At 37.2% G+C, this 72,089-nt stretch overlaps 3 protein-coding genes and 1 long non-coding RNA gene across 4 annotated transcripts; 1 reads left to right on the top strand and 3 right to left on the bottom strand.

The window, feature by feature from the left end:
- Nucleotides 1-22,851: 22,851 nt before the first annotated feature.
- Nucleotides 22,852-25,396, bottom strand: LOC101022745 (olfactory receptor 5H8). Its single transcript, XM_009198802.4, has 2 exons — nt 25,236-25,396; nt 22,852-24,048 (listed from the first exon to the last, which is right to left on the bottom strand). The coding sequence occupies exon 2, from the start codon at nt 24,019-24,021 to the stop codon at nt 23,092-23,094; it is 930 nt and encodes a 309-aa protein (XP_009197066.2). The 5' UTR covers nt 24,022-24,048; nt 25,236-25,396; the 3' UTR covers nt 22,852-23,091.
- Nucleotides 24,055-71,854, top strand: LOC108584442. Its single transcript, XR_001899514.2, has 4 exons — nt 24,055-24,946; nt 37,727-37,816; nt 60,328-60,581; nt 71,751-71,854. It is a non-coding gene; the product is annotated as an uncharacterized LOC108584442 (long non-coding RNA).
- Nucleotides 47,477-51,961, bottom strand: LOC101017311 (olfactory receptor 5H2). Its single transcript, XM_021933961.2, has one exon. It carries the CDS (start codon nt 50,310-50,312, stop codon nt 49,350-49,352), a length of 963 nt encoding a protein of 320 aa, XP_021789653.1. The 5' UTR covers nt 50,313-51,961; the 3' UTR covers nt 47,477-49,349.
- LOC101016978 (olfactory receptor 5H14-like) lies at nt 69,063-70,679 on the bottom strand. Its single transcript, XM_021933962.2, has one exon. It carries the CDS (start codon nt 70,231-70,233, stop codon nt 69,304-69,306), a length of 930 nt encoding a protein of 309 aa, XP_021789654.1. The 5' UTR covers nt 70,234-70,679; the 3' UTR covers nt 69,063-69,303.
- Nucleotides 71,855-72,089: the final 235 nt, after the last annotated feature.

Raw genomic sequence — 72,089 nt, 5'->3', positions numbered from 1 at the left:
TGTTTGGCCATTTGTATGTCTTCTTTTGAAAAAAAAAGTCCATTCATGTCCTTTGCCCACTTTTAATGAGGTTATTTAGGTTGTTTATTGAGTTGAGTTCCTTGTAAATCCTGGATATTAATCTTCTGTCAAATGCATAGTTTGCAAATATTTTCTGCCATTCTGCAGGCTGTTTAGCAACTCTGTTGATTATTTTGCTATACAGAAACTCTTTAGTTTAAGTAAGTCTCATTTGTTTATTTTTATTTTTGTTGTCTGTACTTTTTTGGCCTTAGTCATAAATTCTTTGACTAGACAAATATCCAAAAGAGTTTTTCCTAGGTTTTCTTGTAGTATTTTTATGGTTTTAGGTCTTTAATCCATCTTAAATTGATTTTTATTTATTACGAAAAATAGGGGTCCAATTTCAGGCTTCTTCATGTGATAATTCAATTTTCCTAGGCCATTTATTGGAAAGGGTGTCCTTTTTCCATTATGCTGATGATATTATGCTGATTGATCATAGAAAACAAGAAGTAACAACTGTTCTAGACTTATTGGCAAAACATTTGTATGCCAGAGGGTAGGATATAAATCCACCAAAATTTCAAGGCCTTCTATCTTTGTGAAATTTCTAGGTCCTTATATTCACCTGCACTGTGAGAGAAAGATGGAATCTTCCATATTTTGCTTTCAAATGTTACAAGAGTACATTCAATTAAAAGAATCTGATTCATGTATAAAACTCTAGTTATCAAATAGTCTGTATAAATAAATTTGTTAGCTTTGTAGCAACTCCTTATAGGAAAAAAGGTGAGGGGGAAGAGGGAAAGAAAAAAAGGAAGGAGAAAGGAAGAAAGAACAAACAAATACATCAGTCTACAAACTTTATTTCTTTGTTTAAAAGCACTGACTAGTAAAATAGTTAAGAGGTAGATTCCTTTGGAAGAAATAACTAAGTTGACTTTTGTTATTTATTATTCTTTAGTGAGGATAATGAGTTTGAGATTCTTCCCTGAGAAAGAATTGGCATAACAAATTAAAAGTTCCTTGCATGCTTTAAAAAAAAAGTCTCCAATTTAATGTATGCCACAGAGAATGGAATGCAGTGAAATATTTCAAATGAAAGAAGCACACACAAGTAACACACCCAACTCAATTATTTTATTTTTAAAAATATTTCTTACATACTTTAAAATATGATGTATTTTGCTGTGATTAAGTGGAGTGTTCCATAAATGTCATTATATCAAGTTGACTAATAATATAGCCACTCTAGTTTTTTCTTTCTTTCTCTCTCTTTCTCCCTCTTCCTTCCTTCCTTCCTTCCTTCCTTCCTTCCTTCCTTCCTTCCTTTCTTTCTTTCTTTCTTTCTTTCTTTCTTTCTTTCTTTCTTTCTTGTGTTTAGATAACATAATTTTTCTCATCCTTTTACTTTCAACCTATTTAGGTCTTTGTATTTAAAGTGGGCTCCTTGTATGCAGCACCCAGTTGTGCCTTGTTTTCTTGTCCAATATTAATAACTCAGACACTTTGAAGTCTCTTTAACACTGTGGATGGTTAATTTTATGTGTGAACATGACTGGGCCATGCAATGTTGAGATATCTGATTAACATTATTTCTAGGTGTGTCTGTGAAAGTGTTTACAGAAGACGCATTTGCATTGGTGGACTAAGTAAAGCCCTTGGCTCTCCCCAGTGTGGGTGAGCATTGTATCATTCATTGAGGGGCTAAATGGAACAAAAAGGCAGAAGAAGGTTGAATTCATTCTGCCTGACTGTTTGAGTTGTGACTATTTTCTCTTGCCCTTGGTGCTCCTGGTTTCAGGCCATCAGACTTGGACTAGAATTGACACCATTGTTCTCTAACTCTCAGGCCTTTGAACTACACCACTGACTTTCCTGGGCCTCCAGCTTGCGGAGAGCAGATCACTGGAGGTTTTAGCTTCCATAATTGCATTAGCCAATACCTTACAAGAAAACTATCTATCTATCTATCTATCTATCTATCTATCTATCTATCTATCTATCTATCTATCTATCTATCATACCTCTATCAATCTATCCATCCTATTAGTTTTGTTTCTCTGGAGAGAAACCTAACACAGGTTTTGGTAGCAACAGTTGCTTTAGAAGAACACAATTTTAAGGGTGAGTTTTTGGAATTGCTTTAGGAATTCTAAACTTGTTCTCTAATTTGATTAGATTTACAGATGCTAATGACTTTATATCTAGTAGTGAGGAGAGTATTGATAGACCATGATGTGAACAGTAATAAAGATACACAAAATATATGCATTGGATATTGCTAATCAACCCTTCATAAGAAGCAAGGATCTGGCTGACTTTATATATAATACATTCAAACATTTTTAGAAAATGAAAAAGTACAATGACATTGGTTGTTTTCTCCTAATGCCACTGGAGAGTGGTAAAAGAAAAGGACGAGATCAGAGATTCCAATCCCTAGTTCAAGCACCATATAAAAGGGCTGAGGCCCTGTGTGTGCCCTGAAGGAGACCCTTATCTTCTAGAGCTGCAGGATTGAGGTTGCTAAAGTGTATATGAAGAAGAGTAATTTCTAGGTTGTCTTCCAGGATTTGTATAGTTTGATGTCTTACACTTAAATCCTTAATCCGTTTTGAGTTAATTTTTGCATATGGTGAAAGGTAAGGTTCCAGTTTCAATCTTCTGCATATGGTTGGCCCAGCACCAGTTATTGAACAGGGATCTTTTCTCCATTGCTTTTTTTCAACCTTGTCAGAGATCATATAGTTGTAGGTAGGTGTGTGGCTAATTTTCTGAGTTTTCTATTCTGTTCCATGGATCTATGTCTATGTTTTTGTAACAGAACCATACTGTTTTGGTTTTATAGTATAATTTGAAGTTGAGGAGTGTGATGCATCCAGCTTTATTCTCTTTGCTTAGGATTGCTTTGGCTACTTGGGCTATTTTTTGTTCCATATGAATTTTAGAGTAGTTTTTTCTAATTCTGTAAAGAATGACATTAATAGTTTCATAAGAATAACATTGAATCTGTAAATTGCTTTGGGCAGTAAGGCCATTTTTATAATATTGATTCCTCCAATACATGGACATGGAGTGTTTTTCCATTTATTTGTTTCATCTCTGATTTCTTTCAGCAGTGTTTTGTAGTTCTTGCCGTGATCTTTCACCTTCTTGGTTAGCTGTATTCCTGGGTATTTCATTTTCTGTATGGCTATTATAAGTGAAATTGTGTTCTTGATTTTATTGAACACAAGTGAAATCAATAACACAACATTATTGGTGTATAGAAATGCTATGATTTTTGTACATTGATTTTGTATCCTGAAAGTTTACTAAAGTCATTTATCAATTCTAGAAGCCTTTTGACAGAGTCTTTAGGATTTTCTAGGTATAAAATTGCATCATCAGCAAAAAGATTGACTTCTTTTCCTATTTGGATACCTTTTATTTCTTTCTCTTGCCTGATTGCTCTGGCTAGGACTTCCAGTACTAAGATGAATAGGAATGGTGAGAGTGAGCATTCTTGTCTTGTTCCAGTTTTTAAGGGGAATGGTTTCAGCTTTTGCACCTGCAGTATGATGTTGCCTATTAGTTTCTCATAGATGGCTCTTATTATTTTGTGGTATGTTCCTTTGATGCCAAGTATGCTGAGGGTTTTTATTATGAAGAGATGTTGGATTTTATTAAAAGCTTTTTCTGCATTTATTTAGATGATCATATAGTTTTTGCTTTTTATTCTGTTTATGTGGTGAATTGCATTTATTGATTGGCATATGTTGAGCCAACTTTGCATTCCAGGAATAAAGCCTACTTAATTGTGTTGTATTAACTTTCTGATATGCTGCTGGATTTGGCTTGCTAGTGTTTTGAGAATTTTCATGTCTATGTTCTTGAGAGATGCTGGTCTGAAGCTTTGATTTTTCATTGTGTCTCTGCCAGGTTTTGGTATCAGGCTGATGCTGGGTTCATAGAATGAGTTAGGGAGGAGCCTCTCCTCCTCAGTTTTTCAAAATAGTTTCAGTAGAATTGGTATTAGTTCTTTGTACATCTGGTAAATTTTGCTGTGAATCTATCTGGTCCAGGACTTTTTTTTTTTTTTGGTTGGTAGATTCTTTATTACTGGTTCAATTTTGGAAGTTGTTATTTGCCTATTCAGGGTTTCAGTCTTTTCTGATTCAATCTTCAGTGATCGTGTGCTTCCAGGAATTTACTCATTTCCTCTAGATTTTCTAATTTGCATGCATAGAGTTGTTTATAGCAGTTTCTGAGGGCCTTTTGTATTTTTGTGGGATTCGTTGTAACATCACCTTTGTTGTTTCTGATTGTACTTACTTGGATCTTCTCTCTCTTTTTCTTTGTTAATCTAGTTAGCGGTCTATCAATCTTATTTATTCATCTGAAGAATGGACTCTTGGTTTCATTGACCGTTTGTGTGGATTTTTGCATCCCAATTTCATTAAGTTCTATAATTTCACTTTTTTATTTTCTTGTGCTGGCTTTGGAATTGGTTTGTTCTTGTTTTTCTAGTTCCTTTAGGTGAAAAGTTAGATTGTTAATTTGAGACCTTTCTGACTTCTTGATGAAGGCGTTTAAGGCTGTAAACTTTTTGGATGGATCCCAGAGATTTTGGTAAGTTGTGTCCCTATTTTCATTTATTTTAAAGAACTTCTTATTTCTGCTTTAATTTTGATGTTCACCCAAGAGTTTTTCAGGAGTAAGTTAATTTCCATATATTTGTGTAGTTTTGAGAGATCTTTTTAGTACTGATTTATATTTTTATTGCACTGTTGTCCAAGAGTGCACTTTGTATGATTTCATTTTTTTGGTTTATTGAGGTCTGCTTTATGACAGAGTATATGCTTGATCCTAGAATATGTTCCATGTGAAGATGAGAAGAATGTATATTATGTGGTTTTTTTTTTTTTTTTTTTTTTTGGGTGAAGTATTCTATATATGTCTATTAGGTCTAATTGGTTAAGTTTTGAGTTTAAGTCCAGAGTCTTTTTGCTTGCTTTTTGCTTGATTATCTAACACTTTCAGTGGGGGTGTTGACATCTCCCACTATTATTGTGTGATTGTCTAAGCCTTTTTGTAGGCAAAGAAGAAGTTTCTTATGAATCTGCGTGCTCCAATGTTGGGTGCATACACATTTAGACTACGTAAGGCTTCTTGTTGGTTTGTACCTTTTATCATTTTACAATGCCCTTCATTCTCTTTCTTAATTTTTATTCGTTTAAAGTCTGTTTTATGTGATATAAGAATAGCAACTCCTGCTCTTTTTTGTTTGTTTTTCGTTTGCTTGGTAGATCTTACTCTGTCCTTTTAATCTAAGCCTGTGGGTGTCATTACCTGTGAGATGGGTCTCTTGAAGACAAGAGATGGTTGGATTTGACTTTTAATTCAACCTGCCACTCTGTGTCTTTTCCGTGGGGTGTATAGCACATTTACATTCAAGGTTCGTATTGGTATGTGTGATTTTGAACCCATAATTGTGTTGTTAGCTGATTGCTATTTAAACTTTATTGTGCAGTTGCTTTACAGTGCCTGTGGACTATGTGTTTAAATATGCTTTTGTGGTAACAGGTGTCATCCTTTCAAATCCATGTTTAGCACACCCTTAAGGATCTCTTGTAAGGCTGGTCTAGTTTAAATATATTACCTCGGCATTTGCTTGTCAGAGAAGATTTTATTTCTCTTCACTTATGAAGCTTAGTTTGTCGGGATATGAAATTCTTGGTTAGAATTCCTTTTCTTTACAGACACTGAAAATAGGTCCTCAGAGTCTTCTGGCTTGTAAGGTTTCTACCGAGAGGTCTGCTGCTAGCCTGATGCTGTCCCTTCTGTAGGTGAGCTTCTGCTTATCTCTAGCTGCCTTTAAGACGATTTCTTTTGCATTGATTTTAGTGAATCTGATAACTGTGTGTCTTGGGGATTGTCATCTTGTACAGTATGTGGCTGAGATTCTCTGTATTTCTTGGATTTGCGTGTTGACCTCTCTGGTGAGATACAAAAGTTTTCATGGACTATCTCCTCAAGTATATTTTTCAAGTTGCTTATTCTCCCTCCTTCTCTCAGGAATGCTGATGAGTTGTAGATTTGGTCTATTACATAATCACATGTCTTGGAGGTTTTGTTCATTTTTCTTAATTCTTTTTGCTTTATTTTTGTCTGACTGAGCTGATTCAAAGACCCAGTCTTTGAGCTCTGAGATTCTTTCCTCAACTGGATCTGTTTCGCTGGCAATACTTTCAATTATATTATGAAATTCTCATAGTGAATTTTTCAGCTCCAGAAGTTTACTCTGAGTCCTTCTTAAAACGGGGATTTCATCCTTCAGCTCTTGAATCATTTTACTGGATTCCTTGGCGTCTTTGGATTGAGTTTCAATGTTCTCTCAATCTAGATGAGCTTCCTTGCCATTCAGATTATGAATTCAATGTATGTCATTTCAGACAATTTAGGCTAGTTAAGAATCATTGCTGGGGAGATAGTAAGGTCATTTGGAGGTAAGGGGACATTCTGGCTTTTTGAATTGCCAGAGTTCATGTACTAATTCTTTATTATCTGGAAGTGGTGATATTCCTTTAATTTTGGTATAAACCGAGTATAGTCAGTTGGCTTAGTTTCTGGAAGTTTTCAGAGGGCTAAGCCTCTGAATAAGATCTCTGTTGTTGAATTCTTGCTCTTGGTTTCTCTGGGAGGGAGAATTAGTAATGATTTTTGGTGGTGTAGTTAGGGATGTAATCCAGCAGATGGCGCCTGAAGGCAATGGACAGTAAATAGGCTCTTATGCAGTTCCTTTGTGTTATCTTCACGGTTTTTTAAAATCTGTTCTGTGGTGCAAGGGGAGAGCTGTGATCCCCTCACCAGGTCTGCTCGTGGGCCTTGGGGAGTCACCTCCAATTGCTGACACTGTGCCTATGATTTTTTGTTGTTGTTGTCATTGCTAAGTCTTTCAGGCCATGGGGTTCCCTTAGGGAGAGGCCAGGTAGGGAGATAGGCCCCACCCTTACCGGACCAGCTCTGTGGAGGCAGACACAGCTAGGTCCCACACCAGCCTTCGAATCTATGCAACTCAGTCCTCTCAGTCTGAGAGTGTGGGATCCTCCCCCATTCCAGTGCAAAGCCCAGATTCCACCTTGGCACTCCTGAGCCACAGGCCACATCCTTGGGGTGCTAGGAACGGTTCTCAGCTCCCTCCTTCGGATGCTCCGGGTTGGGTTCCAGGTGTGGTGCAGGATGGCAATGGCTCCCAGCTGGAACGCACTCAGGTGGAGCAAAGCATCCAGGCTGGGTAGCGGAGGTTGCCGTTTGTACCTGCTCCTTCAAGGCAGCCAGGCAGGGGCTCTGGGAGGGTCTGGTATTCAGTCAGGCCTGCAGAACAGATGTGCCCCAGGCCCATGGGGAAGCAGGCCTTGCTTTCTCCCAGTGCTTACCTGGGGCTAGACTTTCTCAGAGGCAGACAGGCAGCCCTGGCTGGTGGGCTTTTATGACTGGATTCTGCTGGAGCTAACCTGTGCTCTGCTCCATCTAATCTCTAAGAGATCCCGCTTGCCAGCTCATGCAACCTAGGGGTGTGGGTCCCCTGTAGTAGGATCCCAGAGGTTTGTGGTGAGAGTGGTCAGTCCTCCAGTCCCCTCACTTACCCCTTCCTCCAGTGCTGTTCAGGGCTGGGAACCAGTTATAACGTTCAGGCATCCTATGAGGAGTTCCCAGCTCCCTCCCTCTTCAGCCTCAGCAACTGCATCTTTTCTGTATCCGTATTTGGCATTTTCTCTGCAAATAATCTGTTCAAATTATGTTGGTGTAGTTGAAATTATTGTCTCTTCTGGTGGGAGCTGCACTTCGGCTGCATCTAGTTGGCCACCTTGGTAAAACCTAAATTTTAAAAAATTAAATACCTTTTACTGTGCCAAATAGGCTTCAGGAAAGGGAAACTGGAATCAGGGACACTAACAAGGAAACTTAGTTACTATTGTCCAATGTGTCTCAAACAAGATTATATATCGGAATAAACTGGGTACCTTTTTTGTGCAAAATATAGATTATAAGGTATTACTGTAGAAATAGTAGTTCAACAATGAGGCCTAAAAGTCTCCATTTTTAACATGCTCCCCAAGTGACTCAAATGCCTGCAAAGTGCTTAGTCCTTGTGTGATATGACTTTTGGAGTGATAAGGAGGACAAGGCAATAGATTCAAAAGAATTTAAAATGTAGTGTCATAAGGACTTAATGACATTTTGGATATGTAAGGGGTGACCAATGAAGGAGAATGGAATTATATGGGCTGGGCAGATGGCCATCAAAAATGCAGATTGAGAGCTCAGATGCATTGGCAAATTTGTGGAAGGAGAATATAAAAAGTAAAGTAGAGGTTCCTCTTCATAGACTTTCCTCCCCGTCTAATTAGGAATAAATAGTAACTTCTCTTAGAAGCAAAATGTATTCAAAGACTTGTGCTAATATTCTTAAATATCTGCTAGCCGTAATAAAGACATCAATGTACTTTACGTTCTTAACTCCCACAATTTAGCCTAAATATTTGCCCTGGCATGCTTATACTGGTCCAAGCAAGCATTAGGTCATAGCCTGTTCCTCTTCCTTATTTAAAAGTGTTTTTACCTTTCTCAACATTCCACAAATTACTTCCTCCTTTCTTTGTTCTCCTCTACCTTTGCCTCTTTTAAAAAGTTCTAAGTTGCTAGCCAATTGGGGCAAATACAGAATGTGAGGTCTTGTTCCAGCCAATGGAAACCGGACACAGCAGTAGGGTGGATGCATCAGGACACGTCTCCTTTGTTTGCTGTACTCTTGTGGCAAAACTGCTGGTGAGTGTACCTTTTCTGCAGGAGGTAAAAATGGCCTTACTAAATAAATTAAACTTTTGTTCAAGTGCTATTTCTTTACAGCACGGGAACAAGCATTTCAAACAGAGAATCATCTGAATATCCCGTTCAGATGAACTTAGTAGTATGAGTCTACTGGAACTTACTAGAAATGATGACTCGGTTTGGAGTAAGTGAAGGCGTCATTATGGAAGACCTAGCAATTGGAGAGTACACAAAGAGGAAGGAAAAACTCAAGGAAGTTGTATTACAGGGGTGATAATATGTGTATGCCTCATTTATTAGAATTGTTAGCCATCCCCTTCTCTTCTACATGTGTCTTGGTGGTGGGAAGAAGTCACCACCCATTCTAGAAACCAGAGAGCTATAAACACACTTTCACATTTATCTTGCACCTAGAGTGAAACACTTGATCTGAGTTTGGCCAGTCAAATTGTAATTGCCAGAAGGGTTCTTTTTGCTTGCTGCACAAACAAAATTAATTCACAGAGAAGATGGCATTGCAGTAAAGGAAGCTGGCATCAGGCCAGCTATACCACGTGGGAGACAAAGTTAGTACCCAGATGAATCTCCCCAAAGGCCTGTAGTTAGGGGTTTTTCAATGGCAGTTTGGGGAAAGGAGTGGGGATGGCCAGGTAATGGGTGCTTACTGCTGATTTGTTGGGTCAGAGATGCAATCGTGGGGGTTTGAAGCTGTCCTCCTGTGCACTGACTCACTCTGGGTGGGGCCACAGGAGAGGGATTGGTGGGTCCAGGTGGAGCCATGGGTGTCAGACATGCAAAAAAACCTGAAAAGATATCTCAAAAGGCCAGTCTACAATACTGCTATTATTTTCGAAAAGATATCTCAAAAGGCCAGTCTACAATACTGCTATTATTTGCAGGAATGGTTGGCAATCCTTTATGTCTAAACCTTAGCAGGATTCCGGTTCCTCTCCTCCCCCAACCTGAAGGCCTTTCATTAGCTTTACAAAGCTTGTTGAGTTTTGGGGAAGGCCTATTATCATTTAAACTATAAACTAAATGTCTGTCCAAGTGAGTTCAGCCCAAAAGCCCAGGAATAATTAAGGGAAAGGCATAATAGGAGGTGGGTTAGATCAGATCTCTTTTACTGCCATAATTTTCTTACTGTTATCATTTCTTCAAAGACGGTTTAAAAACCAACCCTCCAGAGTTTTGCAATTTGGAGAGGGAAGATAAAGGTACAGGAACAAAACAGAATTTGGTAGCAAAGGCAGCAATGACAAGACTCCAGCTAATGCATCCCTGAGTTTGGCAACAGTGGCATCAGCAGCGGAGGCTGTGGCACCCATGTTCAGCAGCAGTAAGAAAAGCCCTCATCCAGCTAGTGCTGGAACATGGGTTTAGCTGTTGACTGACTGTCCTGCTTCCTTCTGTTTCTGCCTATTTTTCCAGCTGATCCTCCATCCTCCTTAGCATTTCTATTTTAGACAGATTTCCATGTAATAAATTCACTTCCTGTTGTAACTGAGAGTCCTGGCTCAAACAAAAGAGAGACAAGAAAGAGACCAGAAAAGGATACTGAAGGAAGTGATCAGAGAAGCAGCAGGGAAACCGGAAAGCTGAGAGTTGTAGACAGAAAGAGGGAAGGATACTCAAGAAGGACAAAGTATAGTACAGGGCTAAATGCCAAAAAAATGCTATAGCAAGACAAAGAGTGAGCAGAGATCTTCGAGTGTGAAAATGAAAAGATTTTTGGTGATGTTAGTAGAGCACTTGTGTCAGAGTTAAGGTCAGAGAGTAATTCAAAATAAATGGGAAACAATGGAAAACACTCCAGAATGCTCCATGAAATGTGGAGAATGGTTGGCATGTTTTTACGGCCCATAGACAAATGTAAAAAAGAATTTCCCATAGAACAATTTAATAAAAGTTTTCAAAAGAAGAGAAGAGAGGAACACATTTAAAGGAGAAAGACAGAGAAGTGGAAAGAGAATTTGGGGAGGTGAAAAGAAAACAAGATGGAGAACAGAGAAATAAGCAGAGAATTATGGGGTCGCAAATGGAAAAGTGCAGGAAAGACAAGCCAGAGAGGGAGAGAGGAAGTACCAGAGAAAGACTGAAGTGGAACAAAATGGAAAGGCTCAAAGATTTGAAGATAAATATTTACCCTAATGAAACGCCATTGTTTGTCTGGGGTAATATCTGAGGTTCGTTGCCTCATGCCAAGGAAATCAAGGACACGGACACACCAGAGTGAAGTTAAGAGCGGAAGTTTAATAGGCAAAAGAAAGAGAAGAGCTCTCTGTGCAGAGAGGGGTCCTGGAGAAAAATGGGTTGCCAGTTTCACGGTTAAGTGCACAGGGTTTTATAGATGAGCTTGAGGAGGCAGCGTCTGATTTACACAGGGCATGAGAGATTGGTCAGGCCAGGCGTGCTGTTTGGTTAGCCCTCTAAGAAGCTGGCCACCCCACCCTAATCTTTTACTGTGTATATAGGTTTTCTACCTGGCTAGCACCATGTTGCCTACTCCCTGACTGCACATGTGGTGACAAAGAAAAGCAAAGGGAAGGTGGAGCCTCCATGCTGAACATGCCTGGCCCCCAGGTAGCCTATTCCTTTCGGCACAGCTGCCAGCATTTAGCTATGCAAGCTTCTAGGTTGCTTATCTATGTTCGCAGCTTGATATTTCAGGCTGCTCTTTGTTAGAAAAGAAATTATTTGGGGGCTGCTTTTTATTGAAAGGGAAGCCTTGCCCAGGACTCCTTTATCCTGTCTGCCTAAATAATTTCTTTTTAGCTCCTGTATCACTAACTTTGGTGTTCAAGTGTCAATCTGGGAATCTTTTCTTCTCTTCTAGTTAAAATTTCAAAGTTTATTTTCTGAACAGAATTTGTGTATGAAAAGGAGATCTGATTTTAAGTTTTTCTTTACAAACTTCAAGTTGTTTATTAATATATTAGCATTATCTGAAAGTTCTTTCCATATTTAAAAGGTTATCATTGCGATTATTAAAACAGACTTTTTCTAGTAATTCTGCTGTTTTACTGGAAAGCAACTTTTTCTCCCACATTTCTTTTAGCAAAATAAAGTTGAGCCAAAGCCTTGAATCTTACTCAGGATATAATAAGCAGTGCTGAGAATTCCAGTTGTTAAATGTATTTTTATTTGGAATAGGTTTTCTTCCATATAATCCCAAATCAGTAAATAATTGAGAATTCTTTAATTCATTTTGTTTGGGATTACTTATTATGTCATAAATACTGGAAGTACTATTGGAGTAGTGAAGGTGTATTTTCTGCATATTTTCCACTATATATTAAATAATCAACAAAATAATAGTAAGAAGCGGATGGAAGGATAAAAGAGTTACTATTTCAATGACTAGGCTAAAACTGTTAACCAGAGTTGTGATTTATAATACAGAATGAGTCTTTTTATAAAGTCATCAGAAAGATTTCCATATAAGAAGCATTAGGACCCAAGTCTTTAAACCCAGTTTTAAATTGTTTAAAGTTCTAGTTCACCACCACATCTCTTATAAAGTCATTATAGTGAAAGTAACAGGTGAGAAAATATAATTAGAGAAATTAATTTACCTTTGCAGCTATTTTGCATATTCAGATTTTAGTTCATGAAAGTAAAATAGATAAGTCACTAATCGCTTTGACATCTTACATCTGGCTATTTTGGCATCTTGTAAACTCAATCTAAATTTACTATAAATTAAACAGCATTTTCAATATTATATGTAAAGAATAACAAATATTATATAAATCATTTCTGACTTACCCATATCTTGAAAGAAATTGTGGAAATCCTTTAAAAGTATTAGGTTTTCTAAAGTAGAAAAAATACAACAGCACAGGAATGACAATAACACAGGTAGCACTTCTTTGTACATAAATTTGCTATGGAGGCTTCATTTCCCACATTCAGAAAAATGTCATTTATATAAATTTGCTTTAAGTGGAAGAGTCAACCAATTGCATGTACTACCATGTGCTTTTGATGGAAGAGAAAGGAGTAGAGGACTGAAATTCCTCTAATAGCACCCAAGGTTTCCCTTTAGGGCAAGTTAAGTTGTATTACTGTACACTATAGATTTGAATGTGTATAAGAAGTCCAGGCTGTCCCGCAGGGCATTATAGACTTCGAAACCATAAACATCAAGTCATTGTATACTGGTATAGTTTAACAATTGAAACTGAAATTGCACTTTGTGCCACTATTTTCTACCATATATATACACCTCAGATTATATATAATATTCCTTTCCCTGTGGTCTTTGATTAGGCAGTCTTGTCTGAGTTAATCAAATCATGATTTTAATAAGGCCAAAAGTCTAGATTACCCTCAGGAGCCAACTCCAAACGAAAGTGTCCTCATGAAAACTGCCAATTAAATTCCAGACAGATCACTAGTTCCCAACTTTGAGTTGAAATCTGATGAAAAATCTTATTAGCAAAGATCAAAGAGAAAGAGAAAACAGAGACCACAGTGGGAGGTGGCCTAGGTCTCTGTTCCCCGAATTTCAATGCCTGTACATATTTTGGAGATCTTGTTAAAATGCATATTTGGTTTCAGTAGTTCTGGCATGGGGCTCAGAATCTTCTTGTCTAACAAAGTGATGCCTGCTGTCCACAGGGCCTTCATCATTGAGGACTTAGATTGTCAGAGAGGTTAGATCATTGAGAAATAAAAAATTATAAACGTGGCTGACAATCAGAGAGAGAAGCAGGGAGGAGCCAGGTGAAGCCAGGAAGGCAGTGTGAGTGGCACTGCATAGCCCTTGGGAGCTAGGACAGGGACATTGTTCTTTACACCAAGAAAGGAAAACTATGGAGAAATTTTAAGTATAGTGGTAACATGTTTAGATTCGCATTTTTATCTTTGACAAAGTATTCAGCGAACATTCACTTAGAAAAATAAAAGTTTACTCATTTGTGACATTTAGATTTTATAAATGAATAATGATATGTAACTATCTCTACAATAAAAAATGTTCTTAAAAATGTTCAATCTAAACTGGGGCTATGGCTGGCAAGATACTGGGAGAAAGCATAGGGCATGTTTTATGGTAGACTAATCAATTATCCTCCTTTCTTAAGATTTTGCTAGTGAAAGACAAAGAAGCAGAGGAAAATAATAAAGAGGAGTCAATGTGAAACCTCTGCAGAAGTGTGGCACAAGCAGCGTGATGTGCAGAGGTAGCTTTAACATGAGCAAAACTTGACTTGAATGTATTGCCTTCTTAAATTTTGTATAATTACCTCCTAACTCATTTCGTTGCCTATCTGTGAGTACAAAAGCACTATAGTGCTGCACCGACAGTAGGTAGTCTTTTCAATTTTGGTCTTTTAAATTATTGGGTCATGGCATCTCATTGTGGTTTTAATTTGCATTTTCCTGGTAACTAATGATAGTGAGTATCCTTTTCTGTCCTTATATGACATCTGTTTGTTTTCATTATTGAAGTGTCTGCATAATCCTTTTGTTTATATTTCAATTATTTGTTTTATTATTTAGTTTTAAGAATTCTTCATATATTCTGAATGCAAGTATTTTAACAGATATAGAATGTGTAAATATTTCTTCATTGAAGAAATATACCTTCATTGAAGGTATAACACTGATTCATTACACTGATGACATTATGCTGATGGTACCTAATGAGCAAGAATAGTGACTACTCTGGACCTATTGGTAAGATGTTCGTGTTAACAAAGGATGGGAAATTAATCTGACAAAAATCAGGAGACTTCCTGTGGTTTGAAAGTGGTGTGAAACATGTGAAGATATCCCTTTTAAAGTGAAATCTGGCTCTTCCTACAATCAAATGAGAGAAACATATTCTCCTGGGCCCTTTTGGATTCTAAAATTAACATATGGCCCATTTGGTTGTCTTACTTTATTCCACTTACCTAGTGACCCGAAAAGCTGTTAGTTTTGAGAAAGGTACGTAAAAGGAAAGTCTCTATAATAGGTCTGGGCTGCTGTGGAAGATGCTCTGCCTCTTGACCACCTAATGGTGCTAGAAGGGTCAGAGGCAGAAAAGGATGCTGTCTGGAGACATTGACATGCCTCTACTGATGAATCACAGCACAAGCCCTTTGAGTTTTGAAGCAAAGTCTTGCCATCCTTCACAGATAACCATTCTTTTGAGAAACAGCTCTTGTTCTGCTACTGGCTGGGCATTAGTAGAGACTGGACACTTAACCATGGACCACCAATTTACTATGTGACATGAGCTGCAAATCATGAACGGAGTGTTTTCTCACCCAACAAGCTGTAAAGCTGAGCATACACAGCAACACTCTAACGTCAGATAGCAGTGGTATATACACGATTGGGTCTAAGCAGGCTCTGAGGATAATAGTATATTACTTAAAAAATGGCCCAAATGCACATGGTCCCCACTTCTGCTACACTGACTTCTCTCTCCATTGCTTGCACCAGTGAACTCCTGTGGTGTTCTCTGTGAGCGTTTGAAAGAGGAAGAGTAGACTGGAGCCTGGATACAGGCATTTCTACAGGATACGCAGACAGCCCAGCAAGTGCACAGCTGCATCACTGGATACCCTTTCTAGGACATCTCGGAAAGAGCGTGATGAAGGGAAATCCTCTCATTGTACAGAACTTAGAGTGGTGCGCTTGATCATTTACTTTTCTTGGAAGGAGAAATAGTAAGACTTGTGATTATATATTGGCTTGTGGGATGTGGCCAGTGGTTTGGTTGGATGCTCAGGAACATGGAAGAGAAATACTTGGAAATTTGGTAACAAGGAAATTTGGGAAAGAGGTATGTGGATAGACATCTCTGAATTGGCAAAAAAATATATAAATATTTGTATGCTCTGTGAATTCCAACCAAAGGATGACCCCAACAGAGAAGGATGACAATCATATGAATAGAATGATGTATTCTGTGGACATCAGAAATCCACTTTCTCCATCCACCCCCATCAAACTCAATGGACTCATGAACACAGTGGCCATGGTGGCAGGAATGGAGGATAGACAAGGTCTCAGAAACATGGACTTTCACTCACCAAGTTTGTACTGGACATGGTCACTGCTGAGTGCCTAATTTCCTAGCAATGGATATCAACAGAGTCATGAATTTGCCACCATTCACCAGGGTGATCAGCCAGCTACCTGATGCCAGGCTGATTACATTAGACCACTCCCAAAAAGGAAGAGCCAGTGTTTTGTTGTTACTAAAAAAGCTGCTTGCAGCCTGGCACAGTGGCTCACGCCTATAATCCCAGCACTTCGGGAGGCTGAGGGGGGCAGATCACCTGAGGTCAGGAGTTCAAGACCAACCTGACCAACATGGAGAAATCCCATCTCTACTAAAAATCCAAGATTAACTGGGCGTGGTGGTGCATACCTGTAATCCCAGCTATGCAGGAGGCAGAAACAGGAGAATCACTTCAACCCGGTAGGCGGAGGTTGCAGTTAGCCAAGATCATGCCATTGCACTCCAGCCTGGGCAACGAGAGTGAAACTCTGTCTCAAAAAATAAATAAATAAATAAATAAATAAAGCTACTTGCTTCGGATACACATTTGCCTCCCATACACCAATACTTTTGTCAAAACCACTGCCCTTGGACTTACAAAGAACTTACACACCTCATGGTATTTCATACAGCATTGCTTTTGATCAAGGAACTCACTTCACATCAAAAGAGGTGAAACATTGAACCCATACTCTTGGAATACACTAGGCTTGCCATGTTCTCTACTATCCCAAAGCCACTAATTTGATGAAAAAAGTAAATGGCTTTTTGAAGACCGAGTAACAGCATGGTATTGTCACATCAGAGATGTGGCAGTACCTGATAGGGCTGGGACAAAGTTTTCCAAAACTCTGTACATGCTCTGAATTAGAATCCAATATATGGTGCTGTTTCTATCATAGGATTTTTGGGCCCAGGAAAGGAACTGGTGAAAATGAGAGTGAGGTCACTCACTACTAGCCCTAATGATCTTGTTTACAAAATTTGTGCTTCTGGTCCCCTGACCTTATTTTTCTCCTGGCTTAGAGGTCTTAGTTCCAAAGGAAGGAATGTTCTACTAAGACACAGAACAATGATTCCACCAAACTGAAAGTTCATACCACCACCTGGCCACTTTAGGTTCATCATTTCTCTGAATTCCTAGGAAAAAAAAAAAAAGAAGAAGAAGTGACTGTGCTGGCGAGGGTAGTTTAGATTTGGGTCACTATACCAAGTGAAGAACCATGACCAACCGACATGCTTACTAAAAGCCATGAGAATGAAGCATGGGTAATGGAAGAAGGTTATCTATACCAGCTTCGACCACATGAACAGTTACAGAAATAAAGAATGTAATTGGCATGAGTGTTTTCTGGTTGTTTTCAATGCATTTATGTTTATGCGTGTATATAATAAAAGTCCTTGTTTTCTTTCTTCTATTATTTCTTTTTTTTTTTGAGATGGAGTCTCACTCTGTCACCCAGGCTGGAGTGCAGTGGCATGATCTTGGTTCACTGCAACCTCCGCCTCCCAGGTTCACACCATTCTCCTGCCTCAGCCTCCCAAGTAGCTGGGACTACAGGCATCCGCCACCACGCCCGGCTAATTTTTTTTATTTTCATTTTTAGTAGGGACAAGGTTTCACCATGTTAGCCAGGATGGTCTCGATCTCCTGACCTCATGATCCACTGCCTCAGCCTCCCAAAGTGCTGGGATTACAGGCATGAGCCACCGCGCCTGGGCTTCTTCCTTCTATTATTTCTTTATCATGTAACATAAGATGTATTGACTTTATATCACAGTTTTAAACTGTTGTTAATTTTGCATCATAATATTTTAGTTCCCAGATATTAAAGGAAAGAGTAAATATTAACAAAGATCTTTACCTCCAATCCTGGGGAAGTTGCATTGACAAGTGGTGCCAGGTGATGATTTTATGCGTCAACTTGACAAAGCCAGAGATGCCCAGATATCTGGTTAAACCTTATTTCTGGGTGTGTCTGTGAGGGTATTTCTAGCAGCTACTTGCATTTGAATTGGTGGACTGAGTAAAGCAGATGGCTCTCCTCAGTGTGGTGGGGGCATCAGTCAATTTATTTAGGGCCTGAGTGGCATAAAAAGACAGGGGCAGGTCAGATTTGCTCTCTGGCTGACTGAGCTGGCACATTGATTTTCTCCTGCCCTCAGCACTGCTGGTTCTTAGGTCTTCAGACTTGGAGTATAGCTTATAACAGATGTATATTTTAACTCTTTCCTAACATCTTTTGAAATGACAAAATGACAAAAAAGATTATATCTATAAAGAAATAATTTGTGTCAGGAAGCCATAAAATAGTTGGAATTATATTCAGGAACAAACTAGAGAACAAGTACCTGTAGACCAGACATTTTCAAGAAAAAGGCTTCAGAAGTCTGAGTTTCTGAGAGGACCTCTTTCATACTCATCCAACATAAAGTATGACTTAACCTGCTACACACCTTGCCACATGCTCATAGCTTGATATCTACCTTCACATTGAAGAAAAAGGCCAATCAGGGAACTAGACCTTTAAAATGGTGAAAAAAATGGACATCAGATGCTCACATTACCAGTCTAATCTTTGGGTTATAACAATGGACAAAAGACAGATAATTCACAGGGAACGATCAGTACAATGAAAATATTACAGAGCAATACAAATTTGTAGAAAAGCTACGGACACATGTAATAACATGGATCCTCTAAGGGAAGGAGTAACAGCAGTTGAAGTGTTCCATTCACTCTGTTTCCTGGAGATTGGGGGGATTCCTTGGGGGAACAAAAAGACGGTAGATGATTTTGTTAACTGGATGTCCACAAATGTAGAATAATATTTTAAATATTTGTATATTTTATCCTTTATATGAAACATCTAACTGAACAGCTTCTCCTTGATACTTTCTCCTACTCTATGCCAGAAGCCAATCCTAGTAATAAGAATATAAATAATTTACTTAGGTGTATAATATTTTCAATTGTCATGAAGGAACATAAGGCAAGTTGCCATGCAGCAGACATCCCAGGCTCAGTAATCTCCTTGGGCTCATATCAAGGTTAAAAAAGACTGATGCACTCTGACTGCATTCTAGGAATTTGTGCTGTCAGTTTCATTTTATTTTATTTATTTATTTTTTTTGAGACGGAGTCTCGCGCTGTGTCACCCAGGCTGGAGTGCAGTGGCGCGATCTCTGCTCACTGCAAGCTCCGCCTCCCAGGTTCAGGCCATTCTCCTGCCTCAGCCTCCGAGTAGCTGGGACTACAGGCGCCCGCCACCACGCCCGGCTAGTTTTTTGTATTTTTAGTAGAGACGGGGTTTCACCATGTTAGCCAGGATGGTCTCGATCTCCTGACCTCGTGATCCGCCCGCCTCGGCCTCCCAAAGTGCTGGGATTACAGGCTTGAGCCACCGCGCCCGGCAGTTTCATTTTAATTTCACAAATATTTCATAAATACTTATTTAGGCCCTTATGTGAATAAGCCACTGTCTACACACTGCAAAATACAGAAAGAGTTGTAAGACTATATATTGTAATCTACAAGATCCTTTGGGTCAAAAATAAATATTATGCAAGGACAATTTTGGCCTAAAAAGAAGAAAAAAATTGCTAAATATTTCAAATGAGTTAGTAGGAACATTTGAGATAGGTCTTGAAGAAAGAGTGCCATTTCAATTGTAAATGAGGATGGACGCAGTTAGGGGAGGGAAGTTTCTCTGTGGATGGACCTATCTGAGAAAAAGCATGTGCCTGAGAGACTAAAGTATGTCCAGAAGTCTCTCAGTGACTGATTTTGACCACAACACAGATTCCATTAGGACAACTGTAGAGAAGGAGACTCCAGTTAAACCAAGGTTTCATTGGAAAGGAACTCAATGTCAGGGTGAGCAAATGCAATGTTACAAAGATCTATCTATCATCTATAAACACACACACACATATAGTTGGCCCTCTGTATCTGTTGGTTGTTCATTTGTGGATTCAAACAATTGTGGATCAAAACTATTCAAGAAAAAATAATTGTGTCTTTACTAAATATGTACAGACTGTTGGTTTTGGTCTCTATTTGCTAAACAATACAGTACAACAGCTATTTATCTAGTGATTTTAAGTAATCTGGATATGATTTAAAGTACATAGGAGGATTTGCAGGGGTTATATGCAAAATGCTATGCCATTTGATATTAGGGACTTGAGCACCCATAAATTTTGGTATCTGAGGGCAGTGCTAGATCCCCCACAGATCCAGAAGACCCAGGGATACAGAAGGATGACTGTATATACACACTTATTTATTTAGATTCTATATTTATGTATTTTATGTGTACGTGTATCTACGTGTATATCATAAAATCTGTACATACAAATTAACAATTAAACATGGATAGTTACATGCAGTCATGCATCGCTTCATGATGGGAATACATTCTGAGAAATTTGTCATTTTGATTACATCCTATAGTGTTCTTGCAAGAAGTAAGTGATTTCGTCATTGTGAAAACATCCTAGAGTGTACTTACAAAAAATCTAGATGGTATAGTCCACACACCTGGGCTATATGGTGTCACATGTTGCTCTGGGCTACAAACCTGCACATCATGTTACTATACTGAATACAGTAGGAAATTGTAATACAATGGTTTGTATATCTAAATATATCCACACATAGAAAAGGTAGAGTAAAAAAAGACATAAAATTTAAAAATTGTACAACTTACCATAAATGGAGCTTGCAGGATTGGAAGTAGTTCTGGGTGGGTCAGTGGGTAAGTGATGAGTTAATGTGAAGACCTAGGACATTTCCGTCCACCACTGTGGACTTGACTTTATAAACACTGTAAATGTAGGCTACCTTAAATTTAGTTCAAAGTTTTTTCTTTCTTCAAAATTAAATTAACTGAGCTTACTGTAATGTTTTTACCTTATAAACTTTTAAACTTTTTAAAATTTTTTGACTTCTTTGTAATAATACTAAGCTTAAAAGGCAAACATGTTGTACAGCTATACAACAATATTTTTCTTTATATTCTATTCTGTAAGCTTTTTTCTATTTTTAGAAATTTTATTTAATTTTTTAATTTTAAAATGTTTTATTAAAAGCTAAGACACAAACACACACATTAGCTTAGGCCTAGTTAGGGTTGAGATCATGAATATCACTGTCTTCCACCTCCACATCTTGTGCCACTGGAAGGTCTTTAGGGGAAATAACGTATATGTAGCTCTCATCTCCTATGACAATGATGCCTTTTTCTGGAATATATCCTGAAGGACCTGCCTGAGACTGTTTTATAGTTAACTTTTTTATATAATCAGAAGGTGTATACTCTAAAATAATTATTAATAGTATAATAAATATATAAACCACTAACACAGTTGCTTATTGTTACTATCAAGTATTATGGATGGTACATAAATATATGAGCTATACTTTTATATGACTGATAGTATAGTAGATTTGTATACAACAACATCACTACAAACACATGAGTAATGTGTTGTACTGTGACATAATGATGGCTATGATGTCACTAGGTGATAGGAATTTTTCAGCTCCATTGTAATCTTATGGCACCACCACCCCATATGCAATCAAAATGTCATTATACAGTACACAACTATATTCAGTTCTAGGAACGTATACCTTATATGCATGTAATCTGGTAGCAATGACAATCCATTAAAGGTTATTGAAGAGGGATATGATTCAATGAGAGTCTTGTTTATGAAAAATTATCTGGCTGCAGTGCTTGGAAGGTAAGACAGTAAGAGCCAGATGAAAAAGATAAGAAAGTTGAGTTTTGCGAAACACACAGCTGAGTATGTTTTGGGGTGTTTTGAGTACCAGCATGAACTCACAGAATTTCAAGTGTGGAGAGAATAAAGGCAAGGATGACCTGAAGATGAATCTCTCATTATATTTAAAGAGCATTGAATTTGAGGAAAGCTATCAAGGACTTTTCAGCAACAGAATATTCAAACCCTTGTTCATTTTCACATCTTTTCTATCACCCTCTGTGCAGTATGACATAATACATAATAATTTTATCTGTACTTTTTTTCCTGAAACAATGTCTCACTCTGTTGCCCAGGCTGGAATGCAGTGGCATGATCATAGCTCACTGCAGCCTCCACCTTCTGGACTCAAGGGATCTTCCTGCCTCAGCCTCCCAAATTTCTGAGACCACAGGTGCACACAACCATGCCTGGCTAGTTTTTAATTTTTTTTAGAGATGGGGTCTTGCTATGTTGCCCAGGCTGGCCTAGTTGTACTTTTGTAATATAAAGTTCTCATCATTTAGTCCCCACTTGTAAGTAAGAACACGTGTTACTTGTTTTTCTCTTCCTGTGTTAGTTTGCTAAGGATAATGGCCTCCAGCTCCATCCAAGTCCCTGCAAATGCATAAAGTCACTCATAGACAAGGGAACATTACAATAACCTGTAAATATCACCGATTTCTTGATCTTACAAGCTTCCTTTTTTTTTTAATTCAGGGAAAATTAAGACCATTCAATTCTTATTCTGCCACTTCTATTTTATTTATTTCTCTGCACTCATCTCAACTTAATTATTTAGTCTAATCCGTTAGCACTCCGAATTAGCAAAGGTTTTCAGATTGCCAACAAACATATAAACACAGTTGGAAAGGTTCTTAGAAGGCATCACAAACACGGAGAGGCAACTGCCTCTCCTCACTCACAGAAGCACACTGAACTAAGAGAATCCTCTCATAGTTTCCTATTTCTGTTCATTTCCGTCTATAATATGTGAATTGAATCTCTACAAGAAAAGAAATTAACCATTTCCCAATAAAGTGGAAACAATCACTTCGTGATGGTTAGCTGAATTCGTGAAATTTGCTTGGGTTCATGCAAACACAAACTTGTTCTATGGAGGAAGTGTGCTATGAATCTCCAGTTTATAAACCTGTAACAAAGATATCATACTCAAGTTGTTATTAGAGGATCTACTATTGTAGCACTTGATCCATTTATAAAGCCACGTTGAAGAGCAAAAAACATGTAAAATGCTTTTATTTTTTTCTGCTCTAATTATTCTAGTATGTCATGAACAGTTGACAAAATTTTCTTGTGTGCTTTTCAGTAATATGTACAAATATCTTAAGGAATTTATTAGATACTAATAACTTGAGTCATTAAAAAGTTAGGACAATTGTAATTGCAAAAAACTTTAAACATACACTAACGTATACTGACATCTAGCCTGCATGATTATGTGACTTTAAATAAAAAGAGAATACATTCCAGTATGAGATCTAAACATTTCCTTTTAATGTTTTTGTCAGTGAATCTATGACTTGCTTATTTCTCAGGCTGTAGATAATGGGATTTAAGAAAGGAATGATGACAGTGTAAAATAGAGACTCTACCATATCTTGATCATCTGCTTGTGGAGATGCAGGGCCCACATACATGAAGAGAAGGGGGCCATAGTATAAACAGACAGAGAAGAGATGGGCTCCACAGGTGGAAAAGGCTTTCCTTATGCCTTTGACTGACTTTTTTTTTAAGATTGTAAAGAGGACAAATGCATAAGAGACAAGAACAGTCAAAATAGTGAATACCTGTATTGAACCAGACAAAATAAAAAGCATTAAAAAATTAATAGAAGGGTCAGTACAGGAAATCGTTAACAATGGGATAATGTCACAGTAAAAGTGATGTATTATGTTAGAATTACAGAAGGTTAATCTGAATAAAATGCCTTCATGAATTAAGGCATGAAGGAAGCCACCTACAAATGACAAGACTAATAGCCGGATGCACAGTCCATTGGTCATAATCACTGGATAAAGTAAAGGTTTGCATATGGCTACATAGCGATCATACGCCATTGTTGCCAAGAGAAAACATTCTGTGGTTGCACTGATTACAAAGGAAAAAAATTGTATCTTGCATTCAGAGAGAGAAATCATCATACTCTTAATGAAGAAGCTGATCAGCATCTTAGGGGTCACTGAGGATGATAACCAAGCATCCGCAAAGGCTAAACTCCCAAGGAATAAGTACATTGGAATGTGAAGGTGTGAGTCTTTCCAGATGACAGCAATCAGACCAAGATTTCCCATGACGGTGATGAGATATATTATCAAGAATGCCAGGAACAGGGGTATTTTCCACTCTGATTGATAGGTAAGTCCTGTGAGAAGAAACTCTGTCAGCAATGTTGCATTTTCCTCATCCATGTCCTCATTGGATGTACCCGGAGTGAACTGAAATAAACATAAGAAGAATATTCAATAAGGATTTATAAAGTGAATACTAGAGGAGAGGAGTTAAAATAAAATCATACGCTCATCAGAATGTCCTCTTTGTGTATTTATTACACTGTGCTGATGAAAACCATAGTAGGGGAATTGAAGAGATGGAAAAATGCAATTATTTGAGTTTATAGAATGTGCATGAATAAACATATTTAAGCAAAAAGAGAGGCATTCTATGGATGTGATTAATTTATGTGGACACTGGAGTACGGTACAAAATTTCTGTGTCTGAGACATGGATACAAGGTCAAAGGAAAAGATCTTTGTAAGGTCAGAAACACAAAATGAGTTAAAAGCCATGTGAAAGACTTTGAACTGTATCCTTCAGGAAATAGTCATGAATTTAAAATTTTAAGACAGATGGTGCCATGTAAGACGTATTTTAAGTTAAATAATTGATGTTATAGAAAATAGGCTGCAAGGAAGGGAACCTGCAGTCAGAGATACTAATCAGGAAACTGTTTCTGTTGCAAAGGAATCCCAAGCCAGATTACATATCAGAATTGTCTGGGGGAACTTTCTTACCCAAATTTTGAATATGAGGGATTACTATTAAATTCTGTAGTTCAAGAATGAAGTCTAGGAATATATATTTTTAAGAAAATGCTGTTCATGTGATTCAAATGAATGCAAAGTACCTACTTCATGTGTGATAAGGAAGTGATGAGGAAGACAAAGACATAGATTGAAAAGAATTCAGAATGTAGAGTCACCAGGGCTCCATGACATATTAGATGGGAAGAGGGTAGTCACTGAAATTAAGAGGAGTCATTTGGTGATTCAAAATGAGATTGAGAACTCAGGTTCGTTGGCAGATATGGGGAAGGGGCATTCTCTGAACATCCAGGTGAGATGTACTTAGAGATGTGACTCTACTAGAACTTAATAAAAATAATGATATGAGAGGCATTGGGGGTAGTTTAAGGCATATTTATAGATGTCCTATGCATTGGAGAGTGTATCAAACATAAAAGAGGAACAGAGAGGCAATACAATTAAAATTATATTAAACAGGTTATAAAGTGTATCCACTTTACAGGTCATTTATTAGATGGCCAGCCCCTGGTCCTCTTTTCTACCACATTAATCTTGGTGGCCGAGAGAGAATACTACCCATTCTAGAGTTAGAAACTTACTTTTCCATCCTTCTTGCACCTAGAATGAGGCTACTTGACTAGGTTTGGCCAGCCAAACCCACCAACATAGATTTGGAATTTGGAAGGTGGAAAACAAAGGAACAGTGATCAAAGAGAACTTTTGATGCAAAAGCAGCCAAAGCAGCAATATCAAGACCCTTACAAAAGCATCCACACACAACAATGGAACTGACAGTGTGAGCTGTGACATTTGAAATTTCAACCATGACAGCAGGAGCTTTTGTTGAGCTAGTGTTGGGACATGATTTGGGCTGTTGACTAGCTGTCTTACTTCATTCTGTTCCTGCCCATTTTTACAGCTCATTCTTCCAACTTCCCTGGCATTTCTATTTTAGATAGCTTTCCATTCAATAAACTCATTGCCCAATGCAACCAAGAGTCCTGGCTCAAACAAAGAGACAAGGGTGATGTCAGAAAAAAATATTGAGCAGAGTGATCAAAGAAGCAGGAGGGAAACTGGAGAGCTGAATGTTGTAGACATAAAGAGAGGAAATATACTCAAGAAGGACAAAGTACAGGGCAAAATGCCAAAAGAAATGCTCTGGTTGGACTAAATATGAAGAGAGATCACTGATTGTGGAAATTAGAGATTTTTAGTGGCTTCAGTGAGAGCAGTTTGCATTTGCTGATAGAATTAAAGCCAGAAAAAAAATAAGAAGTGAATGGGAAACAAATGGCACAACAGTGAGGTGAATGAACTACAGCACTCCAAGTAACGCAAACAACATTTGCCATTTGCCTACTGTTGGAGAAATGTAAATAAGTTAGTCCAACCATTGTTGAAGACATAGTGGTGATTCCTCAAAAACCTAAAGACAGAAATACCATTTGACCTAACAATCCCATTACTGGGTATATACCCAAAGGAATATAAATTATTCTACTATAAAGATACATGCATATGTATGTTCACTGCAGCATTGTTCACAATATCAAAGACATGGAATCAGTGATGGAATCCAGCCCATCAATGATAGACTGGATAAAGAAAATATGATACATATACATGATGGAATACTATGCAGCCATGAAAAAGAAGGAGATCATGTCCTTTGCAGTGACATGGATGGAAATGGAGGCCATTATCCTTAGTAAACTAACACAGGAACCAAAAACCAAATACTGCATATTCTCACATATAAGTGGGAGCTAATTCGTGAGAACACATGGACACATAGAGGGGAACAACACAGACTGTGGCCTGTTGGAGGGTGGAGGGTTAGAAGAGGGAGAGGATCTGGAAAAATATAATAACTAATGGGTACTAGGCTTAATACCTGGGCAATGAAATAATCTCTGCAACAAACCCAAATGACACAAATTTACCTATGTAACAAACCTGTACATGTACCCCTGAACTTAAAAATAGACGTTTTCTGTAAGCCTTTTTAATAAAAGTTTTCAAAAGTAAGGAGAAGAAAGGAAGGCAGGGAGAGGAGGAAAGGAAGCAGAGAAGTAGAAAAGAAAATCTGGGTAGTGAAAAGAAAATAAAAGAGAGAACAGTAAAGAACAAAAAAGGCATATATGAATGAATGTAGAAAAGAGAAGCAGAAAAGATACCAGAAAGCTGAGTGTTGGAAAGCCAAATAATAGGAAGAGAGGAAGTATCAGAGAAAGACAGAGGATTGGGGGTAAATAGATGTTTTAACCCTAAAGTTCATTAAAAGATGTGAATTAGATGTGAATTCTAGGAAACTTTTCTTTACTGTTACTCAAAATTCGAACTTTAGTTTCCTATGGACTTTTTGTATGAAAACAAGATCCAATTTTAAATTTTACTTACAAACTTTGTGTTGTTCATAGATACACTAGCACTGTCTAAAAGTTCTTTCCATATATAAGTTACTTTGTCTTTGTTATTCTAGTGGTTAGAACTGACTTTAGGAATTCTGCTGCCTTTACTTGAGATCTCTTTCTTCTCCAACAATTTTTTTGTAGCAAGATAATATTGAGCCAAGAGTGCAACCTGGAACAGGTTATATACATAGCCAACAACAATAATTTCAGATGTATTTTAATTTGGAATTAATTAAATTAAATTGGGCTCCGTTCACGCAATCTCAGTAGAAAAATAATTGAAAATCTCAGATTCCATTTGTGTGTGTATACTTTTTAAGTCATAAATGTGGAAAAAGCGTTGGAGGGACATTTTTCTGCATTTATATGTATTTTCTGCATATATATAAATATAAATAATGAAATTATTTTCAAAAGTGGGTAAAAAGCTAAGTATTTAAGTGACACCTTAAAAGTTTTAATCATAATATGTATTTAATTAAACAATAGATTATTTTATCAGAATCAACAAAACGATATCTTGCATAGTGATCATTATAATTGATTCTTTAAACTCAGTTTTAAGTTGTTCTGGTTCACCAAAACTTACCTTATAAAGTCACTATAGTGAGGTTAACAAGGTAATAAAACACCATTGAAGGGAGCAAATCAGTATTACAGCTATTTTGCTTGTTCAGGCTGTATTATTATTTTTATTTTCTAACTACTAGAGTAGTAGGGAACAGACTTTAATTGTAAAAATAATGTATGCAGATAATTCACTAATACTTTCCGTATCTGCCTATTCTAACATCTTGTAAACCTAATCTTAATTATCAAACAAATTTTAAACTTTCTACCCAAAGAATAATAAATACTATAGAAAACATTTTACTCTTACCCATACCTTGGAAGAAATTGTGGAGATCCTTTAAAAGTGTTAGGTTTTCTAAAGTAGAAATAAACACAATTATAGCACTAAAATGACAAAAACATAGGTAGCAATCCTGGCACATTGATTCATTTCAGAGGCTTCATTTCCTAAGTTGAAGAAACATGTGTATAAATTTTCCTTGAACACCAGAGTCAACTAATTGTACAACTGTGCACTTTTGCCAAAACAGGAAAAAGTGGAGAACCGAAAATTGCCCCAAGAGAGCTTGAGGATCCCCTTAAGGACAAAGTTAGCGGTTCTACTGGGCATTGTAGGGTTGGACATGTATGAAAAGTTCAAATTATTCCACAGGGGATTACAAACTTCAGAATCATAAACATCAAGTTATTGTAGACAGTTCTAGTTTTAAGAATTGAAATTATACTTTATGCCATTATTATTATTATTATTATTATTATTTTTTTTTACCACAGATGACGCTACTGACATATTTGCATGAACTTTGGTTTACTTACATAATTTGATGGTCTGAGTTCTTTGGTTAGTATGGTCTCATCTGAGTTAATGAAAACATGATTTTAATAAAACCAAAGAGCTAAATTCCTTTCAGAAGCAAACACGAAGTTGTCCTCTTCATGCAAACTGTAGCTCAAATTCCAGACATATACCTAGCTCCCCAAATTTAATATAAAGTCTGAGGAGAAATTTTTCTAGGCAAAAGTTAGGGGGAGGAGCAAAGAAAATAAAAGGCAAAGGACCTCTGTGGAGGGGGCGTAGATCTGTGCTTCCCAAATTTCAAGGCCTATGAATTTCCTGGAGACATTGTTAAAATGCAGATTCTGTTTCAGTAGTTCTGAGGTGGGGCTCATGAGTCATCCTGTTTAGGCCTGCGCGGTGACTCACGCCTGTAATCCCAGCACTTTGGGAGGCCGAGGCGGAGGGATTATTTGAGGCCATATGAGACTAGCCTGGCCAACAAGGGAAAACCTCGGTTTTTCACAAAAAAACCCAAAAAAAAAAAAAAAAAAAGGCGGGGCATGGTGGCTCAGTCTGTAATTCCAGCACTTTGGGAGGCCAAGGCGGGCGGATCACCTGAGGTCAGGAACTCGAGACAAGCTTAACCAACATGGGGAAACCCCGTCTCTACTAAAAATGCAAAAAAGTAGCCAGGCCCACTGGTGACGCATGCCTATAATCCCAGCTACTCGGGAGGCTGAGGCAGGAGAATCAATTGAACCCGGGAGGCGGAGGTTGTGGTGAGCCGAGACTGCGCCATTGCACTCCAGCCTGGGCAACCAGAGTGAAACTCTGTCTCAAAAAATAAATAAATAAATAAATAAATAAATAAATAAATAAATAAATAAAATAACTGGGTGTGATGATCCATGCCTGTAATTCCAGCTACTTGAGAGGCTGAGACACAAGAATTGCTTGAATCCAGGAGGCGGAGGTTGCAGTGAGCCCAGACGGCCTGGGCTGCAGAGTGAGACCCTGTCTCAAAAAAAGAAAAAATAAAGAAAAAAAAAAACAGTCTTCCTGTCTAGCAGAGTGATGCCTGTGGACACTTGCCTTCCACACAACGTTCATCATTGAAGGGCCTAGATGATAAGAGAACCTAGATCCCTGGATAAACAAAAAATGGCAAATGTGACTGGCAACCAAAGAGAGAAGCAGGAAGGAGCCACATGTGGCCAAAGAAGCAGTATGAGTGAGATTACACAGGATTTGGAAACTAGGTCACAGACTCTGTTCTTTAATCCCAATTTGGAAGAAAACTATTGAGAGATTGTGATTGTGGTATTAATATGTTCAGATTTTGGTTTTGAGAATTAACATAGAAACGTCTCAATGAGCATTTGTTCAGGAAAGTAAAAATGTCCTTATTTTTGGCATTTAGATTTGATATCTGAATAGTGATAAATAACTACCTACACATCAACTTTTTTAAAACTTTAATCTCCACTAGCAAGATGGGAGAAAGCAAAGGGCATATCTTTTGGCAGATTTATTAATCAATTATCTGACTTTCTTAGAACTTTTCTAGTGAAAAAGAAATATACAGAAGAAAATTGCATATATAAAAGCAAAGTGACTGTGAATGCGCTGCAGAAAGGTGACGTCAACAATATAATGTGCCGAATTAGCCTTTCACCCAACCAAAACTTGACTTAAATTGACTACCCCTTTAAATTTTATGTAATTATCTTCTAACTTGTTGCCTAGTTTTTTACTACCAAAGGTCTGCATCATTGTTTTCAGTATAAATAATCTTTTCAATTCTGTTTACTTAAATATGTAGCTCATAGCATCACACTGAAGTTTTAATTTGCATTTCCATGATGACTAATGATCCAGCATGTATTTATGACCTTATTTGACATATCTGTATTATTTTTGAAGTTTCTTCTGTTAAAATATTTTGCTTATTTGATAAAATTGGGTTATTAGGTTTCTTTTCATTGATTTTGAGAGCTTGGTATATATTCCGGATACAATTCTTTTGTCAGATATATGAGTTGCAAATATTCGGGACCTTGATCCTCTTTCTTTTCCACAAGATATTCCACTGATGATATACTGATAACATTGTGCTGATTATTCTGATGACATGCTGATTGTCCTATTAAGCAAGAAGTAGCAACTACTCAAGACTTGTTGGTAACACATTTGCATGCCAGAGAATCGGAAATACATTTCACAACTATTCTGGGGCTTTCTATTTCAGTGAAATTTCAAGGGGTCCAGTGGTGTGGGGCATGTTGAGCTATCCCTTTTAAAGTGAATGAAAAGTTCTTCCATTGAACCTATCCTGCAGGCTAGAAAGAGGCATAAAGCCTTAATAGGTTCTTTGAATTTTGGAGACAATGTGTTCCTAATTGAAGTGTGTTACTCTGGCCCATTTAACCAATAACCCAACAAGCTGCTGGTTTTGATTGAGGCTCAGAACACAAGAAGGTTCTGCAACAGGTCTAGGGTGCTATGCAAACTACCTAGAAGGATAAAGGGGGATATCATGATGCTACCATTATCTATTGCCCTCAAATAAGTGTCTTGTAGAAGGTACTTTATTAGATAAAGTAAATATCATTCAATTGTAGCAAGTGCACATCTTATAGATGAACTTTTTAAAAAATTTAAAATAATTTTGTGGGTACATAATAGGTGGTATATATTTATGATGTACATGAGATATTTTAATAGAGGTATACAATTCATAATAATCAGATCAGGGTAAATGGGTTATCAATTGCCTCAAGCATTTATTCTTTGTGTTACAAACAATCCAATTATACTTTTTGTTATTTTTAAATGTACAATAAGTTATTGTTGACTGTAGTCACAATGTTGTGCTATCAAATACTACATCTTATTCATTCCACTTTACTGTATTTTTGTACCCATTAACCATAACCACTCCTTCCTGCCTACTATCCTTACCAAACTCTGGTAACCTTTCTTCTACTCTATCTCCATGAATTCAATGTTTTGATTTTTAGCTCCCACAAATAAGTGAGAACATGCAAAGTTTGTCTTTCTGTGCCTGACTTATTTTACTTAGCATAATGACCTCCAGTTTCACCCATGTTGTTGCAAATGAAAGGAGCATACTTTTTAATGGCTGATTGGTACTCCATTGTGTGTATGTAGCACATTTGCTTTATCCATTGTCTGTCGATGGACACTTAGGTTGCAAATTTTGGCTATTGTGAACAGTGCTGCAGTAAACATGGGAGTGCAGATATCTCTTCTATACACTGGTTTTCTTTTCTTTCTTTTCTTTCTTTCTTTCTTTCTTTCTTTCTTTCTTTCTTTCTTTCTTTCTTTCTTTCTTTCTTTCTCTTTCTTTCTTTTCTTTTCTTTTTTCTTTTTTTTGGCTATATAGCTAGCAGTGGGATTGCTGGGTCATATGGTAGTTCTATTTTTAGTTTCTTGAGGAACCTCTAAGCTGTCTCACAGTGCTTGTACTAATATACATTCCCAACAACAGTATATGATGGTTTCCTTTTCTACACACCCTAACCAGCATTTCTTACTGCCTATCTTTTGGATATAAGCCTTTTTAACTAGGGTAAGATGTTATCTCATTGTAGTTTTGATTTGCATTTCTCTGATGATCATTGATATTGATCATCTTTTCATATACCTGTTAGTGATTGTATGTCTTCTTTTGAGAAATGTCTATCATATCTTTTGCTGATTTTTAATTAGGTTATTAGATTTTTTTTCCTATTAGTTGTTTGTGTTTCTTATGTATTCTGATTATTAATACATTTTCAGATGGGTAGTTTGCAAATATTTTCTCCCATTCTGTGGGTTGTCTCTTCATTTTGTTGATTGTGTGCAGTGCAGAAGCTTTCTAACTTCATATGATTCTACTTGTCCATTTTTGTTTTGATTGCCTCTGCTTTTGGGGTATTACTCAAGAACTCTTTGCCCAGACCAATGTGCTGCCCAATGTTTTCTTGTAGTAGTTTCATAGTTTCAAGTATTCTAGTTCAGTCTTCCGTCCATTTTGATTTTTGTATATGGTGAGAGACAGGGATCTAGTTTCAATCTTCTGCATATGAATATCCAGTTTTCCCAGCACCATTTATTGATGTGTTTGGCATCTTTGTTGAAAATGAGTTCACTGAATGTAGATCTATGAATTTGTTTCTGGGTTCTCTAGTCTGTTCCATTGGTCTATGTGGGTATTTTTATGCTAGCACCATACTGTTTTGGTTATTATAGTTCTGTAGTATAATTTGAAGTCAGTTACTGTGATTCTTCCAGTTTTGTTCTTTCTACTCAGGATAGCTTTGTATATTCTGAGTCTTTTGTGGTTCCATTGAAATATTAGGATTGATTTTTTCTATTCCTGTGAAGAATGTCATTGGTATCTTGATAGGCATTGCATCAAAGTTGTAGATTGCTTTAGGTAGTATAAACAATTTTAACAATATTGATTCTTCCAATCCATGAACATGGAATATATTTCAATGTTTTGGTGTAATCTTCAATTTCTTTCATCAGTGTTTTATAGTTTTCGTTACAGAGATCTTTCACTTTTTTGGTGAAATTAATTCCTAGGTATTAAATTTTATGTGTGGCTATTATAAATGGAATTAATTTTTTCATTTCTTTTTCAGATTGATCACTGTTGGTATATAGAAATGCTACTGATTTTTGTATGCTGATTTTGTACCCTGCAACTTTATTGAATTTGTTGACCAGTTCTCATAGTTTTTTGGTGGAGTCTTTAGGTTCATCCAAATATAAGATCATATCTGCAAACAAGAATAATTTGACTTCTTCCTTTCCAATTTGGATACCCTTTATTTCTTTCTCTTGTCTGATTGCTCTAGCTAGGACTTCTAGTACTATGTTGACTAAAAGTGGTAAAAGTGGATATCCCTGTCATTTTACAGATATTACAAAAAGGGTTTTAGTTATTCTCCATTTAGTATGATACTAGCTGTGGGTCTTTCATCTATGGCTTTTATTATATTGAGGTATGTTTCTTCTATAACCAGTTTTTTGAGAGTTTTTTTCATAAAGGAGTATTGAATTTTATCAAATTTTTTTTCTGCATCAATTCAAATGATCATGTGGGCTTTGTCTTTTATTCTGTTGATATGATGTATCACATCAATTGATATGCATATGCCCAACCATCCTTACATCCCTGGGATAAATCCAATTTGGTCATGATGAATGATCTTTTTAATGTGATGTTGAATTTGGTTTGCTACTATTTTGTGGATTTTTACATGAATGTTCATCAGGAATATTGGCCTGTAGTCTTCTTTTTTGGATGTCTTTGTCTGGCTTTGGTAGCAAAGTAATACTGGCCTTGTAGAATGAGGTTGGAAGTATTCCTACCAGCTCTATTTTTGGGGATAGTTTTAGGAGGATTGATGTTAAGTTCTTCTTTAGATATTTGGTAAAATTCAGGAATGAAGCCACTGGGTCCAGGGATTTTCTTTGCTTGGAGACTTCTTATTACAGCTTTAATCTCCTTACTTGTTATTGGTCTTTTCAGGTTTTGGATTTCTGCATGGTTCAATCTTGGTAGGTTGTTTGTATCTAGGATTTTATCCATTTCTTATAAATTTTCAAATTTATTTATATATGCTTACTCATAGTAGTCCCTAATAATCATTTGCATTTCTGTGGTATCAGTTGTAATGTCTCCTTTTTTCATCTCTGATTTTATTTATTTGGGTTTTCTGTCTTTTTTTCTTAGGTAGTCTGGCCAATGGTTTGTCAATTTTGTTTATCCTTCCAAAAAACCAACTTTTCATTTCCTTGATTTTTGCATTGTTTTCCTTTTTTCTGTTTCATTTATTTCTGCTCTAATTTTTATTGTTTATTTCCTTCTACTAATTTTGGATTTGGTTTGCTCTTGCTTTTCTAATTCTTTAGGATGCATTTTTAGGTTGTTTATTAGAAGTTTATCTATGTTTTTGTAGGTAGGCACTTATGACTATAAACTTTCTGAGTACCAATTTTGCTTCATCCCATAGGTTTTGGTATGTTGTGTTTTCATTTTTACTTGTTTCAAGAAAATTTTCAATTTTCTTCATTGACTTACTGGTCATTCATATACATATTGTTTAATTTCAATGTGTTTGTATAGTTTCCAAAGTTCCTCTTGTTATTGACTTCTACTTTTATTCCATTACATTAAGAGATGATACTTGATATTATTTCTTTTTTAAAAAATTCTTTGAGACTTGTTTTTTGCCATAACATATAGTTTATCCTTGAGAGTGATCCATGTGCTTAGGAGAATAATGTGTATTCTGCAACTGTTGGATGAAATGTTCTGTACATACCTGTTAGGTCCATTTGTTCTATAGTGCAAATCACATTTAATGTTTCTTTGTTAATTTTCTGTCTGAAAGATCTGTCCAATGCTGAAAGTACAATGTTGAAGTCTCCAGCTATGGTTGTATTGGGGTCTATCTCTCCCTTCAGCTCTAGTAATATTTGCTTTATATATCTGGGTGCTCTAGTGTTGACTGCATATGTATTTACAGTAATTATATCTTCTTGCTGAGTTGACATCTTTATCATTACATAATAACTTTCTTAGTACCCTTTTACACTTTTTGCCTTAAAATCTATGTTGCCTGATGTAAGTATAGCTATTCCTCCTTTTTTGTTTCCATTTGCATGCAGTGTCTTTTTCCATCCTATTATTTTCAGTCTATGTGTGTCTTTATAGGTGAAGTGTGTTCCCTGTAAGCAACAGATCATTGGGTCTTTTAAAAAAAAATCTATTCAGCCACTATATATCCTTTGATTGGAGAGGTTAGTCTATTTATATTCAATGTTATTTTTCATAAGTAAGGTCTTAATCTTGCCATTTTGTTATTTGTTTTCTGTTTTTTTTTTTTTTTTGGTGGTCTTCTCTTCTTTTCTTCCTTCTTGTTTTCCACTTAGTAAAGGTGAATTTTCTTTGGTGGCATGTTTTAATTTCTTGATTTTTATTTTTTTGTGTATCTTGTATAGGTTTTGTGACTTGAGGTTGCCATGAAGCTTGCCAATACTATCTTATAACCCATTACTTTAAACTAATGATAAATTAACACTGATCGCATAGGCAAACAAATAAATCATCAAAGATAAACAAATACAATTCTACACTTTAACTTCATATCTCCACTTTTCAACTTTTTGTTTTTTCTATTTATATCTTATTATACTGTCTATGTCTTGAAAAGTTGTAGTTATGATTATTAATCACTTCATATTTAGTCTTTCTATTCAAGATGTGAGTAGTTTATATGCTACAATTACAGTGCTGTTCTATGTTTCTCTGTGTACTTACTATTACCAGTGAGTCTTGTATCTTCACATGATTTCTTATTGCTCATTAGTGTTCTTTTCTGTCAGATTGAAGAACTCCCTTTAGCATTTATTATAGGACAGGTCTGATGTTGGTGAACTCCCTCAACTTTTATTTGTCTGAGAAAATCTTTATTTCTCCTTCATGTTTGAAGGATATCTTCATTTTTTACATTATTCTAAGATAAAAGTTTTTTCTTCGGCACTTCAAATATGTCATGCCACTCTCTCCTGGCCTGTAAGGTTTCTACTGAAAAAGTCTGCTGCAGGACATATTGGAGCTGCACTGTATGTTATTTGTTTCTTTTTGCTGCTTTTAGAATTTTTTCTTTCTTCTTGACCTTAGGGAGTTTGATTGTTAAATGTCTTTAGGTAGGCTTCTTTAGGTTAAATCTATTTGGTGTTCTATAACCTTCTTGTACTTGGATATTGATATCTTTCTGTGGGTTTGAGAAGTTCTCTGTTATTATCCCTTTGAATAAACTTTCTACCCCCATCTCTCTTTTTACCTACTCCTTAAGGCCAATACCTCTTAGATTTGCTCTTTTAAGGCTGTTTTCTAGATCTTTTAGGCATGCTTCATTCTTTTGTATTTTTTTTTTCATTTCATCTCCTCTGACCATGTATTTTCAAATATCCTGTCTTCAAGCTCAGTAATACTTTCTTATGCTCGATCAGTTCTGCTATTAAGAGATTCTGATGTAATCTTTATTATTTCAGTTGCATTTTTCAGCTCCAGAATTTCTGCTTGATTCTTTTAAATTATTTCAATCTCTTTGTTAAATTTATCTGACAGAATTCTGAGTCCTTTTTTTGAGAGTTTTCTTGAAAATCATAGCGTTTCCTTAAAGCAGGTATTTTGAATTCACTGTTTGAAAGGTCACATATCTCTGGTTCTCCTGGATGGACTCCCAGTGCCTTACTTAGTTTATTTGGTAGGTCATGTTTTTCTGGATTGTCTTGAAGCTTGTGGATGTCTTTCAATGTCTGGTATTTATTATTGTCTTTGCAGTCTGGGCTTATTTGCACCCTTCCTTCTTGGGAAGACTTTATGGGTATTTGAAGGAACTTGGGTGTTTTAATCTAAGTTTTTGGTCACTATAGCCATATCTGTATTAGGAGGCAATCCAAGCAAAGTAACACTGTGATTGTCACAGAGTCAAAGAGGTAACACCTTAGTGGTCTTGGATAAGATCTGGAAGAATTCCCTGGATTATCTGGTGGAGACTCTTGTTCTCTTCCCTTACTTTCTCCCAAACAAATGATGTCTCTGTCACTGTGCTGAGCTGCCTGAAGCTGAGGTTTGGGTGACATACACCACTGGGTCTGTGCAGGGTTAGACCTGAAGCCAGCACAGCACTGGGTCATACCCAAGGCCCATGGTAACCACTACCTGTCTACTGCCTATGTTCACTCAAGACCAGTGAGCAGGTGGGCTTTGCAGTGAGCAGGTGGCAAAGCCCTCCAGTATTCTTTCCTTTTCTTCAGAGCAGCAAGTTTCCCTCATCCACAGGTGGATTCACAGATGCTGTGTGGGAGCCAGGACCTAGAGTCAGAAACCTTAAGAATTTACCTGGTTCTCTGTTCTTCTGTGGCTGAGCTTGCACCCAAGCCACAAGACAAAGTCTTTCTCACTATTGTCTCTCCTTTTACAATCAGAGGGGTCTCTCCTCGTGGCTACTAGTGCCCCAGTCCCATGATGAGTACTGCCTGGCTACTGCTAGTGTTCAATCCAAACTGAAAGGCTCATTAGTCAGCTTGTGGTGAATGCTCCCAAGTCTGGGACTCTCCTTCAGGGCAGTGGGTATCCATCTGGCCGATAAAGGACCAGAAATGCCATCCAAGAGTCAAAGTCTAGACTCAGAGACCACAAGATCCTGCTTAGTACTCTATCCCACTGTGGCCGAACGGGTACCTAAGTTGCAAGACAAAGTCCACTTTATTCTTCCTTTTTTTTCTCAAGCAGAAGGAGTGTCCCACTGTAGCCACCACAGCTGTGAATGTAATGGATCACACCTGAAACCAGCTCATCTGTGAGTCTTACCCAAGGCCCATGGTGAGTACTGCCTGGGTACCACTGATGACTATTCAGGGCTCAAGAGCACTTTAGATAGCAAGGGAAGAATTCTGCCAGGACTGGGTTCTTCCCTTCAAGGCAGCGGGTTCCTTTCCGGCCCAGGGTGTATCTAGAAATGTCATCCAGGAGCTGGGGCCTGGAACTGGGGCCTCCTGGTGCCCTATCCTACTCTGATTGAGCTGGTATCTAAGTTGCAGATCAAAGTCCTGTTTACTTTTTCCTTTCTGCTCCTCAAGTGGAAGGAAGGAGTCATTCCTGGATTTGCAGTCATTCCTCGATCTGCAAGATCTGCAAGAATGTGCAACCTGGGGTTGGGGGAGGAGTGCCACAAGCACTTGCTTGGTCACCCTAGCTGGCGTCTCCCTAGGTTGCATGCCCCTCAGGTCCATTGGCTCTTAGCCTAACACAGCAGTAGGACTTGCCCAGAAATTATGGTCCTTGTGGCCTAGACTGCCTCTCAAGTTTATTTAAGCTAACAGAGCACTTTAGACTGTAGTGTCGAGGCTTGCCAGAACTCAGGTACCAACTGTTGGGATGAGCAATTCCCTGCTGGCTATGACTGGTCTAAATGTTTCCTCTGTGGGCACTGAGTTCTGCCTGGTGTTGCTTTGCCCTCTGACAGGCCAGCACAGAGTTCCAATGAAAAGTCCCACAATCAGTGTTCTCTCCCTCCCCTAAGCACATGTATCCTCTCTCCTTGTATGTGAGGGGTGATATCAGCAATTCAAAACTGCGTTTTCTACCCTCCTTAGCGTGTCTTTCAATGATATGAAGTTGTAACCAGATACTATGATTACTCACCAGAATTTTGGTTCTTATGAAGGTGCTTTTTTGTTTTGTTTTGTTTTTGCTTTTTTTGAGATGGAGTCTCGCTCTGTCACCCAGGATGGAGTGCAGTGGTGCGATCTCGGCTCACTGCCAGCTCTGCCTCCCGGGTTCACACCATTCTCCTGCCTCAGCCTCCCAAGTAGCTGGAACTACAGGTGCCTACCACCATGCCCAGCTAATTTTTTTTTGGTATCTTTATTAGAGATGGAATTTCGCCGTGTTAGCTAGGATGGTCTCGACCTCCTGACCTCATAATCCGCCTACTCGGCCTCCCAAAGTGCTGGGATTACAAGCGTGACCCACTGCGCCCAGCCTGAAGATGTCTTTTTAAAGTGGATAGTTGTTCAATTTGGTGTTCCTTTTGAGAGAATGATCACTGGAAGCTTCTATTCAGCCATCTTGCTTCACCTCCTCCATAGGTGAAATGTTTTGAGAAAATTCTTCCAAAGCGTGATTGCAGCTATACAATTTTTTTTCTGATAAACATAGATCCCTCTTGTTAACCTTACTGAAATGAGACAATAGAGTTTTGATTGGCTATCATCAGTCAATAGTAATTCCCAAGAAAAAGTATTTTTAAAATACCACAATACTTCATCCTTTGCAACAGATGTCCTATTGAATTTTACATCTAACTGTCAAAATAGTGAGGAAAGGAAAAAGCAGAGGCTGGAAATTCCAAATTCCCAGGCTTAGAACAATGCTGTTATTCTAGTTTTTATTGCTGTTTGCATTTACCTAAATTCTAATAATATTGTTTCTTTGAGCACAGTATAGGATAATTTTGTCAGCAGTCTCATGAGCAGTAGAAGATATTATAAGATGATAAGTAAATAAATATATATAGAGACACAGAGAGAATAAATATATATATAATATAAACATATATATATAGAAAACTATGAATACTTAAATATCAAGATTAAGTAAAAAATACATCTTCATATAATAGAGAGGATTTCTATTGCTATTAGTAGTTCCATGGGGTGCTTTCAACCCAACATGAGCGGTGTTATAGGCAATTGAATGAAATTTCAATGTGATATTATTCTTTATATCTAAATACTCATTAAATAATACATACATATTTCTTTAATTTCTTTTTTAAAAATTCAGAAGAATGTCTTGTCCAAAATGGGGAGGGGGTTTCCCAAGTACATAATTTACCTATTTTCTAATATTCCACTAAATACAAAAATAATGCACTAAAAGGAATAAATCTATAACAGAAATGAGAATGAGATTATATCAGTGGACTAGCAATTTTGGTGAATTTCTTGAGGGCATAAAGTAGTTGGGATTATATCTGAAGGACATACCAGAGCAGATACATTTTTTAACTAGAAATGTACAGGACAAGGCTGCAGAGAAAGTCTGGGCTCTTCAGAGCTCCCAATTGCCTGTTCCATTCCTCCAACCGCCACCCCACCTAAAATAAGACTTGAGATGCTATATGCCCTGTCCATGTATTCGTAGTTTGTTTTCTACCTTCTCATTCAAAGAAAAGGCCAACTGGGTAACTAGACCTTTAAAATGGCAGAAGAGACACCAGATGCTTGTATTAATATTACCAATCTTGTCTTTGGGTCATAACAGTGAACAAACAAGCAAAATATAGATAATTGACTGAAAACCATAAGTACAATAAGAATGTTATAGAGCAATAAAAATCAATAAACTATAAATATATACAATAACATGGATTCTCTGGGGAGTAAAAATAAAAGCAGCTATACTGTAATCCATTAGCTCTGTTTCCTGCTACTTAGCAGGTACCTCTCTGGGGAACAAAAAGAGGGCAAATGATCTGGTCTACTTTTGTGAGTGGAGCTCTGCAAATATGAAATAATGAATTTTGTTTTAAATATGTATATGTTTTGTATCCTTCAATTTTTAAGATTGAATAGCTTCTCCATGATATTTTGTCATATTCTATACAAAGAGCCAATCCTCATGAAAAAGAAAGCAAGAACAATTCACTGTATTCTATGCATTTGTACTGTTGGTTTCTATTTGATTTCACAAATATTTCACAAGTACTTATTTTGGGCTTTCATGTATGTAAGCCACTGAGTCTCCCATAGCAAAAGAAAGAAAGCACAGTAGGACTTCTGATTTGTAATGTAAAAGATCTTTAAGACAATATATAGAAAGCCAAATGTAGCTTAGGAAGATTAAATAAGGAAGGGACCAAGGTGGCAGATTAGAAGCAGCTACAGTGTGTTCCAGACACGGAGAGGAATGAAAGAGCCAAGTGAATATAGCACCTTCAACTGGAATATTCAGGTACTTGCACTAGGACTGATCAGCAAAACAACTCAACCCATAAAGAATAAAGAAAAGCTGGGCAGGGTGATGGCCTTCCCAGGAGTGACAGTGACATGGCACTAAGGGAACACCCACCTCCCAACCAAGGAAGCAGTGAGTGAACGTGCAACCTTGGGAAGTCACACTGCAACCTTTGGATCAGGAGATCTGCTTGTGAGCCCACTCCACCAGGGTCTTGAGTCCGACACCCAGGGCTGTGTAGAGTCTCAGCAGAGTACCCACTCAGGCACACACGGAGACCCAGGAGCTTTACATACAATGGCTCTGAAATCTCCAACTGCAACTCAGGCAAGGTGGAGGTCCATACGTATCCCTAGAAAGGGAGCTGAATCCAGGGGGCCAATCGGCATCAGCATGTGGGCCCTACTTCCATGGCACTTCACAAGATAAGACTAGCTTAGAATTCTAGCCAGCCACTGACAACAGGGTAGAGCCTGACCGAGACAGGACAGAGTCCCCAGAGGAAGGGAACTCCACCATCTTTGCTGTTTGGACAACTCAGCCATTCCGGCCTGCAGGCTTTGGAGAATCCAAAGGGTCCAGACAAGGAAGAGACTGCCCAGCACAGCACAGCTTCTTTAATAAAACACAGCCAGACTATTTCTTTAAGTGGGACCCCGATCCATTACACCTCACTGGGTGGAACCTCTCAGCCAGGGCCTCAAGCCATGCCTGCCCATATTCTTTGGACAGAGCTCTGATCTCTCCCTGGTATAGACTGCCTGGGTGGAGGGGCAGGCTGTCACCTTTGTTTTGACAACTTGGTCATTCCAGCCTGTGGGCTTTGGAAAGTCTAAGCTGATCAAGGCAGATGCAGTTCTCTGGCATGACACAGCTGTTCTGTTGCGGTGTGGCCACACTGCTTCTTTAAATGAGACCCTGATCCATTCCTCTTCGCTGGGTGGATCCTCCCAGCCTGGGCCTTCAGTAACCCCTGCCCATATTCTATGGGGCAAGGCAAGCCAATGCCTTTGCTGTTTGGGCATTTCACCCAGTCCAGCTTGCAGGCCTTGGAGAGCCCAAACTGATCAGGGGCTGAAGGGATCCCCAACACAGCACAGCTGCTCTGCTAAAACACAGCCAGACTGCTTCTTTAAGCAGGTCCCTGATCCTGTTCCTCCTGACTGGGTGAGATCTCTCAACTGGAGTCTCCAGTCACCTCCTACAGGTGCGTTCAGGTTGGCAACATGTCAGTATTCCCTGGGATGGAGCTCCCAGAGGAAGGGGCAGGTTGCCATTTTTGCTATTTTGCAGCCTTCACTGGTGATACCTCCAGGTACTAGAAAATCTGCAGTAACTAGGGTCTGGAGTAGAACCCCCAGCAAACTGCAGCAACCCTAAAGAAGAATGGCCAGATTGTTAAAAGTTAACAACAACAACAAAAACAACAGCAAAACACAAAAATCCCATCCAAAGGTCAGCAACCTCTAATAGTGAAGTTAGATAAGCCCACAATGATGAGAAAGAATCAGCACAGAAACACTGAAAACTGAAAAAGCCAGAGAGCCCCCTTTCCTCCAAATGACTCCAGCAAGGATTTGGAACTGGGCTGAGGCTGAGATGGTGGAAATGACAGAAGAAGGCTTCAGAATGTAGATAAAAATGAACTTCACTGAGCTAAAGGAACACATTGTAGCCCAATGCAAGAAAGCTAAGTATCATAATAAAATGATGCAGGTGGTGACAGGCAAAATAGCCAGTACAAAGAGAAATAGAACTGACTGAATATAGCTGAAAAACACACTACAAGAGCTTCATAATGCAATCACAAGCATTAATAGCAGAATAGACCAAGTGGAGAAAAAAATCTCAGAGCTCAAAGACTATCTTTCTGAAATAAAATAGGCAGACAGACAAGAATAGAGAAAAAAGAATGAAAAGGAATGAACAAAACCTCCAAGAAATGTGGGATGGAATTATGTAAGGGACTGAATCTATGCCTGATTGGGGTACCCAAAAGAGATGCAGAGAATGGAACCAACTCAGAAAACATATTTTAGAATATCATCCAGAAAAACTTCCCCAACCTAGCTAGACAGGCCAACATTCAAATTCAGTAAATGCAGAGAACCCTAGTAAGATACTGCATGAGAAGATCATTCCTAACACACATAATCATCAGATTCTCCAGAGTCAAAATGAAAGAAAAAATGTTAAAGGCAGACAATGAGAAAGGTTACGTCACTTACAAAGGAAAGCCCATCAGACTAACAGCGGATCTCTCAGTGGGAACGATACAAGGTGGAAGAGATAGGGGCCAATATTCAACATTCTTAAGGAAAAGAAATTCCAACCAGAATTTCATATCCAGCCAAACTAAGATTAATCAGTGAAGAAGAAATAAGATCCTTTTCAAAGAAGCAAATGCTGAGGGATTCATTTCCACCAGACCAGCCTTACAAGAGCTCCTGAAGGAAGCACTAAATATGGAAAGAAAAAACTGTTACCAGCCACTACAAAAAACACACTGAAGTACACAGACCAGTGACACTATGAAGCAACCACATAAACAAGCCTGTAAAACACCACGCTAGCATCATGATGACAGAATCAAATCCAAACATAACAATACTAACCTTAAATGTAAAGAGACTAAATGGCCCAATTAAAAGACACAGAATGGCAAACTAGATAAAGAACCAAGATCCATTAGTATGTTGTCTTCAGGAGACCCATCTCACATGCAAAGATACACATAGTCTCACAATCAAGGGATGGAGGAAATTTTACCAAGCAAATGAAAAAGAGAACAAACCAGGGATGGCAATCCTAGTTTCTCACAAGAAAGACTTTAAACCAACAAAGATCAAAGAAAATAAAGAAAGCCATATATAACAGTAAAACGTTCAATTCAACAAGAAGAGCTATCGTAAATATATATGCACTCAATACAGGAGCACTCAGATTCATAAAGCAAGTTCTTAGAGACCTTCAAGGAGACTTAGACTCCCACACAAAAATAGTGGGAGACTTTAACACCCCATACTAGACAGATCATTCTGACAGAAAATTAACAAAGATATTCAGGACCTGAACTCAGCTTTGGATCAAGTGGACCTAATAGATATCTACAGAACTCTCCATCCCAAAACAACAAAATATACATTCTTCTTATTGCCACATGATACTTACTCTAAAATTGATCACATAATTGGAAGCAAAACATTCCTCAGCAAATGCAAAAGAACTGAAATCGTAACAGTCTCTCAGACAATAATGCTGTTAAATTAGAATTCAAGCTTCAGAAATTCACTCAAAATCATACAACTACAAGGAAACTGAACAACCTGCTCCTGAATCACCTTTGAGTAAACAATGAAATTAAGGCAGAAATCAAGAAGTTCTTTGAAACTAATGAGGACAAAGATACAATGTACCAGAATCTCTGGGATGAAATTAAAGCAGATTTAAGTGGGAAATTTATAGCACTAAATGCCCTCATCAAAAAGCTAGAATGATCTCAAGTTAACAACCTAATATCACAACTAAAACAACTAGCGAACCAAGAGCAAATAAACCCCAAAGCTGGCAGAGAGAAGAAATAACCAAGACAAGAGCAGAACTGAAGGAGATAGAGACATGAAAAACCCTTCAAAAGATTAACAAATCCGAGAGCTGATTTTTTGAGAAAATTAACAAAATAGAGAGACCATTAGCCAGACTAATAAAGAAGAAAAGAGAGAAGATTCAAAAAAACACAATCAGAAATGAAAAAGGGGATATTACCACTGACCCCACAGAAATACAAACAACCATCAGAGAATATTATGAACACCCCTAAGGACATAGACGAGAAAATCTAGAGGAAATGGACATATTCCTGGACATCTGCACACTTACGAGACTGAACCAGGAAGAAATTGGATCCATGAATAGACCAATACTGAGTTCTAAAATTGAGTCAGTAATAAATACCCTACCAACCAAAAAAAAATACCAGGACCAGACAGATTCACAGCTGAATTCTACCAGAGGTAAAAAAAGAAAAAAAAAAAAAAAAAGAAGAGACCAGCATCATTCTGATACCAACACCTGGAAGAGATACAACAACAACAAAGAAAACTTCAGGCCAATATCCTTGATGAACATCAATGTAAAAATTCTCAACAAAATACTGGCAAACTGAATCCAGCAGCACATCTAAAAGTTTATTCACCATTATCAAGTAGACTTTAACCCCAGGATGTAAGGTTGGTTAAACACAGGCAAATCGAAACATGTGATTCATCACATAAATGAACTGAAGACAAAAACTACATGATTATCTCAATAGATGCAGAAAAAGCCTTCAATAAATTTCAACATCATTTAATGTTAAAAACTCTCAATAAGCTAAGTATTGAAGAATCAATCCTTAAAATAATAAGAGCCATATATGACAAACCCACAGACAATATCATACTGAGTGGATAAAACCTGGAAGCATTCCCCTTGAACACTGGCACAAGACAAGGTTGGCCTCTCTCACCACTGCTATTCAACAAAATATTGAAAGTTCTGGCCAGGGTAATCAGTCAAGAGAAAGAAATAAAGGTATTCAGATAGGAAGAGAGGAAGTCAAACTATCTTTGTTTGCAGATAATATGATCCTATATCTAGAAAACCCATTGTCTCAGCCCAAAAGCTTCTTAAGCTGACAAGCAACTTCAGCAAATTCTCAGGATACAAAATCAATGTGCAGCAATCACTAGCATTCCTATACACCAACAGACAAGCCTAGAGCCAAGTTGCAAATGCACTTCCATTCACAATTGCCACAAAAAGAATAGTATACATAAAAATACAGCTAACCAGGGAGGTGAAAGATCTCTACAAGAAGAACTACCAAATACTTCTCAAAGAAATCAGAGATGACACAAAAAAAAAATGGAAAGACATTCCATGCTCATGGATAGGAAGAACCAATATCATTAAAATGGCCATACCGCTCAAAGCAACTTATAGATTCAATGCTATTCCTATCATTAGATTCTTCACATAACTAGAAAAAACTATTTTAAAATTCATATGGAACTAAAAAAGTACCTGAATAACCAAGGAAATCCCAAGAAAAAAGAACAAAGCTGGAGGCATCATGCTACCCTACTTCAAACTATCCTACAGGTCTACATTAACCAAAACATCATGGTACTGGTACAAGAACACACACATAGACCAGTGGAATAGAATAGAGAACCTAGAAGTAAGACCACACACCTACAACAATCTGGTCTTCCACAAATATGACAAAAACAAGCAACAGGGAAAGTATTCTTTATTTAATAAGTGGCGTTAAGAGTACAAACCAGCCATATGCAGAAAATTGAAACTGGACTCTTTGTTTACACCATATACAAAAATCAAATCAAGATGGATTAAAGTCTTAAATGTAAAACCCCAGACTATAAAAATCCTAGAAGAATACCTAGGCAATACCATTCACAACATAGGCATGGGCAAAGATTTTATGATGAAGACTCCAAAAGCAATTGCAACAAAAGCAAAAATTGACAAATAAGATCTAATTGAACTAAAGAGCTTCTGCACAGCAAAAGAAACTATCAACACAGGGTAAAGAGACCACCTAAGAATGAGAAAATTTTTGCAATGTGTGCATCTGATAAAGGTCTAATATCCAACATCTATAAGGAACTTAAACATATTTACAAGAAAAAAACAAACAACCCCATTAAAAAATGGACAAAGGGCATGAACACATACTTCTCAAAAGACGTACGTGCAACCAACAAATATATGAAGAAAAACTCGATGTCCCTGATCATTAGAGAAATGCAAATCAAAATCACAATGACATACCATCTTGTATCAGTCAGAATGGCTATTATTAAAAGGTCAACAAAAACACCAGATGCTGGTGAGGTTGTGGAGAAAAAGGAATGCTTATACACTGTTGGTGGGAGTGTAAATTAGTTCAACTATTGTGGAAGACAGTGTGGAAATTTCTTAGAGACCTAGAGATAGAAGTACCATTCAACCCAGCAATCGCATTCCTGTGTATATACCCAAAGGAATGTAAATCATTCTATTATAAAGACACATGCACATGTATGTTCACTGCAGCATTATTCACAGTAGCAAAGACATAGAATTAACCTAAATGCTCATCAATGATAGAGTGGATAAAGAAAATGTGGTATGTATTTATCATGGAATACTATATAACCATAAAAAGGAATGGGATCTTGTCATTTGCGGGGACATGGATGGAGCTGGAGGCTATTATTCTTTGCAAACTAGCACAGGACCAGAAAACCAAATACTGCATGTTCTCACTTATAAGTGAAAGCTGAATGATGAGAATACGTGGACACATGGCAGGGAACAACACACACTGGGTCCTGTTGAAGAGTGGTTGGTGGGAGGAGGGAGAGAGTCAGGAAGAATAGCTAATGGATGCTGGGCTTAATGCCTGGGTGATGGGATGATCTGTACAGCAAACCACCACGGCACACATTTACCTACGTAACAAACCTGCACATCCTGCACCCCTGAACTTAAAAGTTGAAAATTTTTTAAAAAAAGAAGCATAAATGAAGTGCTCATTGTTTTAAGTGAGTGAGCACTCCAGTCCTCTTCCAGGTAAACAGAAAAAGCTTTGCGGATGAAAACTTTATGAAATGGTAACATTTCATACACACCTTGAAGAAAGTTATTATTCCAATTGCAAATGATTTAGAGGTGAGTTGCAGTAGTAGGGGATTCTCTGTGGAGAGAGCTATATTAACAAAAACATGCACCTGACAGAGTAAGGAGTGTACAGAAGTCTCCTAGTAACTCACTTTGGCTGCAACACAGGTTCCATTAAGAGAATCATGGAAGAAGAGTCTCTAGAATTAAACCAAGAAGTTTTTTTGCAAAATATCTCGAACAATTCCGGGTGAATAAATACTAGTTGAGGAACATATATGCATATTACACAATCTGTACAGACATATAAACAAACATATCCATATGTATATATTCATATCTAGATATATGTACCACATATGTATATAATCTGCTAGCAATGACAATCCATTAAAAGTTAATTAAGTAGGATATGACTTAATTAAACTTAAGTGCACAAATTATCTGACAGCATCGTTTAGGAAATAAGAGACTGTAAAAGGATAAGGGAGATACTAACTAGAGTCTTGCAAAACAGACAGGTGAGTTGTTTTAGGTTGGGGACCTGGGTGATATAAACAGGAATGTAGATGAAATGATATAAATAGGAATATAGATGAAATTTTAGTGATGAAAGAGTAAGAGTGGGGGTGACCTGATGATGGATCACTCATAATACAGCAAGAGGATGTAGTGTGAGGAAAGCTAAAATTTAAGGAATTTTGAGTCACAAAACATCCATATTCTTGCTTATTTTGACACATTTCCTAGCCACTCACTGGACACAATGAGATCATATCGTTTTAGCATTATTTGATCTTTGGTAGCATGCATTTAAGGCCACTTTTTATCCACAACAAATGCCAATAATTATGGAAATATTACTGATTTCCTTTTCTCATTGCTTTCATTTTTTTAATTCTAGAAAAATTGATACCATTTACTTTCTCCTCTGGCATTTTTCTTCTCTACATCCACGCTAACTTAACTTTTAAATTATCTGGTAGCTTTCTGAATTCGTTAGCAATGTGAATCTTTTCATGTTTTCCAGTATCATACAAATACAACTGTAACAGGCCTCTGAAGGCATCATAAGTAAAGAGAGGCAACTTGCCTCTTCTTATTACTAATAGAAATGAATAGAGGTAAAAGTATCCTTTTAGAGTTTGGCCTTGCTTGGCAGTTTTAACTCACTTCTTATTTTATGATTGCATTTTCCATTCTATTTATTGCTTCAAGTGATATATGAGTTAAATTCCTATAAGAAGTGAAATTCACCATTTCCAATAGTCTGCAGTAAAAGACCTTTTGAGGGACAGCGGATTCCTGAGATCTTGATCAGCTCAACTAAACACAAACCTGCCACCACAATGCAGTTAAATGTGATGTGTTTCCAGACCATACCATTCTGTCACCTGTATTATATCTCCTACTCAAATACTTTTGAGAGGAACTACAGTGCTTTAACATTTAATGCATTTGTAAAGCCACATGAAGGGTATTTAAACCCGTAAACGTTTTCATTTGTTTTCTGTTTTAATAATCTAATATGACATGAACATCTCGTTAAAATTCCTTGAATGCTTTTGAATAACATATATAAATATTTCAAGGAGTTTATTAGGTATAAAACCTTAAGTCACTCAAATGCTAAAACAATTATAATTACAATAACTTTGAACACTTAACAAAACACCTTATCTAACTGCAAAATTCTTTTTACTAAACATGAGAGATATTACTATGAGATCTAAACATTTCTTTTTACCATTTTTGTGAATGAATCTATTACTTGCTTATTTCTCAGACTGTAGATAATGGGATTTAGCAAAGGAATTACAATTGTATAAAATACAGAGTCTATCATATCTTGGTCATCTGCTTGTGGAGATACAGGGCGCACATACATGAAGAGAAGTGGGCCATAATATAAAGAGACAGATAAGAGATGGGCTCCACAGGTGGAAAAGGCTTTCCTTATGCCTCTGACAGACTTCTTTTTTAGGACTGTGAAAAGAGCAAATGTGTAAGAGTTAAGAACTGTCACAATGGTGAATACTTGAATTGAGCCAGACAAAATAAAAACCATCAGAAAATTAATAGAAGGATCAGTACAGGAAATCATAAACAATGGTATAATATCACAGTAAAAATGATGTATTATGTTGGAATTGCAGAAGGTTAATCTGAATATAAGGACTTCATGAATTAAGACATGGAGGAAGCCACCTAAAAATGAGAAGGCTACCAGCCGTACGCATAGCGAATTGTTCATAATCACTGGATATAGTAAAGGTTTGCATATGGCTACATAGCGATCATATGCCATTGTTGCCAAGAGAAAACATTCTGTAGTTCCACCAAATGCAAAGGAAAAAAATTGAATCATGCATTCAGACAGAGATATCATCCTGTTTTTGGCCAAGAAATTAACCAACATTTTGGGAGTTACTGTGGAAGATATCCAAGCATCAACAAAGGCTAAACTCCCAAGAAATAAGTACATGGGGATGTGAAGTTGTGGATCATTCCAGATAAGAGTAATCAGACCAAGGTTCCACACCATAGTGATGAGATAGATCACCAAGAACACCAAGAACAGGGGGATTTTCCACTCTGGTTGGTATGTAAGTCCTGTGAGAACAAACTCTGTCAGCAATGTTGCATTATCCTGTTCCATGTCCTCATGCGACATCCCTGAAATGAAATGCATTAAATGTAAAAGAGCGCTCACTAAGACTTATAAAGCAAATAGTGAGGGAGGGAAGTTTATAGAAAAACATACTCTTATTATGATACACTTTTAATTTTCTTTCATATTCTTGTAATAGATGGAAACTGTTTTGAGAAATAAAAGAAATCAAAATAAATGCAATTATTTTAATTCTAAAAATGTGATCACATAATCTACTTTTAAAAGGCAGGTGACAGAAATGCATGTAATGTGTGTTAACTGAAGAAAATCACTATTGGTAAGTTTAGAAAAGGAGAGAAGACTTATTTCTTATAAGGGGTTATAGCCTGCAAGGTGGCCATCAAGTAGGCTGGGAAGCATGCCTCTGGCCAAGACCAGAGATGGGCACATCAAAGGAGAAGGGCTTGAGGTAGGAGCTTTAGACTAAATAAGTTGGCTAAATATACATATTCAACAGGTTACAGGAGGATCTATGAGTATTCATGAAAGTGGTCTTGGCACATGCATGTTCAACAAACATGTATGTAACATACAACCCATGTTCACATTGGAGTGGAGAGTTAACATTTAAATGTGTAACAGTTAGGCCCTATGCATCAAAAGGTCTTCTCAGGACATGAAGGCACATAAATGCACTATCTCTGTAAACCAGCCAGAACCAGTCCATGGTCAGTTTTCTTCTGATCTGGAGAAAGTTACTGAAATCAGTCTCTTGTCCAATCAAAGCTGTAGTTATGTCTGTTAGCAGGGGGTTCAGTTACTGAGCATCTGGTGCAGCTGCAAATTGTTTTAATCTTGCTTATCTTGAGGCCAGTGCCTGTTTAGCTGCTAGAGAAAAAGAAAAAATCCTTCTGGCAGTTAGAACACAGTTTATTCTTTAAGTGTAGAGGTGCCTGACTTAAATCTTACCTGGTGTGGCCTTAAGTTCTGTTTATAATTTGGAATTTTATTGTCATAAAGAGTATGTTCTGTCAGTCTTATAATCTGAATCTTAACTTAATACCGGTCAGTTATCATGTCTAAACTGCAAAAGAGAGGAAGTATAACAGGGCACATCTGACTTCCCACCCTGTCATGACTGGGAACTGTTTTTACAATTTTTCTGGAGACCTTTTGGCCAGGAGGGTGTTTGTTCGGTTGATGGGAGGCTCAGGATTTTATTAAGTTTACAAGTGCCTAGTCCATGTGTATTATAATCTTGCAAATAATGAGGATGAAGAAATAGATTCTAAAGCATTCGGAAAGCAGTGGCACTAGTCACATATTTGATAGAAAAGTATATTCAGTGAAGGAAAAAGGAGTCACTTTGTGAGTAGACAGATTGTCATTCAAAATAGAGACTGAGAACTCAGATGCATTGACAAGTTTGCAGTGTGCGCATGCTTTGAACATGTAAGTGAGATGTTTAGTATTACTAATACAATTCTACTAGAGTGATAGAAATAATAACTTGGGAGTCATTGGAGTAGTTGAAGGCATAGTAATGGATGTCTTATCTATTGGAGAGTACATTAAGAAAAGAAAAGCATAACACCGAAAACCCTTGATAGTATAACGACCTAATTTCCTTTGCGTATATACCCAGTAATGGGACTGTTGGGTCAAATGGTAGCTTTGTTTCAAGTTTTTGAGAAATCTCCAGGCTGCTTTCCACAGTGGCTTAAACTAACGTATTTCCATCAACAGTGTATAAGCATTTCCTTATCTCCACAGCCTCGTCAGCATGTTTTGTTTTTTTAATAATCGCCATTATGACTGGTGTGAAATGGTATCTCATTGCGATTTTGATTTGCATTCTTCTGATGATTAATGATGAGCATTTGGATTTTTTTCATGTGTGTTGACAGCCTGCATGTCTTCTTTGGAGAAGGATCTGTTCATGTCCTTTGCTTATTTGTTAATGGGGTTAAACTTTTTTGCTTGTTTATCTGTTTAAGTTCCTTATACATTCTGGATATTAGACCTTTATTGGATGCATAGTTTGCAAATATTTTCTGTCATTCTGCAGATTGTCTGTGTACTCTATTGATGGTTTATTTTGTTGTGGAGAAGTTCTTTAGTTTAATTAAGTCACACTTGTCAATTTTTATTTCCATGGCAATTGCTTTTTGAGGACTTAGTCAAAAATTCTTTGCTAAGGCCAATGTTGAGAAGAATATTTCCTAGGTTTTCATCTAGGATTTTTACATCTTGAGGTCTTACATTTAAATATTTAATCCATCTTGAATGAATTTTTGTATATGGTGAAAGGAAAGGTTCAGTTTCATACTTCCACATGTGGCTAGCCAGTCATCCCAGCACCATTTACTGAATAAGGGATCCTTTCTCTATTGCTTGGTTTTTGTCAGCCTTATTGAAAATCAGATTATTGCAAGCATGTGGCTTAATTTCTGAGTTTATTACTCTGTCCATTGGTCTATGTGTCTGTTTTTGTACCAATGCCATGCTGTTTTGGTTGTTAAAGTCACACGCACGCCTATGTTTATTGCTACACTAGTCGCAATGGTAAACACATGGAATCATTTTAGGTGCCCAGCAGGGGTGGACTGGATTTTTAAAATGTGGTACATATATAACATGGAATACTACACAGCCATAACAAAGAATGAAATCATGTACTTTGCAGCAGCATGGATGCAGCTGGAGGCCATAATCCAAAGCAAACCAACAACACAGGAGCAGAAAACCAAATGCCACATGTTTTCATTTACAAGTGAGAGCTAAACATTGAACACACACGGACATAAACAAGAGAACTATCGACACTTTGGACTAGTACATGGGAGAGGGAGGGGAGGATGGGTGGAAAACCATCTATTGGGTACTATGCTCACTACCTGCCTGCAGTATACCCATGTAACAAGCCTGCATATATACCCTCTATATCTAAAATAAAAATTGAAATTTCCAAAAAAAGGAAATATATACTTGAGAAGTTACATTGAAAGGTAGTGTAGGGAATGGATGTCATTTATTGGATGGTCAACATCTGATACTTTTTCTCCCACATGGATCTTAGTGGCAGACAACGGATTTGACCTTGATATGTATAATCAAACCCACTCAACCTAGATTTGGATACAGAGAGATGGAGACAAATGTACATGGACAATTAAAAAATTAATACAAAGGCAGTTGTATTATATGCAAAAATATCAAGATCTCAGGACATGCATCCTGCGTTTGAAAAACAATGGTGCAGATAATATAAGCTGTGTCATTGGCAGTTCAGTGGCAGAAACAACCACACTCATGAAGCTACTGCTGGAACAGGATTTGGCTGTTGACTGGCTGCCTTGCTTCCTTCTGTTCCTGCCATTGTTTTCCAGTGAATTTCTCCAACTTTCCTAGCATTTCTATGTTAAACTCAATATCCATTCAATAACTTATTTCCTGTAAAAGTCCCCAAAAACCTGGATGTTCAAAAGAGAGATGAGGGAGAGAACAGAAAATGATACTGAGCAGAAGGATCAAGGGAAGAAGCTGGAGGGGAACTAGAGAGCTGAGTGTTGGGAACATAAAGGGAGGAAAAATACAAAGAATGACAAAGTGAAGTACTGGGCCAAATGCCACAATAAATGGTGTAGTAGGACAAGAAGTGATGGAAAATCACTTTTGTGTTTCAGAAAGTACGTGATTTTTGGTGGTTTTAGTGAGAACAGTTTCCCTTATGTAATTGAATAAAGGTCAGCAAATAAGAAGTGAATGGGAAACAAGTGGCAAAACAGTGAGGTGATGAAATAGAGCACTCTATGAAATGTGGAGACTGGTTAGCATTTGTCTGCTGCTCATAGACTAGTTTAATATTTTTTCTTCTGTAGAATATTTAAGAAAAGTTCTCAAAAGAAAATATAGATGAGAAAGAGGACAGCAAAATATTTAAAGGAAAAAAGGGACAGAAAAAGTGGAAAGAGAAATTTGTGCGGGTGAAAATAAAATAAGAAGGAGGAAGAAAAATAGGTAGAGAATAATCATGCCATATAGGGGTAAGTGCAAAAAAGACAAGCCAAAAAAGAGATGGAGAGGAAGTCTCAGAGACACATGGAGGCAAATAAAGGGAAAAGCTCGGAAACTTGGGTTGAATGTGTGCATTAACTCTGACGTTCACGAATGTGACAGAGAGCTCAGAGAGTATTTTCACTTTCTTGTTTAAAAAATTCAGTTTTTTTCCTTTGGAATTTGTGTATGATGAAGAGACTTTTACTTAAAATTTTACCAAAAAATGTTCCACTGTTCATGACTATATTGGCACTGTCTGAAATTTTATTCCATATTCAAATGTAGCTGTATCTTTATTATTATGGAGCTTAAAATGAAATTTCTCAAGAAATCTTGCTGATATTGAGAGCACTTTATTCTCCATCAGCACTTTGATTGCTTGTTTTTCAGCGGAATTAAATAAACCAAAGACTACATCCTGAGACAGACTATATAAAGAACAAAGGGCAATAATTCCACTTGTTAAGTAAATTTTTATGTGATTGGTTTATTCCATTCAAACGCAATTAACAATATAATCAAACATTCTCAAAGTCAATTTATGCGGGTACTTTTTAAAATTATAAATGTCAAAAAAGGTAGGGGAAGTATGTTTGCTGCATATTTTCTGAGATGTATATATGTGAATTAGTATTACTAGTATTATTTATAAATAAAATACTCAATAAAATATATTTATTTCTATGTACTAATTCTATATATTATTTATATGCCTATATTTAATATGATCGATGAAATTATTGCCACAGGTACTGATGATATAGAGGAGTTAATATTTAATTAACAGATCTTAAAATTTTTAATCAGAAATGTGACTACACAGAATAAACCTTTATGTCAGAATCATCAGAAAGATTTCTTATATAAGAATAGAAGTGAATTAAAGCTTTAAACCCAGTTTTAAAGCATTTAATATTCTAGTTATCCAGAATTTATCTTACATAGTCATTAGAGTTGGATTTAAAAGATAATATATCAGGGTTCAAAATTTTATTTTATAGTTATTTTGCTTATCTAGATTTTAGATAAGATTTTAGATGTAGATTTTAGCTATTTTATCTAGATAATAAAATAGGAAGATTATTCACTTCTTCTGTTCCATTTGCCCCTGGCAATTTTGGTATGCTGTAAACCAAATACAAAATTCTTATACGTTAAATAGCATTTTAGACTTTCATTAAAAATAATAATATGAAAAAATAATTTCTCTCTTACCAATATTATAAGAAATTACGGAGATCCTTCGTAAGTGTTAGACTTTCTAATGCATAGAAAAATGCATAATAGAACAGAAATGACAATAACACAGGTAGAAATTCTTTGCACACTGATTCATTATGGAGGCTTCATTTTCAATCTTAGGAAAATGTTGTTAACATAAATTTGCTTTTAATACAAGGGTTCACCAATTGTATCTCTTTATTTTTTGCCAGGAGAGGATGGTGTGGAGAACTGAAATTCCCCTAAGAACAGTTTAGGATTCCCTATAGGATAAAGTGAAGATCTTCAACTGGGCATTGTGGATTTAGATGTGTATGAGAAATCCAGATTATCCTACAGGGTATTACAAAGCTCAGAATGGTAAACTTTAAGTCACTATAGCTAGTTCTGATTTTTACAATTGAAATTACACTTGATGCCACTATTTTCCACAAGTGGTACTTCTGACATTTTACACAAACTTCAGTTTATATATAAAATTGGATGCTCTGAATGCTTTGATTAGCATGGTCTTACCTGAGCTAGTTAAAACATGATTTTAATAAGGCCAAAGATCAAGATTTCCTTCAGAAGCTGACTCCAAGTGAAGTCGTCTTCCTCATGCAAACTACAGCTTAAATTCCAGACATAACAGCTTAGCTTCCAGACAAGCTGATATCTGATGAAAAATTTTACTAGACAAAGCAATCTTGCAATTTATCGCCACCCAGCTCATGCTGTAGGTATGTTTTATAATAAAAATGTTATCATAGGAGCAACTGGGGAGGTTAGGAACCTTGTAGTGTCTGGCTGCAAGACTCCTGTGCCGTAATTTCTAACTTTGTGGTGATTAGGTCCATGACTATGCTAAATGTCATGCCCAGGGTTAGGTTCCAGCCCATGCTGAGGTCCGAGGGGAGTGGGTTGGTGGCAGATAGCTGAAAGACACTTGGCGGGGTGGTGTAGGCAGGTGAAATGTAGTTTTATTCAGCAGGTCTCTGATCAGCAGCTCTCTTACACTGTCTTTCGTTATGTCAGCTGTCTGCTCCGGCTCTGCATCTCCTACCACTCCTGTGCCTGCAGCTGCACTCCCTGGCCTACAAGCTGCACTCCCCAGCCTCTCTCCTTATGGGGAGAGCAGCTTAACTCTTTCACTCTGGGCACAAGCTGGTTCCTAGTTCCCTCCTGTCAACCTTCAAGGCAACTGGCTCTCCCTTACAGGGTTCAGTAGCGTTACTCTCTCTCTGGGTGCATGCAAGCTGAGCCTGTGCAGTGTCAGCAGGGCAGTTATACCTTTTTCAAATAATAGTGGCTCCAAGCCAAGTATGAGCTTATACCAACAGGTTATATAACAAGTAGAATTATGTGCCTGTGCTTCAAACTCATGCAGGCCTAGATGTCTGCCTTGGCTTAATTCCATGTGCCTTACGTTGGCTAACTGGTTGGTTTTACAAAGGTGGCTTTGTTCCCAAGGAAGAAGGGGGCTTTTGTGAGGCGCAGTTATCATCTTTGTTGAAACCATAAACTAGTTCAACTTAAACTAAATTGATCCCAAAGTTAGTTCAGTCTACATGCGGGAAGAAGAAGGGTAGCTTGAAGGTTAGATGCAGTGTCTCATTTTCTTATGTCAGATTCACTATCATAATTTTCCTATGTGAGATTTTTCTCATTGTCATAATTTTTGCAAAGATAGTTTCATCTATATTGCAGGGGATTATCCCTTACCTCATAACCCTGAATCTACTAAACCTTTTGCTCAGTTATGTTTTCACTCCTAATGATAAGAAGAATCTAGACGAATGCCTTATAAAGTCAGTTTCTCAGATCAACCAGTCCTGCTTGCCTTTATTTGTTTTTTTTTTTTTTTTTTTTTTTTGAAACAGAGTCTCAATCTCTTACCCAGGCTGGAGTCCAGTGGCACAGTCTCGGCTTACTGCAACCTCCACCTCCCGGATTCGAGCAATTCTCCTGCCTCAGCTTCCTGAGTAGCTGGGATTACAGGCTTGCGTCACCACACCTGGCTAATTTTTTTGTATTTTTAGTAGAGACGGAATTTCTCCATGTCGGCCAGGCTGGTCTTGAACCCCTGACCTCAGGTGATCTGCTCACCTTGGCCTCCCAAAGTGCTAGGATTACAGGCGTGAGCCACTGCACCCGTCCCAGGCCTGCCTTCTTTAACTGCTTTTACATGTTGGTCAAAATCTGGCTCAGAGCAATAGTGAAAAATGTCTCTGTGATGCAGGATTGTTTTGACTGTCACGTCACCAGTCAGAGACCTCTGCAGCCAGTGACATCCATGCCTGGGCCTCACTTGGGTCCTGGGCTTGCTGCAGGAGACATCCCACTCACTCAGCCTGGTGGGCTGTGCTTGCCTTGCCCTCCTGCCTGGATCCTGCACTCACCGCAGAATCTGTGCTTAGTCTGCAGCTGGGCCAGGTGTACTGTGACCTGTGTCCACATTGGGAGCCAGCATCTGGACAAGGGGAATGTGATGGCACCTGAACAGAGATTCCCTGAAGCCCCAGAGGCAGTGTGAAAGCATGCTAACAACTCTTCTAGTCCTGCTGTCCACATCCCAACAAATGGGGCATGATAACAGGTCTGTCAGTTTCATTGCCCCGCTCTGGCCTGCAGCCCTGGGGCTGGGTCCGGCCCTGCCTCTGCTTCCTGTTGCATGGGGCAGCCACTGAGTGCTGGCAGGGGCAGAGGATATAGTCTTACAGGCTTTTTCATACCTGCATTCAGAGAGTCCCTAGTTCTTGTCCCACATCCAAGAAGAATGAACTTATGCTGACAGCTGGTGGGTGAACAAGGTGAAGAGTTTTATTGAGTGATAAACAGCTGTTAATGAAGGGGGGACCTGAGTTGGGCAGCCCCCTTACCTGAAGTCAAGTGGTCTCTCTTCTCTCACCCAAAGGTGGGTAGTCCCTAAGTGTAGCTGAGTCCAGGTCTTTTATGGGCTCAGAATGGGGGAGTGCATGCTGATTGGTTTGCGAATATGCAAAAAAGGCTAAAGTCACCACTGAAAGGTGGGCATGACAGTGTAAAACACCAATTAGGGAAGGGTAGTTATTTGTAAAATAGGTGAAGGGTGAGGATCAATCAGAGGAAAGTGTGCCAAATGGGAAGAGAGGCTCTCAATCCAGTCCGTGGATGTATCCTGGACTTGTAGCATGGATTTCAGGCTTTAATCTGTCTTTGGTTTGAAGTGGGGTTTCATCAGTGACCTTCCCTTGTCTGCCTATGAATTTGTCTGCTTCCTGCTGCTATCACCTGTTCTAAACAAAAGCCCCAGAAAATTTCTGTGAAATTTTGAATTCTTCTTGTATCACATGATCCAAGACTCCCTGATCTTCACCAATTTATTCAAATGATACTAGAAGCTGGTGAAGCTGGTAGCAGAAGCAAAATGTGTGGTACCTAAGATATATAGCAAAGATCTATTTCTCAATCTTCCAAAGAAAGACAAAAAGTGCTGGGAAAATAACAAACAACCCCTTAGAATCCACCCTCAAATTATTTCCTCAACAACTCACTGGTCTGTCATGCAATCTTGTAAAGAAACAGGGATGAACTAGTCTTTGACTCTAAGAAAAGATTAGAAATACTATTTGTAAAACGTTCTGGTCAATCCATGTTGAGTGCCGGCACAGAAAATACTTGTCCTTTTTATTAATGGGATCCATGCTGAATTCATTGATCTAGTTACTAAACAAAGCTGGATTGGGAAGCTAATGATCTGGCCAAATTAATACCCAAAATATTTTTGCCTTTCTGGCATAAAGACTATTTCAAATTGGTTATTTTAAGATTACATTAGAAGATAAATTTAAAGGAATTTCCATTTTTAAGATGTCTCCCTTTCTGGTCCAGAAATAGATGGAGAACTAAATCACTAAATAATGGAGAAAGAATTGATTCAATCTACATCACAAACCTGACCTTTGTTTAAGGTGTTTATCTTGGTTATTTTGTCTTAACTGGGTTTTTACCAACACATTTTTAATTTGTTTGTTTTCACAGATGACTGTACTTAAGCCTGAATTCTAAGCATTGTGCCTTTGTTATATACATCTTCTAGCCTGTCTGTGCTAGGGTATGAGGGTAAACAGGTTAAAAATCTATATGCAAATTTCAAGAAGATGACATGTTTGAAAGAAAAAAGAGGTATTTGTAAATTGGGCAAGTGAAAAATAGTAAAAGTATTTGTATTCTCCACAAATATTAGTAAGAAGCTTTAGTCAACTGGGCAAGACATCTTAACTTGCTCCAACTACCAGAAACACGATTCAAGTCTAGGTATTCTTTTATAAACTAGTGAATTCAGTATTATTATACCTGACACATGGCTACAATTTTAGAATAAACACTATAAGGTGTGATTCTTTCTGTATATTTATGTATGTCTATGTATGTTTGTATGTGTGACACTTTTCTAACTCTAGATGATACCACCAAAATTAAATTGTATTTGAACTCTATTTAACTAGCTTATAGAATAATATATACTTATATAAATTAAGAATTCTTTAAACTCTTAGAACAACAAAAACTAACCAAAATATTTTTCAAGTCCGCATGACCTAGGATAATGTCTGGTAAATAAAAGCTATTTTAAGTTTTTTGGTTTAATTAAAATATACATCTTTTTAGAGTTTTTAGCATTGCATATAATACAAGAATACAACTACCATTCAACATGGGTTTACTAGTCAAATAAGTTTAGGTTATCTTTATCTGATATTCAGCCTAAGACAAAATGTGAAATTTTGTGTTTACTTCATATAAATCAAGCACATCAGTAAAACAAAAAACTCATGTACTTGACTTTTAGGTTTTTGGCTTCATGACTGACATGTGTGTGCTATGAATATAATTAGCAAAAATAATGTGAGATGTTGGCTCACTATGTCTACTGTCTCATGGAATTTTTATGACTGATGCACACACATTAAGAACAAGTGAATTAGGACTAGCAAGTGGAGCAAGATGGCAGAATAAAAGACTCCACTGACTGTCCCCTCACAAGGACCTCAATTTAACAACTATCTACACAAGAAAAGCACCTTCATAAGAACCAGAAATCAGGTGAGTACCACAGTACCTGATTTTAACCTTGTATCACTGAAAGAGGCACTGAATAAGTAAAAAAAAAAGTCTTGAATCTCCAAAATTACCCCTCCCCAACCCCTCAGCACTGTCAGCCTGGTGCAGAAAGTGTTTCTGTGTGCTGGGGGAGGGAGAGCACAGCAATTGTTGAACTCAATGCTGTCCTATTAGAGCTGAAAACTGAACCAAACTCAGCTGATGCCTCCTTACAGAGAAAACATTTAAACCAGCCCTAGCCAGAGGGAAATTGCTAATCCCAGAGGTTAGAATTCGAGTGCCTGCAATCCTAGCCACCACAAGCTAAAGTGCTCTGGGGCACTAAATAAATTTGACAGGAATTCTAGGCCACAAGCACTGAAGATTCTAGGCAAGTCTTAGTGCTGACTGGGTCCAGAGTCAGTAGACTGGGGAGACATATCACCCACTGAGACATCAGCCAGGGTGGGTAAGGGGTAAGGAAGTGTCAGCCTTGCCCCTACACTAACCCCAGGTTGCACAGCTTGTGCATCCAAAAGAGATTTTTTCCTTCCACCTGAGAAGAGGAGAGATAAAAGTGAGGAGGACTGTGTCATGCATCTTGGATACTAGCTCAGCCACAGAAAGATAGGGCACCAGTAAGAGTTGCTGCCCCCCCTTTCCAGGCCCGAGCTCCCAGATGAAATTTCTAGACACACCCTTGGCCAGAAGAAAATCCACTGCCCTGAAGGGAGGAACCCAGTCCTGACAGGACTCCATCACCTGCTAACAGAAAAGCCCTTGGGGCTGTAAATAACCAGCATCAATACCCACGTAATATACTGAGGGCCTTGGGAGAGACTCTGAGACTTGCTGGCTTCAGGTGGGACTCAGCACATTCCAAGTTGTGGTGGTTATGGGATGAGACTCCCTCTGTTTGAAAAAAGCATGGGGAAAAGTAAAGGGGATTTGGATTGCACCTTAGGCACTGGTTCAGCCATGGAGGTCAAGCACCCAAGTAGGTTATGGGGTTTCCTGATTCCAGGACTTGGCTCCTGGACAGGATTTCTGGATAAGTCCTGGCCTGAAGAGAAGCTCACTGCCCTGAAGGGTAAGTCTCAGGGCAGGCAGCACTTACCACAGCTGATTATTTATTTATTTATTTCAACATGGAGTTTCACTTTTGTTGCCCAGGCTGGAGTGCAGTGGCACAATCTCAGCTCACTGCAACTTCTGCCTCCTGGGTTCAACTGATTCTCCTGCCTCAGCCTCCCGAGTAGCTGGGATAACAGGCACTCACCACCATGCCTGGCTAGTTTTTGTATTTTTAGTAGAGACAGGGTTTCACCATGTTGGCCAGGCTGGTCTCGAACTCTTGACTTTAGGCCATGGTCCACACCTGTAATCCCACCACTTTGGGAGGCCAAGGTGGGTGAATTACCTAAACACACAGCTGACTTAAAAGCCCTTAGGCCTTAAGGGAATGTTGGCAGTAGTCTGCTAGTACTGCCTATGAGCCTGTAGTTTTGGTCAGAGGTGAGGTTATTCTGCCTTTGGAAAGGGGAGAGAAAAGTGGGAAGGACTGTGTCTTGTGGTTTAAATACCAGCTCAGTCACATATAATAGAACAGCAGGTAGACTTTTAAGATTTTTGCCTCTAGTACCTGGCTTCTGGATGGCAACTGTGGACCCTCCCGGGACCTGGGGGAACTGGACACCCTGAAGGGAAGGACACAAGCCTGAGTGGATTTACCACCTGCTGATTGAACAGCCCCAGTACCTTGAGGGAACATAGGTAGTAGCAAAGGAGTAATTAAAGAAGGCCTTGGGTGAGACCTGGCACTGTGCTGGCTTCAGGTCTCACATAATGCAGTCCTAAATGTGGTGGCCACAGGAGTACTTGGGTCACTCCACCCCCAACTCCAAATGTCTCAGGAGAGAGAGAGAGAGAGAGAGAGAGAGAGAGAGACCTTTGGTTTGGGAGAAAGTAAGGGAAGAGAACAAGAGTTTCTGCCTGGTAATCCAGTAAATTATCCCAAATCTTGTTCAAGACCCTCAAGGTGGTACCTTTACAAGACCGCAAGAACCACAGTGTTACTGGGCTTGAGATGCCCCCTAAAACAGATATAGCTTAGATCACAACAATTGAAATATTTTCAAACATTGAGAAAGCTTCCCCAAGAAGAATGGGTACAAAGAAGCCCAGACAATGAAGATAACAAATGCTCAGAGACCAAAGAACATCTACTAGCATGAACACTAATAAGGAAAACATGACCTCACCAAATGATCCAAATAAGGCACCAGAGAAGCAATCCTGCAGAAATACAGATGTGGAACCTCTCAAACAGAGAATTCAAAATAACTGTGTTGAGGAAACTCAAAATAACACAAAGAAGGCATTCAGAATGATATCAGTGAAATTTAACAAAGAGATTGAAAGAAGTAAAAATAACCAGACAGAAAATCTGGAGCTGAAAAATGCAATTGGCATACTGAAGAATGCATTAGAGCCCTTTAATAGCAAAATGGATTGAGCAGAAAAAAGAATTGAAAACAGGCTATTTGAAAATACATTCAGGGGTCAGACTTGGTGGCCCATGCTTGTCATCCCAGCACTTTGAAAGGCCTAGTGGGTGGATCGCTTGTCAGGAGTTCGAGACCAGCTTGGCCAACACGGTGAAACCATCTCCACTAAAAATACAAAATTAGCCAGGTGTGGTGGTGCATGCCTGTGATCCCAGATACTCAGAAAGGCAAGGCAGGAGAATCACTTGAGCCTGGAGGGTGGTGGCTAGGGTGAGTTGAGATCATTCCACTGCACTCCAGCCTGGGCAACAGAGCAAGACTCCATATGAAAAAGAAAAAAAAATACACCATCAGAGGAGACAAAAGAAAAAAACAATGAATCACACTGACAGGATCTAGAAAACATCACCAAAAGGGAAAATGTGTTATTGGCCTAAAAGAGGAGGTAGAGAAAGAGATAGGACTAGAAAGTTTACTCAGAGAGATAATAATAGAGAACTTCCCAAACCTAGAGGAAGATATCAATATTCAAGTATAAGAAGGTTATAGAACAACAAGCAGATTTAGCCCAAAGATGACTGCTTCAAGGCATGTAATAATCAAACACTCAAAAATCAAGAATAAAAAAAGGATCCTAAAAGCAGCAAGAGAAAAGAAACAAATAACATACAATGGAGCTCCAATATATCTGGCAGCAAACTTTTCAGTGGGAATCTTACACCCAGGAGACAATGGCATCATACATTGAAAGTACTGAGGGAAAAAGAATTGTTTATCTGGTGAAAACATCCTTCAAGAATGAAGAAGAGATAAAGACTTTCCCAGACAAACAAAATATTTCATCAATACTGGGCCCATCCATTAACAAGAAATGCTAAAGGGAGTATTTCAATTAGAAAGAAAAGAACATTAATGAGCAATAAATAATCACCTGAAGGTACAAAACTTACCGGTAATAGTAAGTACACAGAAAAACACAGAATAGGATAACACTGTAACTATGGTGTTTAAACAACTCTAATCCTAAACAGAAAGACTTAACAATGAACCAATCAAAAATAATAACTATATCAACTTTTCAATACATAGTACAGTAAGATATAAATGGAAACAACAAAATGTTAAAAGGCAGAGAGATGAAGTTAAGGCATAGAGTTCTTACTAGCTTTCTTCTTGTGTGTTTGTTTGCTTACATGAAGTATTATGCTGTTATCAGCTTAAAATAATGGGTTATAAGCTAGTAGTTGCAAGACTTATGTTAACCTCAAACCAAAAACATACAATAGATACACCAAAAATAAGAGGCAAGAATATAAATCATATCACCACAGAAAATAACCTATACTAAAGGAAGACAATAAGGAAGAGAAGACAACAAAACAACCAAAAAACAAATAAGATGGCTGAGGTAGGTCCTTACTTATCAATAATAACATTGAATGTAAATGAACTAAACTCTCCGATCAAAAGACATGAAGTGGATGAATGGATAAAGAAACAAGACCCATTGATCTGCTGCCTACAAAACACACACCTTACCTACAAAGACACACATAGACTAAAAACAAAAAGATACTTCATCCACCCCTGAAAAAACAAAAAAGAGCAGGAGTATCTATACTTATATCAGACAAAATAGATTTTAAGACAACACTATATGAAGAGACAAAGAGGGTTACTATATAGTTATATAAGGGTCAATTCATCAAGAAGATATAACAATTTTAAATATATATGCACCCAACAGAAGAGACCCACATATACAAAGCAAAAAATATTAAAGAAAGAGCTAGGCCCCAATACAATAATAGCTGGAGATCATAATACTCCACTTCCAGCATTGGACATATTTTCCAGACAGAATATCAACAAAAAAACATTGAGGTTAATCTGCACTATAGACCAAATGGATCTAATGGATATTTACAGAACATTTCAGAACCTAACAGCTACTGAATATATGTTCTTTCCTCACCACATACATTATTGTCAAGGATAGACCATATATTAGGTTACAAAACATGGTTTAAAATATTCAAAAAATTGAAATAATATTAAGTATCTAATCTAATCTAATCTAACCACTATGGAGTAAAACTAAAACTTAAATATCAGGAGGAATTTTGGAAACTATACAATCACATGGAAAAGAAACAATATGCTCCTGAGTGACCAGTGAGTCAATGCAGAAATTAAGAAGGAAATCACAAAATTTCTTGAAACAAATGATAATGGAAACACAACATACCAAAACCTGTCTGACATACCAAATGCAGTACTAAGAAGGAAGGTTATCACTATGATTGCATACATCAAATAAGAGAAAAACTTCAAATAAACAATTTAATGATGCATCTTAAAGAACTGGAAAAGCAAGAGCAAACCAAACCCAAAATTAATAGAAGAAAAGAAATGATAAAGATTAGAGCAGAAATAAATGAAATTGAAATGCAAAAAATACAAAAGACTAATGAAACAAAAAGTTGTTTTTTAAAAAAACTTAAAATTTACAAATCTTTAGCCAAGCTAAGGAAAAAAGAGAGAAGATTCAAATAAATAAAGTCAGAAATGAAAAAGGAGACATTGTAACTGATATCGCAGAAATGCAAAGGATTATTAGTGCCTACTATGAGCAACTATATATATGCCAATAAATTAGAAAACCTGGAAGAAATAAACAAACACCTAGACATATACAACTTACCAAAATTGAACCAGGAAGAAATTCAAAATCTGAACAGACCTATAACAAGTAACAATATTGAAACCATAATACAAAGTCTTCCAGTAAAGAAAAGCTTGGGACCTGATGGCTTCACTGCCAAATTCTACCAAACATTTAAAGAGAACTAATACCAATCCTACTCAAACTATTTCAAAAAATAAAGGAGGAAGGAATACTTCCAAACTAATTTTACAAGGCCAGTATTACCTTCATATCAAAACCAGACAAACAGACATTAAAAAAAAAAAAAAAAAAAAAAAAACACCTTACAGGAGAATATCTCTGATGAGTATTGATACAAACATTCTCAACAAAATACAAGCAAACCAAATTGAAAAAGAGATGATAAAGATCATTCATCATGACCAAGTGGGATTTATCGCAGGGATGCAAAGGTGGTTCAGTATACACAAATCAATCAATGTGATACATCGTATCAACAGAATGAGGACAAAAACAGTATGATTATTTCAACTGATGCTGAAAAAATATTTAATAAAATAAAACATCCCTTTATGATAAAAACCTCATAAAACTGGATATAGAAGGAACATACCTCAATATAACAAAAACCATATACAACAGACCCACAGCTAGTGTCATACTGAATGGGGAATAAATAAAATGCTTTTCTCTCAGATGTTGAAAATGACAAGGATGTCCGCTTTTGCCACTGTTATGTAACAGTACTGGAAGTCCTAGCTAGAACAGATGAGAGAAAGAAATAAAGCGTATCCAAATTGAAAAGGAAGAAATCAAATTATCCTTGTTTTCAGTTGATATGATCTTCTATTTAAAAAGTCTAAACACTTGCCTTAAAAAAGCATGAGAACTCATAAAAATATTCAGTAGATTTTCAGGATACAAAATCCTAGAAAATAAAGTTACTGAGAATTGATCATTCTAGTTAATGTATGGTAATTAAAGCTGCTGAAGAACTTAAGAGAAACAACCCTGTATGCAAAGTAAGTAAGTAAATTAAGAAATGATTTTTATAAGAAAAGTCACCAGGTATGAGGATATGTGGTTTTTTTTTCAAAAAAAAAAAAAACTGGAGTAATATTGTCTAGTTCAGATGGTAGCTAAAAGTTGTTTCAGAATAGATGATGAAAGACAAAAATCAAATGGATGCAGAAAGTTGGAAGAGAAAGAGAATATTTTGCAGTTAAGTTGCCAGAATTCAAGTTATTATGAGTTTTTAAAATGTGTCTTAATATTAAAACTAAACTAATCAAAACTATAATTTGGTCTTTTCGGTTAAAATCACAGTTTTAACAACGTGTTGCTCTGCTCTTATTAGACACTGGTTAAGTTTTCTCTTGGTCCTTTAAATACTTGGCCTATGAAACAAAAAGATTTTATGTTTTATCAAGATGATGTTCTGTGATTCATATTGTCTTTAGCCAGTATTTGATTAATTAATAAAACTGAGTTTTCTCAGTATTAAAAGAGCTAACTTTTTTATTTTTTCACAATAACATCACTTTTTCTATTTGCCTTTGAAATCTTTGTCATTTTGGTTTTCTTTCAGTTTATGACTATATTTAACCAATTATTTAAGTCATTTGGTATTTTTAACAAACTTCTCCAAATAAAATTCTAAATTGAGTTCTTTTTGACCTCAACTGACTTTGGGATTTCCCAGATGAGCCCCTAGAATAGCTAAAGAGAATTTGTTTTATCTTTTTAAGAAGAGAGATGTTAAGCTAATGAGGCTTATTTGATATGCAAAATTGAAGGAGACATATTGTCCAATAAAAGCAATGTTTACATTCTTTGTTATACTTTTAGAAATATGTGTGATTAATATACATATTCTAGAATTTTATTATTTTTCTAGAACTCTGATATGTACTAAAATATTGTGGTCAGTTAATAATTCTAATTATTATCTCATTATGTTATATGGAACACAATGACAAAATTCTATGTAAATTGCGTTGTAATAAACTCTTAACAAACTCTTAACAAATCCGTAAGCTTGGCCATTTAAACATTTTTTTTAATTCACTGAGAGTTTGTTGTTTTCTGCTGATGCTATCATAAAAGTTTTTGGAAGCAGCTGTGATATAAAATCTCAACACAAACATGGAAAAGACTCTGACAAGTGGAGAGAGATTTCTGATAACTATAAAATCACAATATTTAACAAGATTTAAATGAACTTTATTAGTAATTTGTTCAAGTACACCCTTTATAAATAGAATTAACATATTTACCTTTTTCTCCTTAGCTGATCTATCCTGAAATCAGAAACTATCACTAAATATTCTTATTTTCATGGCAATGGAGGTATTTAGAAAAGTTTATTAAGAATCTGTTCTCCTTATGACACAACACATTGGAAAACATTGGTTATGTTTCCAGAACTTTGACTGGAATGTCATATTTGAGAATGAGCATAGAATTAGAAATGACTGGACAGTTTTATGGAACTAGGAATTAACTTTATGGAGCAAATTAAGACCTGCCTTAGTCCATTTAGAGTTGCTATGAAGGAATACTTGAGGCTGGATAATTCATATATAAAATAGAATTATTTGGCTTACAATTCTGCGGGCCGTACAAGGAGCATAGTGCCAACATCAGCTACTGATGGGGGCTTCAGCTTGCTTCAGTCATAGCAGCAGGTTAGTGGAGCTGTCATGTGCAGTGATCACATGGTAAGAAAGGAAGCAAGAGAGAAGCAGGGGGGTGCCAGGCTCTTTTTAATAACCAGCCATCAAGGAAACAAAGAATGTGAGAATTCATCCATTACCATGAGAATTCCCTCCCTTGACCCATACACCTCCATTCTGTTTCAACTCCAACATTAGATTCAGACTTCAACATGAGATTTGGATTGGCCCATCAAATCAAACTATAGAAAGTTTCTCAAGAAAAACTGGCCTGATATCTGCTCACAACTTTTCAGCCTTACTGGCTGAGAAGAAGGTCACTTTCTAGAAGGCCCAGGAAACTGAAAAATCTTTTTAGGACCTCTTTTGAGTACAGACGAATTTACCTAAATCTATGAATATTGCAGGTCAAGACAAACGGTATGTTCTTAGCATGATATCACAGCCTCTCCAGGCTATGATGTCTAATTAAAGATTAAAGTCTAACATGAGATTATTTATTAAAGGTCCTAACACATCCAAATTAAAAAGAGGTCGGTCACTATTTTTATTGCACTTATACTCAAGTCCTTATTAGATGACCTAGACTATTTTAGCATTTAATGCATTTATAAAGTCACATTGAATAACATACAACACTGTAAAATGTTTTTATTTGTTTTCTGGTAACATTATTCAATGATGATATGAATATGATTAAAATTTCTTAAATGCTATATTAGGAATATATTTATTAGTTTACTATATATTAAACCTTAGGTCATTAAAGTACTAGAATTTTGCAAAATCTTTGAGTGCTGGTAAGACATACACACCTCTAACTTGCGCAATCTTGTGACAGCTTTAGTAAATACAGAAGAGAGGTTGTATGAGATCTAAACATTTCTTTTGAACATTTTTGTCAATGAATCTATTACTTGATTGTTTCTCAGGCTGTAGATCATGGGGTTTAATAAAGGAACTATGACAGTGTAAAATAGAGACTCCATCATATCTTGGTCATCAGCCTGTGGGGAAGCAGAGCCCACATACATGATGGCGAGGGGCCCATAGTATAAAGATACAGATAAGAGATGAGCTCCACAGGTGGAGACAGCTTTTTGCATCCCTTTGACAGACTTATTTTTTAAGATTATAAGGAGGACAAGTGTATAAGATATAAGAATAGTTCCAATGGTAAAAACTTGAATTAAACCTGCAAAAATAAAAACCATCAGAAAGTTAATAGAAGAATCAGTACAGGAAATCTTTAATAATGGGATAATGTCACAGTAAAAGTGTTGTATTATGTTGGAATTACAGAAGGTTAATCTGAATAAAAAAATTTCATGGATTAAAGCATGAAGAAGGCCACCTAGAAATGACAAAACTAACAGCCGGATGCATAGTCCATTGGTCATAATGACTGGATAAAGTAAAGGTTTGCAAATGGCTACATAGCGATCATATGCCATTGATGCCAAGATAAAACATTCTGTGGTTACACCAATTGCAAAGGAAAAAAATTGTATCATGCATTCAGAGAGAGATATGATCTTACTCTTAGCTAAGAAGTTGATCAGCATCTTCGGAGTCACTGTGGATGATAACCAAGCATCCACAAAGGCCAAACTCCCAAGGAATAAGTACATTGGGATATGAAGGTGAGGGTCTTTCCAGATGATGACAATTAGACCAAGATTCCCCATGACGGTGATGAGATATATGACCAAGAATGCCAGGAACAGGGGTATTTTCCACTTTGGTTGATATAAAAATCCTGTGAGAACAAACTCTGTCAGCAATGTTGCGTTTTCCTCTTCCATGTCCTCACTGCATGTCCTCTAAAAAATGAAATAAATGTAAAGGAACATTTGCAATGGAATTGTGAGTTGAAATTGGGGAAGAAGTGTTCAAATAAACTATGTAATTATCAGAGCCCTCTTAATTTTTTTTAATCAGCACTCTAATTGATGCACCCTATATTTGAGCATTTAAATACATGGAAAAAATAATACATTTTGGTTTGAAAATTGTGTAGGAATTAACAGATTGAGATTTAAAAAGATGCATCATCTAAATGTACTAAATTTTTGTGGACTCTACTGAATATAATAGGAAAACCTTCTGTCTGGGATATGGATGTAGGGTGAAGGAAAAAAGATATTTGAAAGGCCTGTATTAAAAATGGAATGAATGTAATGTGGAGAATCTCAAACTTTATTCTTCACATGATAAACATGCACCAAATATTTTAAAATGGGAAATGGCATTATATATATTATTATATACGCATATATGTATATATATTATTATATACATGGCATTATATATATTATTTATTATATATATTATTATAAATGGCATTATATATTATATATGCATATATGTGTATATATAATTATATATACCTACATATATACATATATGTGTATATATAATATTATATATATAATATTATATACACATATATGTATATATATTTTTGGAGGCAGAGCTTTGCTCTTGTTGCTCAGGCTGGAGTGCAATGGCACGATCTCAGCTCCTCATAAAGTGCTGGGATTACAGGCGCGAGCCACTGCTCCCGGCCCAGTATATTTTTAAAATAGTATATTTTTAAAATTTAGTTATTGATAGTGTAAAAGTATGCTGCAGGATGGAGAAGCTGATTCAGGAATCCTAATTAGAAACTTGATACTAAGGTCAAGGAGATCCCAAATTAGATTACACATGAGAATCATCTGGGAGACTTTTGTTCATGAAAAATGCAGATTGTGAGGTTTTAATGTAGAAGTTGATTATTTCAGGAATGAGGTCTAGGAATCTGTATTTCGAAAATACCCTCAAGGTGATGGATATGCATGTGAAGTGTCTAGTCCCTGTGTGATATGATATTGGAAGGCATGGTAGGACAAATGAATAGATTCAAAAGAATTCAGAATGTAGAGTCTCTAATTTCTGTGACATATTTGGTATGAAATACGTCATCAGTGAAGGAGAGAGAAGTCACTTGGTGACCAGGTAGATGGATATTAAACATTGAGGATGGGAACTCGAATTGCTGACAAGTTTTTGGAGTGAGCATCACATCTGAGCAACTAGGTGAGATTCAATCAGTAATATGGGCCTATTCGAGCTTAATAGAAACAATTACTTGGAATCATTGTAGTATTTGAAAGCATCATTAGGAATGATGCACAAAGTGACTGTACATTCTTTATAAGATGGCCAAGATCTAATTGTCTTTTTTGCCACCCATGTCTTGGGGGCTGTCAGAAGGTTACCTACTACTATAGAAGCCAAAACAACTGGAAACTCATTTTCCCATTCTTCTTGCCTCTAGAGTGAAGAAACAATGATCTAGGATGGCAATGAAACACACTGATCCTACATTTTGAATATGGGTAAAAGAAGAAAAAAATGACAGGATCAAAAGTGGACTTTAGTTGTAAACTCAACCATGGCAGAAATACAATGAATTCACTGAATGCATCCTTCATTTGACAGTATGAGTTGTCAAATTATACCCAGAAGTGGGGATAAGAATACAAGAGTTAATTTTTAAGTGACTGACCTTAAGAGTTTTAGTCTAAGAAAGTGATTAATTAGAAAGAATGAGTATTTCTATCAGAAAAATCCGAAATAATTTTTAGAATCACTATGATCAAAACCAGTTTCAATT

This window comes from Papio anubis, chromosome 2, assembly GCF_008728515.1.
Source record: "Papio anubis isolate 15944 chromosome 2, Panubis1.0, whole genome shotgun sequence".
In the NCBI taxonomy this organism is placed as follows: Eukaryota; Metazoa; Chordata; class Mammalia; order Primates; family Cercopithecidae; genus Papio; species Papio anubis.
This window is presented reverse-complemented; position numbering and strand designations above follow the sequence as displayed.

Coding starts and splice junctions, on each gene's coding strand:
- LOC101022745 (XM_009198802.4), bottom strand. CDS start 24,021: ATGGATGAGGAAAATGCAACATTGCTGACAGAGTTTCTTCTCACAGGA.
- LOC101016978 (XM_021933962.2), bottom strand. CDS start 70,233: ATGGAAGAGGAAAACGCAACATTGCTGACAGAGTTTGTTCTCACAGGA.
- LOC101017311 (XM_021933961.2), bottom strand. CDS start 50,312: ATGCATTTCATTTCAGGGATGTCGCATGAGGACATGGAACAGGATAAT.